Raw genomic sequence first — 72,089 nt, 5'->3', positions numbered from 1 at the left:
CGCCGGGGGGCCTTAAAGGTCCGAACACCCAGCATCGGCTCAACCCCCAGGATCCCCCTTTCCCCAGACACGGCTAAGCCGCGCAAGGCTATACGCGGGAGGGTCCAACCCTCGTGTGTTCGGGTGTTTCCGGGGTTTCCGGGGTCAGCCCGCCAGGCACTGCGACAGCCCGCCACGTGGTGGCGGGCTGTCGCAGTGTCTGCAGCGTTTGTTTAACCCCTTTCGGCGATCTTCGCGCGTGGTCCGTCTGAAACACTATCCCCGTCGGCGTTCCACGTAGGTGGTGCGTCTTAAGGCCGTTTCACATGGCGCGATTGGGGCGAAAAAAATCGTTCTGTCGCGCACGTCGCAGAGCGATTTTCGCTGGCAGCTTTCACATGAGTCTTTGACCGCGCGATTTCCGTCGCAGCGACGCCCAAGGTTGCTCCCTGCTCACAAAGTATCCATGCCTGTATCGTTAAATAAAAACAACATGGAAACTAGTGAAATATTACAATTTCATATTATTTTTTTGAAAATAGAATATTACACAATTTTTCAGCCTTTAAACGCGTTGAGACTGCGATCGCTTAGTCCGTAGTTGCGGCTAGTGAACATGCTGCACAAACCGCATAAGCGTGCGGCGTGGTGGGGTGGTTTTGTTTTGTAAACTCTAGTTGTGTTGTTGCGGTACGATGGAAGCCACAACTCTTCTCCTGGAGGAGTGTTTGCCTCTCCAAAAGAAGTAGCTACTATTAAGTGTGCAAGTGCCTGGCACGGTTTGTAGCAAAGAAGACGTTGACGACGGCGACGATCGTGAGGGTACGTGCCGTATGTTGAAGGCGGCGTCAGCTCCCGACTAGATAGCATGCAGCTTCTCCTTTTAAATGAATTGTGTGAGCTGGAGAAAACAAAAATTGTTCATGAAGCTACTGAGCCGCAGGCGCTGGCGGGTACGCTTTGTTAAAACATCATTGAAACTGGTGCGCGACATTGCTCCGCTGAGCTTCCAACACGCGGTAAAACAGGAAAGTACCTATTTCGACGGCACTTGCTGTTACGTCACGTTGCTCCGCCCACATCGCGCCGATCGCTGCGACTCAGCGATGGAAATTCCAACATGTTGGAATCCCGTCGCGGAGAGCCTGCGACGTCGCGGCGGTCGCTGAGCGACGGAATTCGCTGTGTCGCTGTGTGAAAATCGCGCCATGTGAAACGGCCTTTACATGAGGCTTCCCGCCATGGAGGTAATGGTTTCATCCAGCGCCACCGCGCTCTGGCAACGCTGTGCGCCGGCTTCCGGCGCCCCTAGGAAACTTCCGGTAGCCGTTGCTTTCGCTCGTTTTTGCTGGTATTTGCTCGCTCGCGCGCTCGTCTTGCGCATATTCTCTGTTATTTTTCGGGTATATCGATATAAGTGCGACTTGCGGCATTCAGTGTGTTGCGTGACGGCGAGTAGCTCTTGGAGCATCGACTGTTTTCATTACGTTTACTCAGACCCCGGAAACTCTCGAGTTCACCAAATGGCCACAGAGGGCGAAAAATCAACCACGGCGCGTTCCAGCATAAGCGCGTAAGTGGAGCTACTGTAATTTGGTCGCATACTTTAGTTTGTATTTTTTCTGCTAGGGGCGCTCAACGGGGCTCAGTATTTGATGTATTAATGTACATATTGACGCGTACTCTATCTATAGACGTTTAAACGACGATGACAGTATATGCATTGACTGACTCTGAGTAGTAGGACAGGGTGTTCGAAGACGAAGAAGATGTCTTTGTGCTGGTGATTCTGAAGCTGCTCCGCCGTCTTGTTCAACGTGTGGTCTCTTGTTCGCGTTGACCCGTGACACTGGTGGAAGTGCTGGGTACACAACCCCGCCTTATGATCCAGACTCCTCCCGGAAGCCGTTCATCTAGCCCATCTCCAATAACTCCTGTGCATCGCTTCAGTCGGCGGTTGCTAGGCCTTGCTCCCGAGCTCAACCCCCTGCAAGAACGCTCTTCCGAGCCCAGTCTACCTCTGTCAATGGCGACCACCAGCCCACCACAGGTTCCACGAGTTCCGGAAGACAGCTCTACTCACAGTCCGTCCCAGGTAACCCTTCTGCAACCACTGGTTCCCGATCGCTTTCACGGTGGCGCGCATGAAGACGTTGAAGACTGGCTTGACCAGTACGAACGTGTTGCCAAGGTCAATGGGTGGACTGTTCAACAAAAGCTCTCCCACGCCTATTTCTCCCTCGACGGTAGTGCTCGCACGTGGTTTGAGAACCGTGAAGCCAACATCACCACGTGGAATGATTTCCAACATCAGCTCACTGAGACATTTGCGAGTGTTGATCGACGGGATCGTGCCCAGCAACTAATTGAGTTGCGGTTCCAGAAACCAAATGAAACTGTGGCAATGTTTGCCGAGGACATGGCCCGCCTGTGTCGTAGAGCTGACCCTCACATGACTGAGGAAAAGAAGTTGCGCTACCTTATGCGTGGCGTAAAAGAAGAACTATTCGCCGGACTTGTGCGCAATCCACCGAGTACCGTAGCTGATTTTATAAAGGAAGCCACTGGTATTGAACGCGCACTCCATCTAAGAGGCAGGCAGTACGATCGCTTGCCCACCAGCACTCCTATCCACTCCGCCGCAATGACCGTTACCAGTCAGAACTCCCTCCGTGATCTAATTCGGGAGATTCTTCGCGAAGAACTTCAGAAGCTCTGGACACCGGCAGTGGGCCCACCCATGGCATCAGTCGCTGAAATCGTCCGTGATGAAGTTAGACAAGCGTTTTCGGCAAGCGATCCTGTTCACGAGCAGCGCCCCCTAAGTTACGCCGACGTTGTCCGACGTCAACCAGCTATGACGCCCATGCGGTCGCACCATCAGCCACCGAGGGCCACACCATGGTCATCACCGATAGAGGAACCTTTGAGACATCCGCCCGTTGTGCCGATCCCGTCCTACCGCCCGCCGCCGTCAGCTGCATTTTGGTCACCGCCACAAGACGAGCCTTCGAGGCGGCCGCAAATTCGAAGAACGGACGTATGGCGCACTGTCACTAGGCGCCCCCTCTGCTATCACTGCGGAGGCATCGGCCATGTCTCACGTCATTGCTGGTACCGCGATGCCTCATGTCGACCTTATCAATCCTGGTCTGACGGTCGACGCACCAGTGACGACCACATGCTACGCCGCGACGACGCTGCTTTTCAAGGTGCACCCGCGACGCGCACTCTGAACGACGACTCTCAGTCCAACCACCAGACCGATTTTGGCCGGCGGTCACGCTCTCCGTCCCCTGCTCATTCATCTGCACCGAATGGACGTACTTTTGCTGACCTCCGGGGACGAAGGTCGCCCAGTCCACGCCGGGGAAACTAACGGCGGCGACCTCTGGGGGTATGGTTGCGGGCCAGCAAGACGATGAAAAACCCCCAATAATCCCGCCGCAGGACTGCCGTGAAGCCGACAAACTCTAACACCGACGAAATTGTGAGCGCCGATATTATTGTTTCAGTTGACGGACTGCAAGTGACAGCGCTAGTCGACACTGGTGCCGATTATTCGATAATGAGTCAAGCTCTAGCCGTTCGCCTTAAGAAAGTAAAAACTCCCTGGACCGGACCTCATATAAGGACTGCGGGCGGCCAACTGCTCACGCCTGCTGGTAGCTGTACGGCGAGAGTCACCATAGGAGGTTCGTCCTTCGTGGCAACTTTCGTCGTTCTTGCACCATGCTGTAAAGATTTAATCATAGGCATGGATTTTCTACGGGAATACGACGCCATAATCAACATCCCAGACCGCTTGGTTACGTTTCACAGGACACCGGATTTAATTCACTGCTTATCGCCGAAACGCAACGCCTGTCGTCTAATCGAAAACGACGTGATCGTCCCACCTCGGTCATGTATCCTTGTTTCGGTCGCATGTGACGTACCGTTTGATTGTGAAGGAGTTGCAGACCAAGTAACCCCCTTGTTATTTACTCACGGTATCGCCGTTGCACGAGGCATCGTAAATGTCACCGATGGGCGCACGAACCTGTTGTTGACCAATTTTAGCACAGAGCGACGGCACCTACCAAAGGGCACGGCTGTCGCCTATTTTGACGATGTCGCTGATGTTCGTGGGTGCTTTTCAGTACTAGAAGAAGCGCATGCGCAAGACCCGGCACCTGTGCTTGACGTTAACACTACTTTACCGCAACGTGAGCGAGAACGACTTCTTGCGCTATTGGCCGAGTTCCACGACTGCTTTGCGACGACGTCAAGAGTCGGTCGAACGCCCCTAACCAAGCACCGCATAATCACAGAGGACGAAGCGAGACCGATTCACCAAAACCCTTATCGTGTGGCCCCAAAAGAACGTGAAGCGATACAGCAGCAGGTAAACCAAATGCTTGAAGACGATGTGATTCAGCCTTCCAAGAGCCCCTGGGCATCACCTGTAGTTTTGGTAAAGAAGAAGGACGGCAGCCTACGTTTTTGTGTGGATTATCGAAAGCTAAATCAGGTGACAAAAAAAGACGTGTATCCGCTTCCCCGCATAGACGATTCACTTGATAGGCTTCGAAACGCTCGTTATTTCTCTTCCATGGACTTAAAAAGCGGGTATTGGCAAATTGAAGTAGACCCGAGAGACCGTGAGAAAACCGCTTTTGTCACGCCAGATGGACTATACGAATTTAAGGTCTTGCCTTTCGGCTTGTGCTCTGCACCTGCTACTTTTCAACGGCTTATGGATACCGTGCTTTCGGGGATGAAGTGGAAAACCTGCTTAGTCTATCTTGACGACGTCATAGTGTTTTCCGCAACGTTTAAAGAGCACCTTGAACGGCTCGAAGCCGTTCTGCAGTCTATACGGTCCGCCGGCCTCACCCTAAAGCCTGAGAAATGCCACTTTTGCTTTGAGGAGCTAGAGTTCCTTGGCCATGTCGTCAGCCACGCGGGAGTCCGCCCGGATCCTAAAAAAATTGCCGCTGTCGCACAGTTCCCTGTTCCTTCAGATAAAAAGGCTGTCAGGCGCTTTCTCGGCCTCTGCGCATATTATCGGCGGTTTATTGCAGACTTTGCTCGCATTGCGTCGCCGTTAACTCGCCTCACGAGAGATGACGTTGCGTTTGTATGGGGTGACGAACAGCAAGCTGCATTTCATGATTTGCGGAACCGGTTACAAACGCCCCCTGTGCTTGCCCACTTTGACGAGACAGCTCCGACAATGCTTCACACTGATGCCAGCAATGTTGGTCTCGGAGCTGTGCTTGTGCAGTGCCAGGAGGACACAGAAAGAGTGATCGCTTATGCAAGCAGAACGCTGTCACGCGCAGAAGTAAATTACTCTACAACTGAGAAAGAGTGCCTCGCCGTGGTATGGGCGGTTACAAAATTTCGCCCTTATTTGTACGGTCGCCACTTCGACGTTATCAGCGACCATCATTCGCTTTGCTGGCTCACAAATCTGAAAGATCCTTCCGGGCGATTAGCACGTTGGAGCCTGAGACTGCAAGAGTTTGATATGACGGTCCTGCACAAGTCAGGGAAACGGCATACCGACGCTGACTGCCTGTCTCGGTCACCCATTGAGTCAGCTCCTTCGACCGATGAAGAGGAAACAGCATTCCTTGGTCTTCTCGACACGTCTACCATCGCACAACAACAACGTGACGACCCTGAGTTGCTTGACCTGATTAATTTCTTGGACGGACGAACTAGGACAGCACCTAAAGCTTTCGCAAGAGGATTGTCATCATTTTGCTTAAGGAACAAAGTCCTATACAAAATGAACTTCTCATCGAGCGGATCAAGCTATTTGCTCGTCGTTCCTACTGCTCTTCGTAGTGAAGTACTGGAAGCATGCCACAACGAGGTCACTTCTGGGCATCTAGGATATACGCGGACACTGAACAGAGTGCGACAAAGATATTATTGGCCAGGACTGCCCGTTGCCGTGAAACATCACGTTCGGACCTGCCTAGAGTGCCAGCGGCGCAAGTCACCTCCAACGAAACCAGCCGGTTTGCTACAACCCGTTCAGGTACCGCAAACACCATTTGACCAGATCGGAATGGACCTCTTGGGTCCGCTTCCTACCTCTACTAGTGGTAACCGCTGGGTTATTGTAGCAACTGACTATCTCACTCGCTACGCCGAAACAAAAGCTATCCAGAGAGGCACAGCAGCAGAGGTGGCCCGATTTTTCATAGAGAATGTTGTGCTGAGACATGGCGCACCAACCATCGTCATAACAGACCGAGGCACCGCATTCACAGCCGCGCTTTTAGATAACGTCCTGATGCTCAGTGGCACAAGTCACCGAAAGACAACAGCCTACCATCCACAAACAAACGGACTAACAGAGCGCCTGAACAAAACACTCGAAGACATGCTTTCCATGTACGTGAATATAGAGCACAACGATTGGGACGAGATTCTGCCTTATATCACGTTTGCTTATAACACGGCTAAACAAGAAACTACACGGATGACTCCATTCAGCCTTGTACACGGACGTGAAGTAAGGACGATGCTCGACGCCATGCTACCACACGAACCTGACGACATTGACACGGATGCCGATGCGTTTACGCAACGTGCAGAAGAAGCCAGGCAGCTCGCACGCGTGCGAATACACCAGCAGCAAGCATACGATGCAGGTCGCTATAATGCCCATCATAGGCCTGTAACTTATGAAACCGATGAAAGAGTATGGGTCTGGACGCCTATACGAAAACGGGGACTATCCGAGAAGCTTCTGAGGCGATATTTCGGACCCTATAAAGTGCTGCGTCGGCTAAGTGACGTCACATACGAGGTCGTTCCAGATAGCCCTCACTGCACAAGGCGCCGCCAACACCATTCTGAACTTGTGCACGTAGTGCGCATGAAGCCCTACGTCAGCGAGTGACTGTACGAGGGACTTTCGTTTTCACCAAGCGAACTTTATTGTCTAGCATCGAGGCGATGCTCTTTTGGAGAGAGAGAGCAAATGACGCGTACTCTATCTATAGACGTTTAAACGACGATGACAGTATATGCATTGACTGACTCTGAGTAGTAGGACAGGGTGTTCGAAGACGAAGATGTCTTTGTGCTGGTGATTCTGAAGCTGCTCCGCCGTCTTGTTCAACGTGTGGTCTCTTGTTCGCGTTGACCCGTGACAATATAATAACCGACAAACACAGTTACGATGTCATTTCTTTACAAAATAAGTAGTCTATTGTTTTTATTTGACTTCTGTCATTAAAGTCTGTGCTTTGTTACTTTAATAAAGGTTTTGAGGCCTCACTCACGTGTGATCAGCAGCAGCCCACTGGTATCGATTGCAGTCCGTGCCGTTTATCGATTCAAATTGTACGGCGGTAGTATTTGCGAGCGGGGTGGTCGTTTCCTTTGAGCAGCATCACGAAGGTTCGTTTTAATTAGATATCAATAATATCTCAGCCAGTTTATGCGTCCAACATTCGATAGCTGCCACCAAGCGAACTTGTTTAAAGACGGTAAACTTTATCAGCTGCGGCGTTTCAGTGGCATAACGGCTGCATGCACGGCTTCCGCAGTTTGTAATCTGCCGCGTCTGGCCACGTAATGACGTGTTGCTCGAAAAAAAAAAAGTGCTGGCCAGCACGAAAATTCATCGCTGGAACCGAGCACAGTCTGCTTGAAGACTACCCAGGCCCCGGAAACTCGCGAGTTCACCAAATGGCCACAGAGGGCGAAAAAATCGCTGCTAACAAAACAAGCATAGTACATCCCCTCAAAAATATGCCTAAGTGAGTTCAGTAGCTCCCGCTAGAGGCGCCGTAATAAGCGCAATTTTAACCTACTAACTTTCTCCCGCGCTCATTGAAGCGTTTTTATTACTTGACATAGAGTACAAAATTATTATTCTTTAGAGAGATTGTACTGTTGAGATTGTACTGTTGAGAGATTTAGAGATTGTACTGTTGAGTACCAACTGTTTCTTTTTTGCCATTATAAACGGAAAATAACGTTGCACCGATCTCACCAATGCCTCCTTTACTAGATGCCTGCCGCGTAGTCCGGTAAACCCGGTTCCGTGCCCTCTCCCTTTTCTCTTCTCCGCTTAAGTAGCGACACTCTCCTCCGCGCGCGCGCTTTCCTCCTCAATTCTCCTCGCCCGCCGGCTGCGCGCGCTGCGCACGGCACGCTATTGCGCCTGGGCTCCCGCGGACGGGCGCAGAATTCGATGGAGGCGCATTATTTTGGGCCAGTTGTGCGCCCCAGTGGCGTAGAATATTTTGAAAAATGGTGTTAACAGCATAGAGAATGCTGAAGGCAACGTTTATGATGAGGTTGGTTTCATCTTAAAGCCGTATGAATGACACACACTGATGTAAAAGGAGCTTTGAGGCGATTTCTATACTCCAATTATTTTTTCTGCCACATGGTACGCTGCTTTACTTTTTGCATCTGATCTAGTATTGCTCGTGGCTGATCGCTCTATGTTTGGCAGTTTTTTCTTGTATGTGCACGCATGTGCACCGCAGGTATTATATTCAGTGTGCCTTCTTATATTAGTTACTGGCGAGAGCATCGTCCGTCCATGCGTTTGTCTAAATGTCAAAGTAGCTTTTGCGCTGTGGTTTCTGCATTGAATAGGACAGTTGCACAATTTCAGTGCGATGAAGCGGTACCGGCAGCCACTCATCACCCACAATAACAGAAGCTGAGGAAAGGTATTTACAGATTATTCTTTAGGCGTCGGTGTCAATGAAGCTTAAAAAATACTCGGTATACCTATGGGAGAAGGCATTCTATATTTTTAGGCAAAAGTTACGCCTCTGGAAAAGGTATTTTGATAGTTCACACCAACATACCGTTAAATTATGTAGTAGGATAGTTAAAATTGTGATTTTGATTAGACACCAGAAAAACATTTATCACACAAAAAACAAAAGGAATGGTCAGTAAGATGCTTTATTTTCGTGCATGCGCAAAAAACGTTATTTGACAAGATACAGATAACGTAGAAGAGTATCATATAATCAGAATGAGAAACAATGCTAGTGTAGAAATATGCCATGCAGTACGCATGGCAGCTGAGAAAAAGACATGCCCAAGAAAACAGCAGTAGTAACATTAGGCCATGGCACAAACCTACACCGTTTAATGCATGATAAAGCAGTATCAGTGCGGCCGAAAGTTGACGGGCAATTCGTTCTTGCGCTAAGAGCTTGCCCTTTCCAAAAAGCGGCTCTGTTGCGATCAAAATGACACTCCAGGTGTCGTTCATGCACGTTAATCCTCCTTCATGCATGTTAATTGACGTTAATCCACCCTAATCCTCCTTATTATATCTTGATCCAACCTAAACCACCCTTATCCAGCTTAATCCTCCTTAATCGACCCTCGCCCTCCTTATTTAACCTTAATCTCCCTTAATCAACTTTAAACACCTTAATATAATCGTTAATCAGTCACGAATTTACTTTGTTAATCATTAATAATTTATTATACACGGCTGGGCATCATTTGACTCGCTTCTGGCCTTCATTAGGTCACGTTACTTTCTGTACCTCAAACGCTCACCTTGAAACATATCCAACTAAGGGTCTCGCCTTAAAATGTGGACTAGCTGGCGCTCATCACCTGCAATACCACGGGTATCATCATCATCATCACCATCAGCCCATATTTTATGTCCACTGCAGGACGAAGGCCTCTCCCTGCGATCTCCAATTACCCCTGTCTTGCGCTAGCGTATTCCAACTTGCGCCTGCAAATTTCCTAACTTCATCATCCCATCTGGTTTTCTGCCGACCTCGACTGCGCTTCCCTTCTCTTGGTATCCATTCTGTAACCCTAATGGTCCAGCGGTTATCCATCCTACGCATTAAATGGCCTGCCCAGCTCCATTTCTTCCGCTTAATGTCAACTAGAATATCGGCTATCCCCGTTTGTTCTCTGATCCACACCGCTCTCTTCCTGTCTCTTAATGTTAGTCCTAAGAGTTTTCGTTTCATTGCTCTTTGTGCGGTCCTTAACTTGTTCTCGAGCTGCTTTGTTAACCTCCAAGTTTCTGCCCCATACGTTAGCACCGGTAGAATGCAATGACTGTAAACTTTTCTTCTCAACGACAGTGGTAAGCTCCCAGTCAGGATTTGGTAATGCCTGCCGTATGCACTCCAACCCAATTTTATCCTTCTGTAAATTTCTTTCTCGTGATCAGGTTCACCTGTGAGTAATTGACCTAGATAAACATACTCCTTTACAGACTATAGAGGCTGACCACGGTTATACTTGGGTATATGACTCCGACAATTAACCACGGGTAACTTGCCACTATTTTTTGGGGGCCCTGCATTCATTGTATTTGTGACTCACACACACATCGAAGTAAGCTGTAAATAGCTGCTCTACAAGCTGCTATTTCGATTTTCAGCAAAACAGGCAACGGATCCTAACAATCACGAAAAGTGCGATCGAGAGGCTGTATCTTCGGGTATATCTGTCCAGTGGAAAGCAGAATCTATAGTGCTGCATTTCCGATTGAATAAGAGTCGACGACGTGCGAGGTGATGGAGTCCCATCAGAATATTCAGCATGCTGAGGAGAACCCCATTTTTGTGCATCGTACAAATTGCCGCAGCAAAAACGCGAATGAGCAGGCCGGAAGAATTGAAAAAATGCAGCATTAGGGGATGCTTTGATACGAGCAATAAGAAAGGCGTCTTACCTCGCAAACAACACTGTTCCTTGTCGGGACAAAGTTCTTCCGGCCAATGTTGTGCAGCCACTGCTTCTTGCGCAAGCCATCACGCTTTTCTTGCGGTATCGTAAAAGCTGCATAGCCATCATCACGCTTCTTCCTGCAGTTATATGCGCACGGCATAGGGCCAGCAGACAGTGCTCGAAACAGCGTGAAATGTTAGCGCGCGACGTTCTCTATACGCCGAGCCAGCTGAGCTGAGGCGCAAAATGGCGCGAACGAAAAAGCAAAACACAAGCAAAACGCAAGCTCCGCTCGTTTCCAAGCGCAACGGCAGGAAGGGCTGCAGAAGATAGCGTCAACCTTTCCCTTTCCCTCAAGAACCACTTATCATCAGGGAGACCAATCATCGTGCAGGAAAACGCGCCCAAGGCCGTCTGTCGCGGAGGGGACCCGCGAGGGGTGAGGAGGAGGCGAGGAGGTCGCGCGCCGGCGGCAAAGTACAAAGAGTGGCGGTACTTTCCTACATCAAGGGACTTTACCGCGAAAAGGCAACGAGCGCCGCTTGTGGCGCACGTCTGCAACTTAGATCACGTGCTGCAGCCTCTGAGATTACCGTAGCATCTGTTACCGTCTCGGAGTCGGCAGGCGCTATCGAAGCGCCGGCGGAAGTCTTCGACGTAGGTGGTAAGTAAGCGCCGGCGGAAGTCTTCGACGTAGGCGGCCGCCGCCGCCGGAAGTTGAAAAGGCAACGAGCGCCGCCTCACGGAATTTATGCTGAACTAAGGGAACCGCCGCCCCAATGGGAAAGCGAGCAACTTTAGAAGACAGGAGGAGGCCCCGCCCAGTTGACCGAAGCGCAGCAGCCAATTCCTCCGCGACTAAAGAAATAGTCCCGCTCAAAAAATTGCGACTGCTTCTAAAATGCGTATTTGTCGCTATAATTAAGATTTGTGTATCTTGACGAGTGGTTTGGTAAAACTATCATGATGGAAATGCTACCGCACATGCCGGATCGCGAGAGAAAAATAACTCCGTGCCTTCTACAACGCTCTGCGTCGTCTGCTACGGAGCAAGATCGACGGCACCGGGCGTAGCAGTCGCTGGCTTAATAGCATAAAATTCATATATACTTTTTGTGTGTTTGTACAACCTTATTTTTTAATGTGTTGGGCTTATTTTTAATTAATATATTTTTTCTTTTTTTTTTCGCGGTTGCGAACCTGCGATCTCGTAAGTTCGGGCACGATCGCGCGCGGCATTCCGCGAAATAATAGCCATGGCTAGGTGGCGTATGCCACCGCCCGATTTAAAGGGTTCAGCCTCATCCATCCATCCATCCATCCATCCATCCGTGCCAGTTTTCGGCCATAGAGCAGGGTTGCCACTGGTGGCTACTTTTCGCCAAATTGGCGAATTTGAGAGGCCCGTGGCGACCAAAAATTATGAATGGCGACTTGGCGAATTTCTGGCGATTTTCGGCTAAGAGCTCGATCGAGTTATGGGTTCTAAGCTCAGTGTCTTCTAAACAAACGAGCGACAACATTCAGCCCGTCCACTACCTCCTAAATTTTTCTATGAGGTACTGGCACGCCTCCTAGCGAAATGTAGGTTAGCGAACTGCTCCGCATGCCGCGAGACGGCAGTGTTGATGGGTTGGCGGCTTTGTGGCGCAACCCACCACTCCGTTTCAAGGGGGGCGCTCATAGAATCTATCCATCCATCCGCTTGCTACGATCTCCTGATTCCCATTTGGCGACGGCGGAGCTTGTGGAGCTGCCTGTCTTCGCTGCTGTAATACCTACTTTTTAACTGCTGGAACATGGGGAAGCACGCTAATGCGAAGCGAAGATTTCGTGATGAATGGCTCCGGGATCAAAAACTTAAAGGTATGTGTTATATGTACAGGGGATTTGTGGTCATGTTAGTCTTGGATGATCGTATTGCATTCATGAATATAAGCGGTCGGGCGGGTTCCTTTGTTTCTATATTGACACAGGCCATACATGGCTTGTTTTACGTTGTCGTAAAGCGGACGGAATTTATTATTTCGCCAAGTTGCATGAAATCATTGCCGCAGTTTTATTTTATTTTTTCTAAACAGAGCTTGTGAGTTTAAGCCATTACGTCGGTCGGGCGGGTTCCTTTGTTTCTATACTGACTCAGGTCATACATGGCTTGTTTTACGATGGCGTAAAGCGAACGACGGAATTTATTATTTGGCCAAGTTTCATGAAATCATTCCTGCAGTGGTTTTATTTTTTTTTTCTAAACAGAGCTTGTGCATTTAAGACATTACGTTTTCTTTATTTCTTCACTTCGAAATGTTTTCCAGACTGGATATCGCCGACTGAACATGGACAAGCGGTGAAGTGCAAATACTGCAACTGTGTATTGAGGCCTCATTATACGGACCTCCTAAAGCACGCCGACTCTAAGAAGCACAAAGACTACGTTGTGCCTGCCCCACAGCAGCTCAAGCAGTTCTTGGCCCAGGTCAGCAAGCCAAATTTTGACCAAGCAAGGCGGGAAGTTCGAATAGCATTGTTCACCGCTACGCACACACCTGTAAGTGCGGTTGATGAACTTGGTGAAATTCTGCAAGAAGAATTCGACGGAAAGTTTCGGATGCACCGTACCAAGTGCGCAGCTGTCATCAAGAATGTGTTGGCACCACACTTCAAGCACAAGCTGGACAAAATGGTGAAGGAAGCCCCGGGGTACTCCTTAATGCTCGATGAATCTACGGATGTCTCCACCACAAAACAGCTGTGTGTTTCTGTTCGCTTTCATAACTCTGAAACGAACTGTATCTCGGACACGTTCCTCGACTTGAAAGAAGTAGCGAATGGAACAGCAGAAGTGATGCATCAGTGTGTCATGGACATATTGTCTGATCACGGGTTGAGCCTTAAAGACTGTGTGGGAATAGCGACAGATGGTGCAAACTCAATGTGCGGAGAGCACAACTCTCTGTGGAGCCGGCTCAGGGAAGGGCATCCAGATTTGATTTTAGTAAAGTGCATGTGCCACTCGCTAGACCTCGTTGCCGCAAAGTCAATGCAGACAATGCCTTCAGCGCTCGAGTACATGGTACGAGAATCTCACAATTACTTTGCTCACAGCTCCACCAGGCTCGCTGCATACAAGGGATTGTATAACAGTATGCTGGAAGACACCGACAAGGTAGAGCCACCAAAACTCCTGTCTCTGTCTCCAACAAGGTGGTTGGCAATGTTCGACTGCATCGAAAGAATTTTGGGTCAATTTGAGAGCCTGCAGAAGTTTTTTCACAGTATCGACAGCCGCAACTATAGCACGCGTGTTCTTCGGGACATGTACAATGACACTCGGAACCACGTCTATTTGATTTTTCTTGCAGCAGTGCTTCACAATGTGAAACGAGTGAATCTGTTGTTTCAGAGCCAGACAGCCGACCCTTTGAAGCTTTTTCAAGAACTAGAAAATCTATACATAGATGTCCTTAAGCGGATCTTGAAACCAGCCGTGTTACGGCACAACTCCAACAGTGACCTGCTTTCCCTGGATTTAAAAAACATGGAGAGCATCTACTTAGACTGTGGACAAGCAGACCTCGGAGCAGCATTTGCAGAACGGCTCGCGGCAAGTGGATTGCCTGCCCATGACCAGACCTGCATTAGAGAGCGGTGCTTCAATTTTTTGCAGAAATTGGCAACAGAGCTACAAACACGAATTCCAAATGCAACATCTGCTCTCCGCAGGCTTCAAGCTATAAGTCCGGAAACTGTATTGGGGCCCAATGCTTGCCGGGAGATCTTGAGTTTGCCGTCATGCCTGTTTGGCATACGTAACAACCAACTGGAAGCGGAGGTACGACTGCTTCGGTCTGCATTCGCTACAACTGAAACTAGTTCTGCCACAAGTTTCTGGTATGAGGCGCTAGCATTCAGGGACGCTGCTGGTGTACGTCCCTTCCCAGCACTCGCCGCTGGAGCCATCAGGATCCTGACACTTCCGGTCTCAAATGCCGAAGCGGAGAGAGTCTTTTCTAATGTAACCTTAACTAAAACAGAACTTCGCAATAAGATGAAGATGGACCTTTTGGAGTCCATCTTAAGGATCAAATTTGGCCTTCGTCTGAAGAAGAAGACATCGTCAAACTACATCGTTCCGGAGGAAGTTCTTTGTAAAATGACGGCAAACTATTCTGGGGCTTGCAGTATCTACAATTAGTGTTCCTCAAGAAAGCGCTTCGCGATCACGGGGTAATATTTGCGGCCGAGAGGCTGATGCAGGGTGTTTGTGTGCAATAAAAGTAATTGTTTAACACATTCTCAATTCTTTGCATTGCGTGTGTGCAATAGAAACAATTGCTTAAGACAATTTACATTGTTTATCGGTTCATTTATTATATGCATCAGATAGACGCGCGGAGATATTTGTGACTATAAGAAATGGACAGTGGAGATTTTAGCATGGTGGAGCCGATGGTGATAGGTCTTCTTCCGTTGAAACGGGCGGACACATCCTTACATGCCCTTTGAGTTACTGGAGCTATAGTAACTCTACATGATAATGATGATGGTGTGGCATTACGGTGCCATCTAACGGCTAGTCGGAGAACCAGGCGTATCAAGCTCCCATTCTGAAGCGGGCGATGCAACTGGCATTGGAAAACGTCAATATAATTTCAGGATTTTGGATGGTACTGTATTCTACGAGGTTATGCAAAATTGGAAGAATTTATTACTAAGTATTGCCGTACATAACTAGTGTGGCGACGTTTTTGGCGAAATTTACAAAAAAATGGCTACTTTTGGCTACTTTTTCCTCGTCGTCTGGCGACATTGACTCAACACTCAGTGGCAACCCTGCCATAGAGCCCAACGAGGTGACATCGGAACGCAATCCTTTGTTGCCGAACGAGCCTTGTGTCGCCTCGATTACCACACCACCAAGGAGCCTCGGCAAGAACAAGAGCGGCCACATCCTGAACAGCGATTCACGCAACATGATCTTCCACTGCTACACGTTTTGGCGTAACAGGCAGCCTGAACGCAGCGTGGAGGACACGAGCAAGTTTGTCGCCGACATGCTCGGTGTCAGCGAAAGGACTGTGTTCAGGGTGAGGGAGGAAGTTAAAGCTTCGCATTTTTCGGGTGGCAAACTGACGACGCCCTCGCAAAAGCGCCCAAGCAATGCGGAGAAGAGAAGACGCAGCGCGAAGTTTGACAGCTTCACGTTGTGCGCGCTGAAGTCATGTGTGCACGATTTCTTTCGCCGCAACGAGATACCGACGGTCGAGAAGATAACTACAGAGTTCTCGGAGCGTATGGAACTCCTATCACTAAGGCGGTGTACCGTGCGTCGCCTGCTTGCGAGATCGGCTTCATGCACGAAAAGAGAAGCCGCAACTAGCTGCTTATCGACCGGGATGACATCACCGATTGGCGGAATCGATACCTCCGTGACGTGGAGCGCTACCGGGCGGAAGGCCGAAAGATCTTCTACCTGGACGAGACATGGGTGACGGCGGGACACACTCGGTCGATCGTGTGGACAGACACCGTGGTGCAGAAGCGCAGACGCCTGTTCGCTCGAGCAAATGGCCTGACGACGGGTCTAAAACAACCTTCTGGGAAAGGTCAGCGCCTGATCGAGACGCACATCGGCAGCGAGGATGGTTTCGTCGACGGCTGCTTGGATGTATTCAGAGGCCAAAAGACAGGCGACTACCACGGCAATCGCTTTGAGGGCTGGTTCAAGGGCGTTCTGAAGAAGTTGCCAGCTGGGAGCGTCATTGTTTTAGACAATGCACCTTACCATAGCCGGCGAGAAGAGAAATTGCCGACGACGGCCTGGAAGAAGGAAAAGATACAGGAGTGGCTCACAAGCAAGAACATCACCTACGGTGAAAGGATGATTAAGAAGCAGCTGCTTGAGCTGGTGGCATCTGTGAAGTCACGCTTTCTGAGCTACATCGTAGACAACACAGCTGTAAGGGCCGGTTGCATTGTACTCAGGCTCCCGCCGTACCACTGCGAATTTAATCCCATTGAGCTTGTGTGGGCCAAAGTCAAAAATGGCATCGCTGCGGACAACAGAGACTTCAAGCTGTCCACGGTCGACGTCATCTTGAGCGAGAAAATCAAGCAGGTAACGGCAGAAGACTGGAGGAAGAGCATTCAGCATGTGATGGACTTGGAGGCAAAGTTCAGACTTGACATGTCTGGGAGTGAGCACGTTCAACCCATCATCATCCAGCTGGGTGAAGACACTGAAGAAAGCGACTCCAACTGCGAGCTGTCTAGCATTGAGCCACTCGACGAAGCATAAAGGCTTCTTATTAAGAAAAGAACAGCCCTTATTATGGCTACCAAAATGTTGCTGGTGGGTTCGCAACAACCAACCATCCATTCCGTGACCTCTCAAATAAATAAGCAGTTCCATTTATGGCATATTCCTTATAATAGAAGCTCAATTCTGATAAGCAACGTCCTGCACACATTGTGCTCGATTTAAGAAGTGGCATAGAAATACATTTAAATGCTGGCATATCTTAATTGAAACACTATTGTTAACGCTGATTATCGTTGGCGGGCTCAAAAGCTCATTCGGGCAGCCACCTTCGAGTTTGACCCGCCCCATAGTGAAATAGCAGAAGTCAGAGCACGCTTTATGGTTCTGTTAGCAGTCTTCACTGGAAATCAGTCATGTCATAGCAGTGCTGGTGAAATAACAGTAGACAACACGGAACTGACAGCCACTGTTAGCAGCTTGCACACCAAAGCACATTCATTTGGTTGCATTGTTTATTTTGTTATCTGGCTCACACAAGTAATGTGAATAAGAGAAGGAATATAAAACATCATTAGCTTAGTGAGGCCCAAAATTCTCATTCAGGCAGCCACCGTCGAGTTTGACGCACCCCATAGTGAAATAGCATCAGTCAGAGCACGCTTTATGGTTCTGTTAGCAGTCTGCACTGGAAATCGGTCATGTCATAGCGAGTGGTGGTGAAATAGCAGCAGACAACACGAAACTGACAGCCACTGTCAGCAGCTTGAATGCCAAAGCACATTCATGTGGTTGCATTGTTTACTTTATCTGGCTCACACAAGTAATGCAAATAAGAGAACAAATATAAGACATCATTAGCTTAGTGAGGCCCAAAATGCTCATTCAGGTAGCCACCTTCGAGTTTGACGCGCCCCATAGTGAAATAGCAGCAGTCAGAGCACGTTTTATGGTTCTGTTAGCAGTCTGCACTGGAAATCGCAGTCATGTCATAGCGAGTGGTGGTGAAATAGCAGCAGACAACACGAAACTGACAGTCACTGTCAGCAGCTTGAATGCCAAAGCACATTCATGTGGTTGCATTGTTTATTTTGTTATCTGGCTCACACAAGTAATGCAAATAAGAGAACAAATATAAGACATCATTAGCTTAGTGAGGCCCAAAATGCTCATTCAGGCAGCCACCGTCGAGTTTGACACGCCCCATAGTGAAATAGAAGTCAGAGCACGCTTTATGGTTCTGTTAGCAGTCTGCACTGGAAATCAGTCATGTCTTAGCTAGTGGTGGTGAAATAGCAGCTGACAACACGAAACTGACAGCCACAGTCAGCAGCTTGAATGCCAAAGCACATTCATATGGTTGCATTGTTTATTTTGTTATCTGGCTCACACAAGTAATGCAATTAAGAGAACAAATCTAAGACATCATTAGCTTAGTGAGCCCCAAAATGCTCATTCAGGCAGCCACTGTCGAGTTTGACGCGCCCCATAGTGAAATAGCAGAAGTCAGAGCACGCTTTATGGCTCCGTTAGCAGTCTGCACTGAAAATTGAAGTGTTGTCGTAGTCAATTTTCAATTTATTAATCTGACTCGAGCAAGTAATGCGAATGCAAGCACAATTATTAACGTGATTAACTTTGCTAGCATTTTTTTGTCATATTTACGTACCGGAAAAATGCTCAGTAAAGTTGAACGTGTTTTAGTGAGTCACTTTGTTCATTACAAGCCGTAGGCAAAGTGACGGACAGATTCAGACAGTGATATTGGGGAAGTAATAAATGTTGAAAGTTGCAAAAGCTCTCACAGCACTGCTTTGCTGGACTCCATTCACTAGAAAACTGCATTTGTAATGATGAAAGCGTCAAGACAGGAAATGATACCCCACTGCACAATGTTATATATGTGTACGACCACATGTGACGGGCAGCAAAACCATCTGTTTATTAAGACTGAATGCAACAACATAGCAAGGTGCTGTTTCACAATATGACACCTTTTCATGTGCACTTCTGGCAAGCTACCGTATGCACTGATGCATAAACACATTAACAGGGGTAAGAGACGAAGTAACTGTGCAAGCCATGTGATGCTTTTAACATTTTGTATCTGTCAATGTTTCTGTTGTCACAGCTGATAGAACTTTCTTTCGTGCAAGTTGGCTAATCACGTTGCGGCAACAGCACAAGAAGCAAGGTCAGAATAGTAGGAGAAAACAAAGCAAGGTGGCAGAATGAGGAGGCAAGGTAGACAAGAGAGAATGGCTTTAATGACATCGAAGAGGCCAGCCCTGCTATTCACAGGACTTGGTGCTTTGAATGAGACGAGTTAATGGAATTGCAAAGAAAGTCATGGCTGCAGCATGCTTACAAGATCAAATGCAAAAATAAAAGGATAAAAATAGGAATAAATACATACACGCACGGAAGAACTCACATATTCACACACATGAACACAAACGCGAAAACTAAGATCTAAAATACAAAAAAGGGCAAAATAACAAATATACACAAACACACAAGAAAACATGCACACACATTTAACGCAGACGCGAGTAGAACTATTAGGAGTCAGTTCACAAGCAGCTGTGCCTACTTGGTCGTACTTTTTTTAAATGCACACATTGGCTCTGTTGCCTTCACTGTCATAGGAATTTTTTAGTAGCGACATATCACGACAAAGTGCAAAGCTGTGTTGTGGGAAAGCAAGTCGAGCGCTGACAGCACAGCTTATGCGCGATTGTATCACAGCAGGCTTTCTACAGCTGGCGCGTGCAGTGAGCGAAGAGTTCTAAGCCATACAGCGACGCAAATACATGCCAAGCTCCCTTGCAACGGCACCAGTGTATCAGTCATAATTTTATATTAGCATTCAGGCTGACATTAAGGAAACAAACACTGCTTCCAAACGCCTGACCGTTAACAATCCAATGACATTCGCTCAAGCAGCGTGTGTTAGTCACTGATTGTTAGCATTGGTGGAAAGCAATCAATCGACGGTGCTACACAACACTCGAACGACGCTGCTAGACGCTCGGCTATCTTATCACACTGCTGCCAACGATCGGTCGTTTTCATGCTGAGCTGGCAGCAACGAATCTTTGCGTTGGAGGCTGCTTTCACAAATCTTTTCTGTTGAGAAACTCGCAGGTTGGTTTCATCCGCGCACGCTTTTCTCATTTATCCTGATAATGGTTTTGCTCCATCACTTCACCACGTCCGACAAGAAACGCAGGGGCACAGTACACAAACACACCCGCCGCTCACAGTAGGTACCAGACTTTGGCGAACTCTCCTCGTCGTAACTTCACTTAGGAGCAAAACAAAATACCACGGAACAAACACGTATGATGTTTGTTTGCAGCGGTATGTCGCGGCGGGATCCTGTTTCCACACGAAGCGCAGCGTCACCGATGTTCGCTGCAATCTTTCTTCGCCGGCTCAGAACAAACGCACGCGGCGCCAATTGTGCATCATAAGCTCACAATAATATTTCCGGCATGACAGACCACCACAAACAATTCGAATTCACTCTGACGAAGGGAGGCGCACAGAGCTGACGTGACTCGGCCCAGTTCGAAGCGAGGGCGGCCATGTTAGGCATGTTCTCCGTCGGCGGGGACACCAGCCGTCCGGCTCATGACGTCACCTGAAGTGCGCGCCTATTGGTGCCAGCTCGTGTGCATCCGCCTTTGAGGGGCAAATGCCGCTGTCTTCTAAAGTTGTATCCGACTATAGTAAAGGAGGCATTGATCTCACACGTGACCTCTGGCCTGGATTTAAAATTTTTACCGGTATTTTTCGCGAACACGGCAAGCACGGATTCATTGGTTCGTACACTTATGCTGGTTGCTTATTTTTCGCTAAAACCAGTTTATTGCGCTTCGACACCTCGCATTATTTAACTTGGGGTGAAGTGACGGGTTTGCGAGAAATGTAAGCCCGAAAGCTAGGTATCGGTCGTGAGCCATGCGGAACAAGTCTGCATCGAAACGGGAGCTGGATTCTGCTGCGACTGAGGACAGCAATACCGGTAAGTCGTTTAACATCGCTGCTTCTTGAATCGTTATGTAATATTCAGTCTCGTTAACTTACAGGCGGAGACAAGTTAACGAACTAGATCCTGCATTACATATGGGCAGTCAGGAACCTCCGTTGCTGTTTTCGAAATGATGTTTAGTTGCGCGTCCATCGTTATGCAAACACAATGACGAAAAAAAAGACATCGATACCGGAACACCCGTTACATTTTTCATCTCGTTGTCCCAGTGCCGTAGGCGGCTGAGTAGCCTTATCAATATATATATATATATATATATTCGATTCCGCCGGCAACTGCTTTCATCCACAAAGCCAAATAACCCTTTGGTAAATTGAAGTGAAAGTACTGAATTTAATGTATTAAAGAGTTGCACGCATGATAATTTACCCATATTTCGTACTTGTTGGTTTTAAGTGTTCTTGCTGTTCCGTTTGATTTACCTTGGGGCATTTATTTTTGCAGCAATAAAGGGGTGCATCACGTGCGTGCGGAAAAGGAATGCAGCAGTTCTAATAGCTTCACGTGTGTCGTACATTTGCTTGTGGCACCAGCAGCGTGATAACTTCTGGTGTATAAATGAGTGCACAAATGCTCTCATTTGTGATCCTAATAATACTTAAGCTGTTGACACGCATTGTAGTTAGGCAGGTAGCAATATTCATTTAATTAACATGTTGCTTAAGCACCCTAGAACAAAGTGTACAGTTCCATGTGTTCTGCAGTCTAAAACCATTACAATATATATGTCACACCTTCTTGCATTTCAGATTGCAAAACTGCTTTTTCAATTTCTGATGCAATCAAAATTTCTGTTCCAGACATGCAGTAAAGAGGATGGCACCAGTGTAAAGCAGCACTCCATACACCAAAGACAAGCTACTTCCTGCTACAACAAGGCCATTTTGTGGACTTTGGCTGTTACTACAAGGTAAACAATACCAAGTTCAGAAATAAATATGCTTGATATATACTGTATTGGCTCACTAGTCTTGAGATACATGTCATTTGTTTGTAGCAGATGATATGAATGTCTTTAAACATTTACGGTTCAGCATAATTGGTTCAAACATAAAAGAAAGCCCTACATGAGTTTGGCTAATCTGTGCTGTATCTCATGTGTTACTGTTCTGCCCCAACAGAATCTGCACCAAGCACACCATGGACATCATCACAGGAGCCCCCATCTACCCTGACAGGAAGGGGCTGGAGCCGAATTTACAAGCATTTTACACCACAAACAAAGAAGCAGATGCAGAAGTATTTGGATGAGATATCAAGTCTACGGAGGATTGTGTCAAGACTGAAAAGAGCCTCAGCCATCATTCCACCAGCATGGATATTGGCCGAGTCATCCAGGTACCTCAACACTAGAAATTCTTCATGTTGAGATACACCTGCAACCATTGAAGCACGGACGACGCTGGCCAAAAGAGTTCCATCAGTTTGCCCTTCCTTAGTCAGCTTCCTGGTCGTCAAATTCCATTTGTGCCGAGTATACATTTTTTTCTATAAATGCAAGCTTTTTCATTCCCCACTCTTGCTAGGGATAATTCTTCTTCCTCATCCAAACATGAAGGTCAACCGATTCTGTGCTCATACTTAATAGCATTCACTGTCTAGTAGCATACCATATCTGTAGCAATATTTCTTAGTGTATGCTGCCATGTGCAATTCCTCTCCAGAAATAGCCGATGCAGCATCGACATGCATCTTGCATTAACCGTTGCACAATGCGCTATGTAGCATTGGACTTTTCTTAATGTTTTTGGCTTTCAGTGCTTGCAGAGCCGAGTGGCTTCCTTCATGAACACAAGCTTTCTGATTGCCATATTTAATTCCTAGTCTCATTCAGCATTGCTCTTCTTGCTCAATAGCCTGGGTGTAGCCCTGCTTGTCTAGCCTTGCCTGGGTATAGCCTTGCCTTGTTCGATAACCTTCAGTGTACCTTGTGCTACACTGAAGTGATTGATTACAGAGTCTGGTTTCGCTGCTGTCCCACTTGGTCGTGGTCGCCGTGCTACGTTTCTCGAATGTGGGGACCTGGTAAGTTGCATTGGGAAGCAGTCTCTCGAGGTAAGCACCTGCTCCTGCAGTCCGCACAGCAACATAGACTCCCAATTTACACGCACCGTGATTGGTGCTCCCCGTTCTGTCCTTTCCTGCTGTAGCCATGTGCAAATTTTGCTTGTGGCCTTCGTCAGCTGCAATTTGGCATGAACATAGACCAGCATACGTGCTTACATGATCTGAGGTGTATGAAGTTGATAGCCACCTAGGTGGAATGGCCCGCAAAAGTGGCTGCCGAAGGTGATGCCCACGAAACCGACTTGTCCATAGTGAGAAAAATTGGGGCACCAAGTGTGAGCCATACATTAGCGGCCCTCCAAAGAAATGTGCAGGCTGGAAAGGAGTTAATACTAAAATGCTGGGTAGTCCATGTTGCTGTGTTGACTGGGGCAGTAGATGCCTGCACCACCTGATTGCTTCGCAATGCAAGTTGCTAATATTCAATGGTGACTGTCGGTGCAAATAGGTGGGACACGCCGCCCAATCTGTTCGTGCTGCTTGTTGTCGCTCATTACCAGACCACCATGTGTGTTGGAGGCAAGCGCTATGCCTGTAGTCGGACAGCTGAATGTGCCGTAAGTGACCCATGTACGTGAATGCTCACTGTTGCCATGTGGATCTTCACCAATGTATAATGTATTGTGTGGACCTTATGCGGTCATTGATTGCAGTCTCATTTCACTGTTATCTGACTTGGTTATGGTTACCGCGTTATGTTTCTCGGACATGGCGGCCTGGTCAGCTTCATTGGGAAGCAGTCTCTCGTGGTAAGCATTCGCTCCTGCAGTCCGCACAATGACATAGACTTCCAATTTACATGCTTTGTGATTGGTGCTCCCCGTTCTGTCCTTTCCTGCTGCACCCATGGGCAAATTATGCATGTGGCCTTCCTCGGCCACGATTTGGCATGACCATCATTTAGAAGAGTATAGATGTAGGCCAGTTGGTGATTCATGATTTGGGAAGTTACCGCAAATAACACACGAGACAAAGAAATAGACAACACTGAAGCGGTACTGACAACTGTTTATTTAATGAAGCGAACGCCAAGCTTATATAGATCAGACACACGTGTGCACCCAAAAAGCAACGAGAAAACCAATAATAACACAGAGCGACCTTCAAGAGGGGTGCGATACAAATGCTAAGATACACGCTGATAGACTAGTGAGGCACTTAACACGTGTGTATCACGTGGAAAGAAACAAAAGTTCTTTCTGAGTAACAGCAGATTATCGGCAGAAAAAATGGCCAACTGAAAAGAGAGGTTGTAGAGGCGATAGCCATGCGACACTTTAAGGATGGTGATTGCGTTATTTTTCAGTCAGTTGCTGTTACCCAGAAGGAACTTTTTTATTTTTCTACGTGATACACACGTGTTAGGTGCCTCGGTAGTTTACAAATGTTTATCCTAGCATTTGTATCGCAACCCTGTTGAAAGTCGCTCTGTGTTTTTATTTGATTTCTCGTTGCTTTTTGGGTGCACACGTGTCTTATCTGTATAAGTTCGGCGTTCGTTTCATTAAATAAAGAGTTGTCAGTACAGCATCGTGTTATCTCTTTCTTCGTCTTGTGTGTTTTTTGCGGCAATCCTTGACCAGCATACATGCTTACATGGTCCGATGTGTGTGAAGTTGAAAGGCCCGCAAAAAGGCTGCCGAAGGTGATGCCCGCAAAACCGACCATGTCCATATTGAAAGATAGAGGGGCACCAAGTGTGACCTACACATTCGCGGCCCCCGAAATAACAAAAAAAAAGAAACTTGCAGGTTCGAACGGAGGTAACTTTAAATTTCCGGGTAGTCCATGTCGTGTTGGCTGCGGCAGCAGATGCCTGCGTCACCCGATTGCTTGGCAATGCAAATTGCTCATGTTAAACGGCGACTGTCAGTGCAAACAGGTGGGACACTGTCCAATCTGCTTGCACTGCTGGCCGTCGCTCGTTACCAGGCCGCCATGTGCAACGACGAAAGCGAGCCGTTTACGAGCTCGCGTTAATGATTCCAGCGCATCTCGACATGCAATTTTTATTTCTGCTCTTGTACGAGAAGGTGCACTGCTTGTCTTCTGCCAATAAAGTCGCACGTTCTGTTCACTCACTTGTGGCTTGTTTTTATGGGCATCAGTAGAGGCTCTTTGGTCTCCTGGCAATTAGAACGCGAAAACTACGTGGCAGCCAAGGCAATGAGGCGTGCCGCAACATCAACCGGGCGAGCTCGGCGCGTACCAGCGTACGCGACTGGTAAAAAGCGGCCATATTGAATTTTGCTCAAAAAAAAACTACATTTCCACTTCCTGTTTGAGCAGCACCATCTGTCTTATGCCTAAGTAAGTTCCATGCGCTGCCGCTTCTTATTTTCATACCACTGTGGAAGCTACAGTTTCCCTTCTCTAAAGTTGGTTCTTTATTCTATGGACTACCCACGAAAGCGGATTAACCTTGCAGCCCCTGGGCTTGTGCGCCGGTGAGTAAAAAAGCAGTGCTTCGCATTTTCAACTTTGAATTTCATTACGTGCGGGGCGGATAAAGCAGATTCCTGTCGTCATTTCTTAAAAGTAGAAAATACAGTTGACTCCCGTTAATACGAAGTTCACGGGCACCGCGAAAAACTTCGAATTAAACGAACTTCCAATTAACCGCAAAAAACAAAAACGGATATTTTTATTCGAAAAATGACTATGAAAAAAAATCGGTTATTGCCGTCTGCTTCTGCTTGCGGCATCTTGCTACGGAGAGCAAGTTCTGCAGGCTGTAGACGTGGCCGAGTGCTTCGTCGGCATTGCTCTCTGCAGCAAAAAACCACTGTGCGATGGCAAGGCCCGCAGCTACATCAGCAGTCGCAGGTTGTGGCTCACTTAAAATGTTGTCGTCCCCGTCACTTTCATTAGCAGCCTCGTTGGGCCGAACCATTTCAATAATTTCACTGTCCGTCAGCGCACCGCACGTTTCAACAGTGCTATCAACGGCGACGTACTCTTCGAAAGTGACGTCACCGAGAGCTGCTTGAAGAGTATGGTCATCGAGCTCGCTTGTGTCTGCTTCCCCCGCTGGAGAAGACGAACCAACTCCCGCCACACTTGCACTAAAACCACACGCCCTGAAGCAGTTTGCAATTGTTTCTTCTTTAACGCGGCCCCACGCTCGCGCTAACATGTGGATAGCACTGAGGAGGCTCACCTCGTACTGCATGGAGCTCTCCATGCACAAGAGCATCTGCTCAAGAAGGTGCTTTCGGTACAGCACCTTCACATTTTTTATGATTCCCTGATCCATAGGTTGCAACACCGATGTTGTGTTGGCTGGCAAGTAGGCGACGCGGATGGCACTCAAGGCCGGCACATTCATGTGGGCACTGCACTGATCAACAAGAAGCAATACCTTACGGTTAGATGACGCGAACTTGCAATCTAGTTTATGTAGCCAGTCTTTAAATAGTTCCGACGTCATCCATGCCTTTCTATTGGATGCGTAATCGACAGGCAGCGTTTTGACGCCCTTAAAACATCTAGGCTTAGCGGCCTTGCCGAGCACCAGCAGGCGACATCGCTCCGTGCCAGTCATGTTCGCGGCAATTAAAACGGACACTCTCTCTTTGCTGCGTTTCCCTCCAGCACAGTCATCGTCCTTGAAGGTCAATGTCTTCTCGGGTAACATCTTGTAAAAAAGTGCCGTCTCGTCGGCATTGAAGATGTCTTCCGGCTTATATTCGCTCAAGTATTCGTGCAGCTTTTGTTCTCTCCACGTCGCACATGTTTCCTGGTCGACGGACGCCCTTTCGCCACTCACGCTTTTGAACACCAGGTCGTGCCGTTGCTTGAAGAATGTCAACCATCCATCCGAAGAGGCAAAGTTTTCAATTCCTAACATCGCCGCAAGCGATAAGGCTTTCGCTGCAACGATATTGCCACTGAGCGGAAGGTGATTGCTCCGTGCCTCCCTAATCCAAATGAGCAACGCTTGCTCTAACTCCGGCTGGGCGCCGGTGCGCATTCTCTTGCGAGACATCTTGAACTGGTCTTTTTCAACCGCTTCGAGTATCGAGCGCTTGTTCTTCAGGAAGTTTGAAAGAGTGTTAGGCTTGATGCCGTACCTTCGTGCGATGTCCTGCTTGGCGATGCCTCCTTCCTCAACTTCTTTCATAATCTTTACTTTCGTCGCCAAGTCGAGCGTCCGATAAGGTCCGTGGGTTGCCATTGTCACGACTGCAGGTGAAATGCGGCGCGCCGCAAGCGGAACCTCTGTGCAACGAGGCCTGACGCACTACAACACTCGAGGAAACAAACGGAAAGCGCACAGAGGCCTAGTACGTCAACGCCACAGACAGACCACGTGAAGCGGCTAACCTTGCCGCCTGATGATCTTCGGCGCTGTCGTCAGCTGCGATGCAGAAGACGCCAGTACCTAACATTGACGCTTCATGAGCTGTGGCGCTGTAGTCAGCTGCGATGCCAACGATGCCCGTGTGGCACGCAAAGCTGATTTTCACTTTAAAAATAGGAAATTTCTCTAACATTACGATCACGTCGAGACATCCGATTGAGAAATAACTTCTAATTAACCACTATTTTAGACTTCACACTTCTAATTACCGAGCATTTTTTTCTGTTGGTTTGCATGCAAAACTGACGGGACCCCTGCTTCACTTCCAATTAACCGAAATTTCCAATTAAGCGACTTCGAATTATCGGGAGTTGACTGTAGTAATAATTATAAAGTTATTGCCCTTCCAAAGCAATTCAAACGAGGCTCTTGCTATTTTGCCAAGTTGCTAAAATTGCTAACATGAGTACAGCATAGATAATAAAGTTTTGGCTGTTTCTGCATAAATGACACACCGCGATAAATTCACTGCACATTAGTAACAAGTGTACTTCCGGTGATAGTTAGAGTAACTGCATTTGAGACATAATAAAATGACTGTGTTTATTACTAGTATCTGGCAGAAACAATTGTCATCTAATCGAGGCTTGACTAAGCACAGCCCACACAAGGACACCATTGAAAGAAATGCACGCTCAAAACAGTGTTGGTGTGTGCTAGTGTGTGTGTGTGCGTTTTTCTGTCATCGAGCGTTTCGTGCACTGTTCTCTGTCATACATGAATCACAAACTCAGGCGCACTTCCACCATAGTAATTGAGGCTCTTTTTTCTTTCGACTCCAGCCTCCAAGACGCTGCTCATATTTGGACTCATCCCTTTGGACTCTATTGTCTCTGGACGTACAAGTCAACCGTGAATGTGTCACCACTGGAAGTAACATCAAGGGCCAGAATCATCACAGGGTATGTATCTGAACACTTCAACTAGAACCGTATTTATTCATTTACGGGACTAACTTTTGTTTCACCATTTTTTGCTTGCATGTGTGTCATGGCTTTGTCATTTCTCTTTTCAGGAAGGCGGACACAAGAGATTATTGGTCTGCAAGCTGCCCACGCTAGGCCACAAGATGCTCAACTGTCACCATAATGACAACAGGTCCTCTTGAACTACGTGCCTCACTATGAAATGTTTGGAAGTTTACCAGATAGAGCGGTGTGAGCCCTATTAGGAAAGCAGCAGTCTAGTTCTGTATCGTACCGAGCGGGAATGAGAAATTTGACATACAAGCTTAGTTGCTTTTAAGGGCGTTTTATGACAATCGGGGAAGTAACATGTTGAGTCCCAACTTGTTTCTTTTCCAGTCATTATAGCCGTGATGACCAGAACAGAAACAATGTAGCAAGCTCCTACTTGCTAATGCACAAACTCTGTCATCTGCTCTTTGCAAATCAATTTGACGGGCATTAGTACCCCGAAGTATCACATGCTCCCTCACAACGATACTTTGTTACATGAAAATGCAAAGAATTTTAAAACGATCAAAAGCGCTTAATGCAGTTTTAAGGAAATGACACTTCATGTTGACTGAAACTCTGGCAGTCACTCTTCATTTTATTTTTTGTTTAAAGTACCCTCAGGGCCACCTGGCATTAAAGAGGGGAGTGGTTACAAAGTAGTAGAGTAAAACAAACAAGTACAGTGAGTTCTTGTAACATAATGATTCTCCTGATTATACAATGTTAGCTAATGTTTTGCAAAAAGTTTGTTATCTGTGATGGCTACGATACTTGGTGGATCCATTTCTGAGATGTACGGGGCATGAAAGAAAGACTTCGTGTTACATGAATCAATTCCTACCTTACTGCGATGATCGACGCAATTTGAAATGCACTGAGGCCACAGTATGAAGTCGTCATGAAGTGTGGTGCGATAGAAAATTTTATGAAATAGCAAAAGATGGCCGACTTTGCGACGATTAGCTAGTGGAATGAGTGCTAGGCTAGTTTACATTGAAGTTATACTTGCGGTACGGTTGTAATTAGAAATAATGAAACGAGTAGAGTTACTGTGTACTAGTTCAAGTGAAGTAATAAGATTAACGCGACTGGCATCCCGTATTGCAGATGCATATTCAAGTTTCGAGCGAATTAGTCTTGTAAAGCTGTAGTTCAAAAGTAGACTGTGCTTTAGAAAAGTTGTGCCATAAGTACCCGAGCATGTGATTAGCATTGCTAATGATGTACTCTATACTAATGGTCCAATTTAAGTTATTTGTAATGTTTACACCGAGATATTTGTATGACATGACAAATTCTAAGGGAACAGTAACATGGCAAGTGCTAGGATTAGAAATAGATCTGGAAATAAGCATTATTTTACATTTGTTTACTACAAGAGGCTCATATACAGTTTGCATGAAATCAATAACTAGGCTAATAACCATAGTAGGCAATAATCATAAGAGATATCTAGAAAAGGCAAGCTCACACAACCGGCCAGCCTATTTCACACTTCACAAACTTGAGAAATCACTAAAAACAAATATTCTTTCTCTTCAAACAGCAGATGACAAACCTAAGCGCAGTGTGCTCCCAAAAAGATTTTGAAATGTACTCGCAGAATAAGTTCAGCTTAACATTCAGCTAATAAACAGTGGACGAGCACGGGAAACCTCAGCGTGGGAACTTGTCTTCGTCTCGGCCCTCACAAATATGTTTGCTTCGTGAAACGCTGGCTCCAAGCTGAGGCTTCCCTTGCTCACCTGTTACTCAACTGAAGTGTTCATCTCCTTGCAACCTCTTTGCCCTGTTTGAATACATATACCGAGATGCTTTTTCAACATTAAACCACAAATTCCATTTTCCAAGGATCTGTGAGCATTAATTGGGCTTGCTTATATGTTGATTTAGTGTCCTTGTTTATTCACACAATATTTCCAGAAGTCCTAAGCACTGCTGTCTCCATAACGTTCCTTGATTTCCCTACGAGTACTCCACTTGTGTCAAAGCTTTTACTGCCGCACCTGAGCACTAAATGTGCAGCAGAAGAATATCCAGAGCAGAAAATATGTGATGTAAAATTTAGCATAACGCCCCCCCCCCCTCCTGCTACGAGACCATTGCTCTCGTAGCAGCAATGGGACATTGCAGCTCGAGCTTATCTTGCTGACAGTACATTTTTGCCGAGCATTTTTTTGTTCCTTTCTTTAATCTAGCTGAAATCGTCGAACGCAGAGAATGTAAAACGTCAAGCAGCACTGTACGCAATACAAGTACGAGGGCAGCTCAGCATACATATCACTGTCTGAACCTTCGTTTGCCCTGCTTTACGGCACGCCGAACACGATGAAAAAACTTCGCTCGATTTCAGCTTTGCGTTCCATTAAATAGATTGTTATCTGTGTTTCTGTATGTTGCAAACTCAGTGACGGACAACATTAAGTCCACCTGAGCTGTATGAAAATTGTGAGCATGTACTGCCTCATTCACCATTGACAATAAACAATGCAAGCTTACTTCTTTGAAGTGTTTTATTGCCAGTTGAGGCCTCTTGATCACCTGGCGACATATACAAATATCTGTAGTCATGTTAGAGTACAGTACACACGAATACCGCCCCGAAAGCAGTAACAAAATGCCCCATACCAGCGAGCGAGCAACGCGACCAGCCCTACGAACCACTACCGTAGCGGCCATATTGCTCACTACGTAATGATGATGATATTAGTTTCGATTCTGCCAGCGCCATCTCTCGGTCGCATACTTTAGTTCACAACGCCACCGCTACGCTTATTTCCATTGCACTGTGGAAGGTACAGTTTCCCTTCTCTAAGTTTGTATGGGGGTTCTGTGGTTTACTTGTCAACGGTGTTTTTCAAATCTGGGAGCCTACCAAGAGCTCCCAGATTTGGGGCCATATTCTGAAACGTTCCCCTAGGCGATATTTCTTTTTTCGCTTTCAGGCGTGCGCTCATTGGCTGTTTTAGCAAAATTGGATGAGCTGATTGGGTGGTTGCATAGGTCGGCGCACTCACTCATGAGTGCACTCACTCACACTCACTCGCACACATTTCAAAAAGTGCGAGTGCGAGTGAGTGCCAGTGAGTGTGAGTGGAGGTGAGTGAGAGTGCGTGCCAGTGAGTGTGAGTGCAGGTGAGTGCGAGTGAGTGCCTGTGAGTGCGAGTGAGTGTCAGCAAGTGTGAGTGGAGGTGAGTGCGACTGGAATTGGAGTGCAAGTGAGTGCCTGTGAGTGCGAGTGAGTGCCAGTGAGTGTGAGTGCCAGTGAGCGAGAGTGAGTGCCAGTGAGTGAGTGCCGGTGAGTGTGAGGGAGTGCCAGTGAGTGTGAGTCAGTGGAGGTGAGTGCCAGTGAGTGTGAGTGGAGGTGAGAGCCAATGAGTGTGAGTGGAAGTGAGTGTGAACGTGGTGAGTGCCTGTGAGTGTGTGGAGATGAGTGTGAACGTGACCGAGTGCTGTGCGAGTGGAGGTGAGTGTGAACGTGACTGAGTGCTGCGAGTGTGAACGGGGTGAGTGCTTCTGGGTGTGTAGAGGTGAGTGTGAACGTGAGTGCAGGTGAGTGTGAACATGAGTGGTTGCGAGTGGGAGTGTGTGAACGTGGTGAGTGCTTGAACGATAAGCAGAGGTGATATCGGTTCACCTTGCTTGCGGTCGTCTTGCTCCAGCGGCGGCCACGTGGGTGTCATATCTCGAAAGCTATCTGCGACGTAGAAAAATGGCGCACGCGCGCCTCCTCTTCAAAGCGATTTGTGACGTGAACAATGTTCAACTAGAGCCGGTAACTTCGTATGCGCCGTGTTTTCAACGTTTAGTTCGCTTTGAAGCGAGAGGCGGCACAAAGGTCAATTCGCTCGTGGCTATAGCTGCGCCTCCTTACTCCAGCGTTCTGACAGCGAGTTTCCGCGGTCATCGAGCAAGATGCGTTCATGTTTACCTGTTTGCGCGTGACACCGTGCTTGCATATTTAGTTAGTAGGCGAATGTGTACAAGCTTATACGGCCCATTATACTACTACCCTTGCTTCGTATAGCTCTCTACTAATTTGCTATCGCAATCAAAGCTTCGCCTTTCGGGCGAAACTGCAACATTTTCTTTAATACACCAGGGAATATGTATGGGCTGGAGCGCTGATGGCAGAAATATCCAAATCATGACTGGCAAATTTTGCCATGACTTCCACTGAGTGAAGACGTTTAATACCATGTGATTTGCTTCGCTGGTCATCCACCTTCAGAGGGTGGAATGGCTCATTTTCTTCCTGCTTCCCTCTTAAACGTACACGTATAGGCTCCTTATATAAACAGACAGAACGGAAGAGGGACTAGCCAAGTTAGCACAGAGTAACAGACACGCACGCTCGCATACATGGAGAAAAAGCGAAGATGCAATGATAGATACCGCTTTGTTCTCCCTTTTGTGTTTGTTTCGGCGTTAAGTGCTTGACTAAGTATACGGACAGTCAATCTCTCCCTCTATTTCCCGCTCTCTTGGCTCAACCTGACCGAAGGGGAGCTTAGCGAGCATGGGCGGCAAGCATGCACACGTCTAATGTCACTGACAGAGAGATGGACAGAGTTTGGGGCTGACGTCAATATTTATGTCACCATGAATAAATTGAAACAAAAACTTTAGTCGTGCTAGTTTTGCTCTACTTTGCAGTGTTAATAAACCAGCTCTCTTTAATAATTTAGTCAATGAATCCATTAATTTGTATTTAATAAAATACTATAACCTTATTGCCTTCCTCTGCACCCCTTCCATTCTTGCAATTAGTTATATTGTGTACGAAAACCAAACAATATTGGCATGCTCCAGCACTGTTCGAACAAGCATTTTATCTGGAACAGTAAATTTTATCTGGGGCCACAAGACGAAGTTGTCTTCTCAGAAAGAAGAGTCGGTTTAGTGCTCAGCATGTACATTGACTTCCACTTGAGATTATTTTGTTAACATGGCTTTCCCATCGGAGAGCGTATGTTAAAGTGACACCTAAATATTTACGCTGAAATGCACAAGTGAGAGTTTACTTACATTTATAATGTATGTAAACTCAGATATCTGTTTCTTCCTGTTAGCATTACAGATTTTTCGGCATTTATAGTCATCTGCCACTCCTGACACCAAGAAAAGGCAGAATTTTGTATATGGTGATTATCACTGTGATTAATTTCGCGGTACGAAATACAAGTAGTCAGGGAATAGACGGATGTTACCATGTAATCGGGAAGGCAAATCTCTTGCGTATATTAAAAGTAAAGCTGGGTCCAAAACACTGCCTTGGCGCACTCCTGATGCAACAGGTGCTAAATTGGAAGCTTCGTTATTAATATACACGAATTGTGAGCGGTATAGATCAGCACAGTGACTCATGAGTGCACTCACTCACACTCATTTCAAAGGGGTGAGTGCGAGTGAGTGCCAGTGAATGTGAGTGCGAGCGAGTGCCAGTGAGTATGAGTGCGAGTGAGTGTGAGTGCAGGTGAGTGCCAGTGAGTGCAGGTGAATGCGAGTGCGAGTGAGTGTAAGTGAGTGTGAGTGCAGGTGAGTGCGAGCAAGTGTGAGTGCTGATGAGTGCCAGTGATTGTGAGTGCGACTGAGTGCCAGTGAGTGTGAGTGCGAGTGAGTGCCACTGAGTGAGTGCAGGTGAGTGCGAGTGAGTGCCAGTGAGCGTGAGTGCAGGTGAGTGCGAGCGAGCGCCAGTGAGTGTGAGTGAGTGCTGGAGTCTGAGTGGAGGCGAGTGTGAACGTGAGTGAGTGCGGGGCCGGAAAAAATTATGGTGAGCGAGTGCGAGTGTCCTCCCACACTGCCGTCCTATGGGTGGTTGAGCCCGACGTCATTCAATTTTGCTCAACCAGCCAATCAGTGCACACCCTGAAAGCGAAAAGAAATTTCGCCTAGGGGAATGTTTCAGAATACGGTCCTTGCTCTGCTCCCTTCATCCAAGGTACTACATTACTACGTGGAGTAGCCGGACTGCTATAATGCTGAATAATAAAAGTGCTACAGCACGATTGTTCATGCCGTATTCGTGTAAGTCACGCGAGAGCAGCTCGACTCTCGCCCAGAGTTTGCCCGCTCGTCCAGTTTCTTGCCTCGGCGTGGATCACCATGATACGAACACGAGTTTAAATTATTGTTTAGCAGGTGCCATGCTGCCGCCGTTTTATTTTAATGTTTTTCGTATCTGGGGCACAAGTGCACTTCTGCAGTTTTACTACCTAGGTACACGTGTGCATTGATTTATCATGTTTAACGTCCCAAAGCGACTCGGGCTATGACGGACGCCGCAATGGAGGGCTCCGGATAATTTCGACCACCTGTGGTTCTTTAACGTGCACTGGCATCGCACAGTACGCGGACCTCTAGCATTTCACCTCGATCGAAATGCGTCAGCCGGGGTCCAAACGGCGTCCTTCGGGACAGCAACCGGGCACCGTAACCGCTGAGCCACCGCGGCAGCATGTGAGCAATTCGTATCGGTATCGCAGAGCAGAATCGCAGTAAAGTGCGAGTGAGTACGATTTCCATGCATGCATGTAGAAAGTTTCGGCCACATTCTAAAAGCATTTACGAATTAACGGAGGCCAATTATGGATTGCAGTCTCGTGCCCAACACTACAGGTTTCATTTTGTTACAAGTGTAGTAAATTAGCAACCTTTGTATTTCTCAAAGAAAGTTCACGGTGGATTCGTCCGGATACTGTATTCTTTTAAATTGTAGACGACTGCAAACTTTGTCTTCAGGCGAAAAGCATCTGTCAAGTACTGCCAGTGCCTCTTTGTACACGTTTATTGCTTCGCCGTCGCCGGTTCCCCGTTGATACCACCCTGCAACCAGTCTTCTACGAAACCCACGTACACACTGACGCCGTCCACCCCAAGATCGTTCAGCAGCATCCATGTAAACCTGCAAGAGTGAAAGACTGAGCAAAAAGGAAATGACGCTCGATTCCGCAACCCCTGAGCACCACAGAATAAAGAACCAACTTCAGAGAAGGGAAACTGTACCTTCCACAGTGGTACAAAAATAAGAAGTGGCAGCGCATGGAACATATGTAGGCATAAGACACATGGCACTGCTCAAACAGGAAGTGGAAATGAAGTTTATATTTTTTAGAGCGAAATTCAATAAGGCCACTTTTCACTGCTAGCGTACGCTGGTACACACCGCGCTTGCCCGGCTGCCGCGTAATTTCTGTGTTCTAACTGCCAGGAGACCAATGATGATGATGTGTGGTGTTTTATGGCGCAAGGGCCAAGTTATGGCCAAAGAGCGCCATGCCAATGTTTGTGAGTATGCAGTGGAGCGATGAATTCTGAGATGTAGATGAGGCGTGGCTGTAAAGGGGCCTAAAAATATTCGCTGTAAAGTGCGTAAGATATACATGTACTAAAATCATGGCAATAATTATTGAGGTGTACTATGCACTGAAGAATGCATTGAGAAAGAATGACACGATATTTAAAATATTTAAGATGCAGTAATTGGCAAGAAGCACTACTGCCTAAACAGAGCCCTTGAACCACAAGGGCCCGGAGGCATGTGCTATAAAAAAACTATCACAGCGGCATCCTCTGGAGAGAGGCGCTACGAACTAGTTGGGCTAATAACATGCAGGACCACATCGTTCAAAAAATTGACGACTGCTTTGACATTAAAAATTGGTTCTTCGCCAAGAAACATAATGGGGTGAAGCGGGACATGATATCGGTACGCTTGTGGAAAATATTTCTTTCTTTCAGTTTCAGCTTCCCGGCACTCCACGAGGACATGGAGGACAGTCAGCCTCTCACTACATCTACCACAGGTTGGAGGATCATTTCCATTCAACAGAAAATTGTGAGTACCATATGTGTGTCCTATTCTTAGACGACAGAACAGGACATCAGTTCGTCGTGTTTTCGTTGCGGGGGACCAGAAACCTAACTGTGGCTTAATTAAGTGAAGCTTATTATTTGTTTCAGCGTCCCACAAGTGTGCTGCCAGTGGTCTCACAGTTTTCTTCGCAGAAAAGGCTTCAGATCTGCGGGAGGAATAGTAGCCGCAGGATTAATAGCTTGCGATGTAGTTGATGTGGCCAACTGGTCTGCAAGCACATTACCCTCAATGCCTCTATGGCCAGGCACCTAGCATAGTCACATGCTGGTTAGATATATACGCTCTGCATAAAATGGAATAGAGCTCAGTAAGTACAGGATTTTTGTTTTTGCAGAGTGACATCAGAGCTTTCACCACGCTTAGGGAGTCTCTAAATATAATTGCTTTTTGAAGTTGTGATGCCCTTATATGATTCACAGCCGACAATAGTGCATAGGCCTCAGCCGTAAAGATACTCATTTCCGGGTGGAGTACACCGGATTCCGAAAAGGATGGGCCGACGGCTGCATAAGATACCCCGGCATGTGACTTGGAAGCATCTGTGTAAAACTGTGCACACGAGTATTTAGATTGGAGTTCTAAGAAATGCATTTTAATGTGTGCCTCTGGCGCGTGTTTAGTGACCTCTACGAACAATGTGTCACACTCTATGAGTTGCCAGTGCCACGGCGGCAACAGTTTCGCTGGAGCCATAGGACATTGTTCAAGCAGCGGAACACCCATTTCCTCACTAAGATTCCTCACACGCAAAGAGAACAGCTTTCTCGCTGCAGGTCTATTATGGAAGAGTGTGGCAGCAGTCATGTCATTCATAGTTGAGTAAGAAGGATGTTTAATGTTTGCTTGTACTTTCAGAAAATACGTGAAACTGTTGTATGACTGCTGGAGATGAAGCGACCACTGATTCGACTCTACGTACAGGCTCTGGATTGGACTTGTCCTGAAAGCACCGGTCGCGAGACGGATACCCAGGTGGTGGACGGGGTCTAGGATTTTTAATGCACTGGGCGTTGCTGAATTGTGAATTATAGATCCGTAATTAAGGCGTGAGAGGATAAGACTTTTATACAAGTTAAGCAACCACTTTCGATCACTGCCCCAAGTCGTACGCGACAGAAGCTTTAAAAGGTTCATTGTCTTCAGGCATTTTGCCCTCAGATACTTAAGGTGAGGAATAAATGTAAGTTTAAAATCTAAAATCAATCCTAAAAACTTGTGCTCGCTGCTCACAGAGAGCGCATTTCCATTGATTGCAATACTCGGGACTGGCATTACACCTCTCTTGTTAGTAAAGAGTACGCAAGTGCTCTTTTGGGCATTTACCTTAAAACCATTTTCATCTGCCCATTTGGACAATTTGTTTATTACAAGCTGCACTTGTCGTTCGCAGATGGCAATATTGCATGACTTGATGGCTATTTGCACATCGTCGACATAAACGGAATAAAACATTGTTCGTGGAATGACTGTATGCAGGCAGTTCATTTTTAGAATAAATAGTATGCAACTAAGCAGGCCCACTTGCGGTACACCGGTCTCTTGGGTGAAGGCCCTAGACAGAGCGTTACCCACTCTTACACGGAATGTACGATTAGAGAGATAACTTTCGATAGTGTTTAACATGCTGCCACGGACACCCATCGCCGAAAGATCTCGGAGGATTCCGTAGCGCCATGTCGTATCGTAAGCCTTTTCTAAGTCCAGGAATACTGAGAGACAAAACTGCCCATGTATAAAGGCATCTCTAATATAAGACTCAATATGAACAAGGTGGTCTGTTGTGGACATACCTTCCCTGAAACCACATTGGAAGGGATCTAGGATTTTGCCACTTTCAAGCAGAGATCAAGCGCCGGTTTATCATTTTTTCAAATAACTTGCAAATACAGCTTGTCAATGCTATTGGTCTATAACTACTGGGTAAGGATGGGTCCTTGCCTTGTTTATGTATAGGGATGATCACACTTTCCTTCCACGAAGATGGAATGTAACGAGCTGCGTACATGGCATTGAAAAGACTTAATAGTGTTTTTAGGGTTTCAGGGTGCATGTGCTTAATCATTTCGTACAGGATGCGATTGCCACCTGGTGCAGAGTTATTGTAACAGTTTAGAGATGCCTTAAGTTCAGCGAGAGAAAACGGTCGATTGTATGTATCATTTGGCGCACATTTAGGTTCGAGGGGCTGTCGTTCTGCGCGTTCTTTGAACTTCAAGAAGTGTTTTGTGTAGTGTGATGCACTGGAGATGTGTTCAAAATGTTCACCCAGGAAGTCAGCCTGCTCTTCCAGGCTATCACCTGTGTTTACCAAGGGGAGTGATTTTGTGTGACGTCCTTTTAATGTGTTTACTCTGTTCCACACTTTTCTCTCGTCTGTATAGGAATTTATACTGCAAAGATACTGTTCTCAACTATCTCTCTTAGCACGTCAACGTGTTCTTCTGCCTTGGGATTTTGCCTGTTTGAAATTTATGAGGTTTTCGGCAGTTGGAGAGCCGCGAAGCAATCCCCAAGCCTTGTTTTGTTGTTTTCGCGCCTTTCTACAATCGTCGTTCCACCATGGGATGCGACGCTTTTTGGCTAGCCCGTTTGTTGGATTGATTTTGTGGCAGCCTCTATTATGAAACCTGTAAAGTAGGCCACAGCATTGTGTATGTTAAAGCCAGCAATGTCATCCTGAGCTAAATATGTTATTTCTCTGAAGAGGACCCAGTTTGCCGATTCAACTTTCCATCTGGGAACATGTGGAGAGCATTCAGCCTGTTTTGTTACATTTATGACGATTGGGAAGTGGTCACTTCCGTAGGGGTTATAATATAATGTTCCAATCAAGGTAAGGTATTAGTGTACTGGATATTATGCTCAAGTCTATTGAGTAGGTTTTGTGCGCAACGCTATAGTACGTCGGCTCCTTCTTATTGAGTAGACATGCATCCGAGGAAAAAAGAAAATTTTTTATTAAACGCCCTCTTCCGTCACAACGGCTGTCTCCCCACAAAGTGTTATGCGCGTTTAAATCCCCGACAACTATGTATGGCTCCGGAAGTTCATCAATGCAGTTTTGAAATTCTGTTTTCTGAAGTTGATAATTCGGAGGGATGTATATACAGCTAAAAGTAATTAGTTTATTGAACAACACCGCGCGAACAGCAACTACCTCTAAGGATGTACGGAGTTTTAGTTCTTGGCAGGCAACAACTCTGTCCACTAGGATATCCACACCACCGGATGACACGGCCGTGTCATCGCGGTCTTTACGATAAATAGCATATTTTCGGAGGAAGTTTGTTTGCTTGTGTTTCAGGTGTGTTTCTTGAACACACAGCACCTTTGGATTATATTTATTAGGAGTTCTTTGATGTCATCGAGGTTGTGAGGAGTCCTCGGACATTCCACTGTAATATTTGTGTGTCCATTTTGAATGTGTTTTTGGCCTGTGCGTTCAAGAATATAAAGTTAGCTCGCGGGCCCTTTCCAGGCGCCATGACACGAGATTTTTCTTTTTTGGAGCGGTCGATGTAATCGCGCCGCTCCTTAGGCGCTGGCTGCGCCCTCACGCTTGGTGTTGTATCCATGTCCTCTTGCGAGGCGCTGGACACGCGCTCTTGCGAGCGGTTGATTTGACGTGAAAGCCTCGTCTCAAGGGACGAGGCCCTGGAGGCCACCAGCCCGGAGGTCAATGGCCCCTTGTTCTGAGATGGCGGAGCAGCGCTAGCTGCAGCCGCCAAGGGGGCGGATGGCGTCACCGCCGGCTTACGTTGTGTGGGCCAAACAGTCGCCGGAGGCCGTTGTGGCGCTTGCCCCCTGACGCGCCACGTCGGCAAAGGTGTTCTTTGGCAGGTACACTACCCGCCTGCGTGCCTCTTTGAACGATGTTTTCCTTTACTTTGTTTGTCACGATTTCTTTTTCTTTTCTCCAGGATGGGCATGATCGCGAGTATGCGGGGTGCTCCCCATCACAGTTCACGCAGTGTGGAGTATTCTCACAATTTTCAGATGGGTGTTCTTGGAAACTACATTTAGCGCAAGTCTTGTGGCCTCGGCAGTTCTGTGAAGTGTGGCCAAATCTTTGGCAATTAAAGCATCGGAGAGGATTGGGGATGTACGGTCTGACCCGGATCTTTAGGTACCCAGTCTCAATGGTCTCGGGCAGCGTACTTGTTCCGAAAGCTAAAATTAGGTGCTTTGTTTCGATCTCTTTTCCATCGCACCTCATCTTAACTCTCTTGACATTGATCACATTTTGATCACTCCAGCCCTCTAGTAGTTCAGCTTCCGAAAGTTCCATAAGATCAGCATCAGAAACGACTCCACGAGTTGTGTTCATAGTGCGGTGCGGTGTGACTGTCACTGGGAGATCCCCGAATGACACTAGATTTGACAGTTTTTCGTGTTGTTTTATTTCGCGGAGTTCCAGAAGGAGATCACCACTTGCCAGCCTGGAAACTTTATAACCTGGACCAAAAGCTTCAGTCAGTGTTTTGGCAACCAGAAAAGGTGAGATCATTTTCGCTGTCTTCTTTTTTCTCAGAATGGATTACATGAAATCGAGAAAAATTCTCAGTATTTCGGCCAAAAAACTTGAAAACTTCTTCGGTGCGCCCTCGTTTCAGACGGCGATCAGGGGGTGGGGGGAATGAACTTTCCATAAGTATAGGTGAATGTTTCGGCAGCGGCGCCAGCCACCCACCATGGAGCCCAACGAGGGGACACTGCAGAGCCTGGAAAACATAGGTCCTGCAAACGCCAGCTGTACGCCGCCACTATAACCAGATATGGAATATCCAAGGTTGGCTACCCACACAAGGTTAACCCTCGCCACCAGGAATGTTGGAAGTAAATGGAAGAGAAAAGGAGACAGGAAAGATTAAAAGTTAGGGAGAAAGACGAAGATTGAAGAGAAGAACAGGAAAAGGCGACTGCCGATTTACCCCGGGTGGGTCAGCCCGGGGGTGCCGTCAACGTGAAGCAGAGGCCAAAGGAATGTGTTGCCTCTGCCGAGGGGCCATAAAGGTCCAAACACCCGGCTTCGGCTCAACTCCCAGGATCCCCTTTTCCCCGGACACGGCTAAGCCGCGCACGGCGACACGCGGGAGGGGCCAACCCTCATATGCTCGGGTCCGTGGTGTCGCAACACACCAAACACCTGCTGACGCAGACGCCCCTGCGGGGTGCCAGGAGACCAAAGAGCCTCTACTGACGCCCATAAAACAGGCCACAAGCAAGTGAACGGAATGTGCGACTTTAATGGCAGAAGAGAAGCAGTGCACCTTCTCATACAAGAGCAGAAATTAAATTTGCATGTCGATACACTAGAATTATTAACACGAGCTCATAAACGGCTCACCTTCGTCGTCGCACATAGTGGTCTGGTAACAAGCGACAACCAGCAGTGCAAGCAAATTGGACAGTGTCCCACCTGTGTGCACCGACAGTCGCCATTGAAAATGAACAACTTGCATTGAGAAGCAATCGGGTGATGCAGGCATCTGCTGCCGCAGCCATACAGAGACATGGACTACCCAGCATTTTAGCATTACAGTTAAACCTGGATATAATGAAATTGACAAATTCCCGAAAAACCTCGTTATAAAGAGGATTTCGTTATATGCAGGTTCGACACGAAAATTCGAAAAAGAAACGCTTACCGTATAAACTCGATTCTAATGCGCCCTCAATTGTAACGCACACCTGTTTTCCGTTTTCATCGAAGCACTCATCCTTGGAATGGCACACCAGGTACCAGATGCGTGGACGCGTGTCGTTTCGAGCAAGCGCGAGGCATCGGAAACGAAGAGCGAGCGTCACGATGGCGTCGTAGCGTTGTAGTGTTACAGTAGAACCACGCTGTTACGTTCCCGGGGGCTGCGTTTTCCCGGCTGTTCGTTTTCGGCCGGTCCCGGCACAATGCAGTGATAGCCCCGCTGTTGCTTCGCAACTGTGGGACCGTTCCCGCATCATACGTTGCAAACTGCCACCCCACGCCGGCCCGAGCGGCCATTTTGACTTTTCATGTCGCTTGGCTTGGTGCCTTGACGATGGCATTGGCCGCCCAAAGTGCCGGGGGCAACAACTATGACATATTTTCGGTTTCCGCTAGCAAAAGTATGGCCCTTGAGATCCGTATTTGCTATACAAAGATGGTGTCTATGACGCATTGTGGCACTAAAATTGGTTTTGGCTCATAGATATCTCGTATAACGTCCAAGGGGGATAACGCAGTCGCCGCGCGCCGTATGCTGTATGTGCGAGTGAAAACGTGCGAGGGGGAGGGATAGCGGGGCGGCGTTGTACTGTACTCTGGCATCAACTGCGCGGCAGCGCGTGGTCGCGCGGGCCGTATCTTGAAAGCAATCTGCGTTGGGGCAGAGTCTCGTAGCTTTGTGCGTGCTGTGTGTTCTCGGCGCTCAGTTTGCGATGAAGCGATAGACAACAGCACGAAGGTCACTTCGCTCGCTTCTCCCGCGGCGCTTCCACCCGCCGCCAGCGTTTGACAGCGCGTGTCCGCGCTCATCAAGTGTGATGTGTCACAGCGTGTACCAGCGCGTCGGCAACACCAACTGGAAAAGGAGAGAGTGCCGGCTTGGCAGGCTAGGTCAGCTGCAGCAAGCGGCAGGATCAGGTTTGAATGAAGGGAGGGGGAAAGGTCACGCCCACGGCGGCAAGATCGACGGGTTGAGGGATGAAGACCCGCCTCGCACACACACGCACACACACGTGCGCTCCCTTCGCATTCCGTCACGGCAGAGAAGGTGCTTCCGGTTGCTGCTCGCGCAAAAATGACAAAATTTGGGGCGAAATCTCTAGGTTGTCGGAGGGGGAAATTCGTTATATCGAGGGGGTCTCCCGCTGCCACTTCGTTACGTAGAGGTCTCAAATACATGTGCTTCTATGAAGTAATGACAGGGAATAGAAAAACTTCTTTAAATCCAGGAATTCGTTATATGGAGGTTCATTATAAGCAGGTTTAACTGTAACTCCTTTCCAGCCTACACGTTTCTTTTCTTTCAGGGGCCGCTAATGTGTGGCTCACACTTAGTGCCCCACTCTGTCTCAATATGGACAAGTCGGTTTCGTGGGCATCACCTTCGGCAGCCACTTTGCGGGCCATTCCACTCGGGTGGCTATCAACTTCATGCACGTCGGACCATGCAAGCACGCATGCTGGTCCAAGTTCATGCCAAATCGCGGCTGACGGAAGGCCACAAGCAAAATTTGCACATGGCTGCAGCAGGAAAGGACGGAACGGGGAGTACCAATCACGGTAAATTGGAAGTCTATGTTGCTGTGTGTACTGCAGGAGCAGGTGCTTACCTCGACAGACTGCTTCCCAATGCAACTTACCAGGCCCCCACATCCAAGAAATGTAACACGGCGACCACGACCAAGTCGGACAGCAGCGAAACCAGACTCTGCAATCAATCACTTCAGTGTAGCTTGTGCTACACTGAAGGCTATCTATCGAGCAAGGCAAGGCTAGACAAGCAATGCTGAATGAGAGTAGACATTAAATATGTCAATTAGGAGTGTGCGAATACTCGAATATACGAATCAAATTGTAACTTCTCAAATAGTTCAAATCTGAAGTATTCGGTTACTCAAATATTCCATATATTTGGTGAGCCTGGTTAGCGGGCAATATACACAACACATTTCAGTTCTACCGTTCCATCATGGTCTACCGCACAGACTCTACACAAAGTTCGTATGCCACGAACCTGATAGCACACAGAATTGTGGTCGTGACACAGACGAATCGTGAAACTCAACAAAAACAGCCTTTTGTTTGCGCCACTCGCACAGGCTGCACCATGTCTCATTTACTTCACAAGCAAAAGTTGTACATACACTTCAGAGGAATCTGAGACTGCAATTCGCGAGCACAAAACGAAAGCGTGCCATTGCAAGCCGCAAAAGCGCACCACAGCTGCCACGGCATGCTGCGTGGCCGGCACTCGTACCACCTCTTGGCCGCAGAGCCAACAAATGTCTCTGTTACGTTTGCAAGCCAGATAGAGGTAGTGCCAGTTTCTACCAAGTCCCTACCAAGTCCCTCACTAAGCCGACATCTTCTGCTCCCGAATTTCATCTGCGTTATGTGTCTGAAAACGTAGTCCGACGATCCTGCTCTCAGTCAGGGGCGACAAGATTGAACGAACAAAAAGTGCCATTTGGAAACATTTCGTAAAGAACTCGGCCCAAGAAGCAACGTGCAAAAGCTGTGAAATGAAACTTCGAACACCATCAAGCACAACGATGCCACTTGCGAATCTCAAGAACAAGCATTTTTATTGCGATAGCAATTATATGGACACTTCAACTGGATTTCTGCCGTCGGCGTCGCCGTGAGGTTCCGTATAGATAAAATCGTCGCCACGCGCCGTATGCCCGAGCGGAAGCGTGCGGGGGACGCGCGCTATCACGGAGAGCGAACACATGGCGGAAAGCAAACGCGACCGTCGCGCGAAAGGCCGTTGGGGTATGGGAGGGAGGGAGGGAGGCGGGGCGACGCTGCGCTCCGGCACCAAAGGCCTATCTTGCGACCGGGCGCAAGGGAAACTTGCCACTCAATCTCCCACGTGAACACAAAGCGGGAAGGCAGCGCGGGAGGGAGCGGGGGGGGCGCAGCTCTTGCCAACAACCGCGTTCGCACTTTGCCCAGCTGTGTCACTCGGCCGCACCGTCTCCACACGGCTCTGACCTTTCTATGTGCTGTGCATTCGCCGCTCAGTTTCCGTTGAAGCGATAGACCGCTGCGGTGGATGCGCTTGCTGCCAGCATTTTGAAAGTCATCTGCAGTCATTCAGTGTGATCTACTCATGTTTGCTTGTGCGCGCTGACACCACGCTTGTTAATTCAGGTAGTAATAGTCGGGCCACATTTTCCAACGCATGCTACACATGTATTGCTGCCCGGATCGGCAGTGCAGCACTACAGGTGTGTCCCTTCGCACGCGGTGCCCACGGGAAGCGCTTCTCATCAACGCCACCGTTTCACACATGCCTTGTCGTGGTCATCGAGTCTCTCTTCATGTCGGTCTACTTACGCCGCAGCACACCTGCTTACTTAATAAGCTTATGTTTACTACAATTCATATTGCTACCAAAGCCGCTCACCTTACTTCGTATGACATTGCTGTATTGCTATCGCATTCATTGCTTTGCCCTTAGAGCGAAACTCACTTTTTTTTTGCACGGGGTGTTTTTGAGAGACAGCGGGAAGCAAGGAAGACCAGACGGTGCACAGCCGCTCATCAAAAGTGCGCTGAAATTGGGCAAGGACCTATCGCAGCACGAGACAGTGGGTGCACCGACGGGGGAGGGGGATTTCGGGTGTTGTAATCCCCCCACCCTGAGGCCTAGGTAACCCTCCCCCCTCCACGCATCCAGCCCCACCAGTCCAACGTATACCTTCAGTGCTCTGTTCACATTGTCTTTACAATTCAGGAGGTGGCTTGAGGTCGAATTTTCCTGCTTAACAAGAACATATCACTGTCTTGTATCTATTCATTCACTCTTAGTAAAACGCTGAAGATGTAAACATCGTCATCATCCTTGGTGTCATTATATTATAATTAGGCATGTTATTTGCCGTTGGATTCCTCTGGCTAAACCAAGGAAATTGCATATTATGCAAACTGCTTGATTCTCCCCCCCCCCCCACCACCACAAAAATTCAACCCTCCGTCCCCCTGGCAGAGGATCGTGGGTACGCTGCTGGGACGAGAGAATGGTGATAATCACCAGAATTGCCCGAATGCTGGCGCTCGACCTTCAGCCTTACATCTGTCAAAAATTGAGGCTTCAAAGAACTGATGAACCACATAAGGCCATTGTACAAGATATCCAGCCTCACAAGGTTTTCGAGGACAATCATCCCGGAGTTGTACAGAGACACAGTCATGGCTGTCAAGGAAAGAAAGCATGCAGACTTCCAGGAAGGCATAGAGTCAATCTCTTTTACAAGTGACATGTGGACGTCGACGTCTAACCAAAGTTACATCAGCCTCACCTGCCACTACTTAACCTCCAACTTCGAGATGAGAAGCTTTGCATTAGACAACTGGAGTGTGACCGAGAGCCACACTGCTTGCAACATCCTGAAGCACCTGCGAGCAATGATGGATAACTGGGAGCTGCCACTACAGAAAGTCCCAGTCTATGTGGTGACGGACAATGCGCGAAACTTCCGTGCGGCCCTTAGGGGCATTCCTTGCGTCCCAATGCAGTGTATGGGCCATACACTGAAACTAGCTATAGAAGATGCCAAGGAAGAAACAGCAGGAGTTCCTGCCATTCTCAAGAAGTGTTGCGCAATTGTTGGTCCTTACAAACACAGGGCCCAAGCTGTGGCAAGACTGCAGGATTGTCAGCGACGGATGGAGCTCTCAGTTTTGGAACTTATTCAAGGCGTGGAAACAGGTGGAACAGTGAGAATGACATGCTGTCGAGTCTTGTGCAGCTGAAAGAAGCAGTCTGTTAGAGCTTGTCACCTATGAGACAACTGTGCCCAACCTGACACCACAGGAATGGAAAGCAGTGGTTTGGCTCGTCAAAGCTCTTGAACCAATCGCATCGGCTTCCTAAGATATTAGTAGCCAGAAATATGCAACTTAGTCGGTAGTACCATTTCTCTATAAAACACAAATGGTTCTGAAAGTCTGCATTGCAGCTGATGACGACACCTCAGAGTATGCAAGAAACTTGCTGAGAAGCATGAGGACGTTTCCAGGGCAGGAGGCACAAAAGGCAACCGCCTGTGACCCAAGGTTTACGAACCTTTTTTGTGCTCAAACGTTCCAGGAAAAAAAAGAACTCTTGGAGCTTGCAAGAACAGAGTTGTAGAGCTCTCCAGGAGAAGCATCAAGTGACTGTACTGAAGCGTCAACATCTACAGCTCACAAGGAGCGCGTCAGCCGTATCTGGGACAGCATTGAGAAGCTGGCAGCGTCATCAGAAAGACGACACTTCTAAAACAGCCAACATGAAGGAGTTTCAGCGGTACCTTTGAGAGCCCACTTGCAGTAAGGACCAAGACCCTCTAGCATTCTGAGAGAAACAGGCAAGCAACACTTCCCAGGACTATGCAAGATGGCCATAAAGTACATGGGCATTCCAGCAACAAGTGAAAAGTTGTTTTTGACGGCTGGCAACATTGTTATGGCCCGGAGGGGGTTGACCCCAGATCGTGTGCAACAGCTGCTTTTTTTGCATGAGAATTTGTAAATATTTGAGCTTCTCTTAATTTTGTTATTCGATATGATATTCGGCTTTTTTTCTTGATTTGATTCGGTATTCGATTCAAGACTTACTATTCGGTATTCTTACACCCCTAATGGCAATGAGAAAGCTTGCATTCAAGAAAGAAGCCACTCTGCTCTGCAAGCACTGAAGGCCAAAACATCAAGAAAAGTCAAATGCTACATAGCACACGGTGCAAAAGTTCACGGTGCAAGCACAGATTAGCCAAACTCATGTAGTGTTTTCTTTTATGTTTGAACCAATTATGCTGAACCATAAATATTGTTACGGGAGAATATATATACAATGGATATATTTACAGGGTAAGGCGCACAACGCTGCAGCAATCGTTCAGGGGAGCGCGTGCACACCAGAAAACCACCCGTCGTCGTCGTCATCGTCCAAGCACTGACCACAGGATCGCCGCTCGTGACATTACCCGCCGGCGACAGAAGCACCGTCCCAGTGCAATTAGGGCCCGGGCCGAGAGTGGTACGGTTTAAGACGTGAGACATGGACTATGTCATTCGCGATTGTTGCAGAGGCCAACGTAGAATTTAGCGGAGCGATTTCATAGGTCACATTAGTGACTTTGCATACGACGCGGTAAGAGCCAGCATAACGGGAGAAGAGTTTTTCGCATAGGCCAACGTGACGTGACGGGAACCACAGCAAGACGAGCGATCCTGGAGGGAAGTTCACCTCCCAGTGTCGGCGGTCATAGAGACATTTTTGATTGACCTGTGAAGCCGACAAGCGATTGCGGGCAACCTGACGGGCGATGTCAGCACAGGCAAGAGCATCACGAGCATAGGCAGAGGATGTGTCTGCGTGAGCATGAAGTATGGTGTCCATAGGCAATGGTGGGTCGTAGCCAAACAGTAGATAAAAAGGTGAATAGCCAGCTGTGTCGTGACGAGAAGAGTTGTAGGCGAAGGTCACAAAAGGCAAGTTAATGTCCCAGTCTCGGTGGTCCTCAGACACGTACATAGCAAGCATATCTGTGAGAGTACGGTTGACTTTTGGCCAGCTCAAAACGACAACATTCAGCGATGACCGACTCCACCGTTGAGCAGTTCTTACACCGTAGCAGATTGAATGCGTCATCAGCTATGCCTTTCAGTACGTGGCCCACTTTGTCCACTTCAGGCATGTCCTTGTCAGCCTTGTTGCAGAGACAACACGCCCTGAATATACGAGATGTACAGCTCCGTGGACGTCTGAGCACGAATTGCGAGCTCCTGCTTGGCCGCTAGTTGTCGTGCGATAGGTCTCCCAAATAGATAGCGTAATTTCTGCTTACAGACGTCCCAACTCGTCAGATCTGCCTCATGCGTCTCGAACCAAAGTAGCGCAGTGCCCCGCAAGTAGAAGATGAGATTCGCCAGCATTATGGTTGGGTCCCACTTGTTAGTGCGGCTGACGTGCTCATACATTGCCAGCCATGCATCGACGTCCACGCCGCTTGTGCCGTTGAATGTCCCGGGATCACGAGGGTGCAAGAGAATGACCGGTGATGGGTCTTGCTCACACTGGGTCGCTTGGTCGGTCATTGTGGTGGCAGCAACGCGCCGTCCGCTGCGAAGATCCAGTTCCCGGTGTTGCAGCGAGCGTACCCCGCACGTCCACCAAATATGTTACGGGGAGAATATATATACAATGGATATATTTACAGGGTAAGGCGCACAACGCTGCAGCAATCGTTCAGGGGAGCGCGTGCACACCAGAAAACCACCCGTCGTCGTCATCATCGTCCAAGCACCGATCACAGGATCGCCGCTCGTGACAATATGATCAAACATTAATATCTGCTACAAACAAATGACATGTATCTCAAGACTAGCAAGCCAATACAGCATATATCAAGCATGTTTATTTCTGAACTTGGTGTTGTTTACCTTGTAGTAGCAGGAAGTAGCTTGTCTTTAGCGTGTGGAGTGTGTTGCTTTACACTGGTGCCAATCCTCCTTACTGCATCTCTGGAACAGAAATTTTCACTGCATTAGAAATGGAAAAAGCACAATTTTGCAATAGGAAATGCAAGAAGGTGTGACATATACATTGTAATGGTTTTAGGCTGCAGAACGCATTCTGCAGCACCCTAGAACTGTTTGTTCTAGGGTGCTTAAGCACCATGTTAATTAAAATATTATTGCTACTGTCCATAAAATTAGTGAGCTGCCTAACTACAATGTGTGTCAACAGCTAAAGTATTATTAGGATCACAAATGAGAGCATTTGTGCACTCATTTATACACTAGAAGATGTCACACTGCTGGTTCCACGAGCAAATGCACGACAGACATGAAGCTATTAGAACTGCTGCGTTCTTTTCTTGCACGAATGTGATGCACCGCTTCATTACTACAGAAATGCCCTAAGGTAAATTAAACTGAACAGCAAGAACACGTGGAACCAACAAGTACGAAATATGGATGAATTATCATGCATGCAACTGTTTACATTAAATGCAGTTCTACTATCACTCAGTGGTGCACCGACGAGGGGGAGGTGACATAGCCCCCCCCCCTCCCCCCTGAGGCCGAGTTTGGTGCTCTATCCACGCTATTACTGACACTCCCGAGTTCTCCCACTCAAGCAGTCATAAGTGACCTCCTCAGACACTGCCACCACTCACTGCTGCCATGACCATTTAGGTAAGAGCTTCAATGGATGACCACGCCCAGGTGAAAATTTCCAACTGGGATCCAACTGGGATCAGCTGGGATGAACTGGTTCCAGCTGGAAACCAACTGGTCCCAGTTACACACCAACTGGTCCCAGTTACACACCAACTGGTCCCAGTTGGAAAGCAACTGGGTAGCAACTGGTTCCAGTTGGGATCCAACTGGAACAATTTCCAGTTATACTGGGAGTGACTGGACCCAGTTGGGATCCAACTGGAACTTTGACCAGTTGTACTGGAATCAACTGGTTCCAGTAGAGAGGCAACTGGAACTTTCACCATTTGTACTGGAATCAACTGGTTCCAGTTGGATTCCAACTGGAACTTTGACCAGTTGTATCAGTAGCAACTGGAACCAACTTAAACATTGGCCAGTTGTTCTGGTAGCAACTGTTTCCAGTTTGAATCCAAATGAAACGGTGACCAGAAGTTTAAATGAAAGCAAGTAACATCCAGTAACATGCAGCAGCTAGTCCTACTTATACTGAGCAATTAAGTTTGGCAGTTTTAGCAATCCTAGCCAACATTCTAATAGAAGTCTGTAATAATTAGTCTAATACGTCAGTTTTGTATTAGTTGTATAAGTTTTGTATTAGACCAATAGAAATTTCTATTAGTCGTACTGATTTACCTATAAGACCAAGAGGCCGTGTGTATTAGACTTATTAGTCTTTTACAAGCAGTGTAGTAGACACGCGCGTGTCTACTAGTTTCTCTATTAGACTAACAGGTCCTATTGGCCATGGCCTTATGCAGATTGTTACTGGTCTGATACAACATGTACTGCTAGATTCCACAGCTCTTGTTTGCTGGTGAAAGTTAATTGACAAAAAATTAGAATAGCGGACCGCTTGCTTGCATGGAGGGGTGTTTCTAATTAATCACTGAATAATTAAAAATTCTGCTGTACAATTGTGCAGCAGATTGCGTTCGCACGTTTGCATTAGTTTCAGCACACCACCTCTCAGCGACGTACGCCTACATGGTCTTGCCAATTTTGCTTCACTGAGCCTCGTCGCGATGAGTCGAGGAAACAGCTAGTGTTTACAGCACAGCGAATACTCCCCCGCGAAAAAAAAGAAAAACGCGAACAACCAGCCGTCAGATCGCGGTGCCCGGTCAGCTTACGAACAACCATATTTGTTTGGCACTGAAGTTTCGTCAGTGTCGTATTTTCTGTTGAAGTGCGCATAAAGTAAATGTTAAACTTTTAATCTAAATTGCTAACTTGATATCGCATATAAAAGGCCGTAATATTTATTGACATCAAAGAGCAGTATCGCAGAGAAGGGAACGCGGCGGGTGGGAAGGATATAAAACTGCGACCTTTGTCAGCGGTAGTTGCGCACAGCACGTGTGCAATGGCGGCCGCCATGTCAAGGCGAGGCTAGCCACTGTAGCGAGGCGTCACGCGAGGCGTGCGTGCGTGTTAGTGAATTAACGATGTGTTTTTAAGGAACCCGTGGTGTTAGCGCCTGCGCAGTCTCATTCGTGGAGTAGTATATTTGGATAGTTTTATCTATGGCTGCTGTTGTGACTTCCAAACAACCCAAGGCAACTGTTTTACCCCTGTCCTTCGCGGCTTTGTGGATCTATCAGCGTGCATCGATGTGCAGTGTTCTCCCCGGCGCCGATTTACCATTTCGAGGTAATTATACTTCTTGTTTATGCTTCTGTAGTACAGAATGAGGTGTTTTCTTTTTTTTTTATCCTGGCGGTGGACTTAAGTACTTCTGAACTGTGCCGTCGGGCCGATTGCTGTGTGCGTTGCAGCAATGATCGACATGCCTGTTTCCGACAACGCTGTGCAAGATTTGTGTCTAGAGTTCTTTATATCTGCCTGCTGTTTCGATGGAACACACATCTTATGTTGATTTTGTGTTCTTTATAGTGGTCCTATCGTGTCACGTGGCGTCATTTTTTATTATGATAAACATTTTGAGCTAGCATATATCACACTGTCCTAAAATTAGTTTGGTAATTGCGGAGCCACATTACTCTAATGTGGAAGCAAATATTGCCAGCTTAAACGTTTAGTGGTAGAACTAGCACCCCTGTTTCTAACTGCTTCTATATGTGTGTATTTTTGTGCCCAGGTTTTTTTAACCACTTCCTCAAAAGGACGCCCTTTGGTCGAAGTCAACGAAAAGCTCTCAATCAAGATTGCTGACCTGACGAAGATCTCGAAGGAGGAATCTGTAAAAATACATGCTGTGCTAATAAATGCTTTTAGCAATTTTACCTGTTTTTCGTTATGTATCTGGAACATTACAACATTTTCTTTCACTCCAATAGACCTATTACACTAATACACTAAGAGACCTACTAGACTGTATTAGTGTCGATAACCGAATAGGCTATTAGGGTTTGTATTAGAAATTTTGCTAGGGACTTAAGCAATAATAGCTGAACTGCCTTAGTTGTATGAAATCCATCAGCAGAATACACTTTTGATAGGCTTCTGCACGGGCCAGTTGCAATGGGGACCAACTGGGATCAGTTGTAATGGGCTCCAACTGGGACCAATTGCAATGGGGACCAACTGGGACCAATTGCAATGGGGACCAACTGGGACCAGTTGCAACGGGGACCAACTGGGAATTGTTCCATAAACCAGTTTAACTGGAACCAGTTGCATTCCCAGTTGGAAATTTTCACCTGGGCGTGCACTGCTCTGTGGACCAGCTTTGTAGCCCCAGTCAAAAAGAAACCGACTACAATTGGCTTTTCCAATAGGAATCAACTGGAACCAACAGGAACCAATTGAAAAATCTTTACTTCGAACTGGTTACAATTGGGTCAGAGGAAAAACCAATTGGAGTTGCCATTTGGAATGAACTGGACCCAATGGGAACCAATTCGAAAATCCCTAGTCCCAACTGGTTATGACTGAGTCAAAGTGAAACCGAGTCAACTGGACTTGCCAACTGGAATCAACAAGGCCTATTTGGACCCAATTCGGAAAACATTTCCTCCAAATGGTTACGATTGAGTCAGGGATGCAGCCAATTGAGTCCCATTGGACTTGACAGTAAACGAGCTAGGCCCACCTCACATTCCCAACTGAGTCTAACTGGGCTACCTATAGGAATAAACTACAATTTAACCAATGGGAAATCATACTTCCAGTTTATGAACTCATTCAAAGGAACTGGAATGAGTATAGCTATATATGCATGCAGTTCTATATATGCATGCAATTGATACCAATTGGAGTCAATTGTTTTTTCTGACAGGGTAGACTTGTTATAGCCGCCAAAAAACATGTTAATTCTCAAACACACACACAGCCAAGTTTTATTTGCGAGAAAGCAGCAAAAAATCTGTTTTTCACTTGCTGCCATGGCGGCCTTGCAGTGATGACAGCATCCTCAAACTCAGCAAGGCCCAACTGCTCTGCAAAACCCTTTATGACAGTCGACACACCGGCTGCGTCGAATACGGAAGGGGAATCTTCCACGTCGTCGTCCAAGACGATGTGGAAGCACTAGAAGCTATGGGAGCTGGATACACGTCATGGCTACCAAGTTTTGACATCACTATGGGTGGCAACTGCAGCCCAGAAAATGTCCATGCTCCGTAACTTCACTATCTATGGTCAGCGTGCAGGACATTTCGTCTATTCCATTTGCTTTTATGCGCCAAAAATTAAGTAAATACTACACACTAACCATTTGGCATGCGTTAAGAGACTACGACTTAAGCAGCCAGCCAATACAGTGGAATCTCGATTATATGAATCTCACGGGGTCACGAAAAATATTCGTATTAGCCGAAATTCGTATCATCTGAACACAATTAAAGCTAGCTAAATTAAAGAGTCAGAGGTGAACTCACTCAGGCACACGCACGTAAAAAGCATTTACAGTATAGACCACTTACAACGTCACCATTTATAGTAGAGAACTGGCTACAACGCGGCCTTTTCTGACTGCCATTTACCCTCCCCTAGAGCTCCATGTATATGCATACCGCTTACACTGCAGCCGCGTGAGACAAAATGCCGGTTATAATGCGGCTTCCTCGGGAAAATCTCGCCAACAAGGGCGGTAGCGAGCACGCTTCTCAACGAGGTGCGCCCACCGATGGGAGAGGAGATCAACGAGGGCGATGCGGAGGAGGAGCATGATATCTGGAGCACGAGTCCAAGGGTGATAAAATCGTCGCCGCGCACCTTCACGGAGAGCGAACGCACCGCGGAGAGCAAACGCGTCTTCCGTCGCGCGAAAGGTCGTGGGGGTATGGGAGGGAGGGAGGGGGGCGACACTGTGCTGCGGCACCAAATGCGTATCTTGCAACTGGGCACAAGGGTAACGGTGACGCAATCTCCCACGTGAAAGCAGCAAAGCGTGAAGGCAGTGCAGGAGGGAGGGAGGGGGGGCGGCTTCTACTCTGCCAACAAATGCGTTCTTGTATTTCGCGCCTGTGCCGGCTGTAGGTGTTGTCGCGCACACCGTATCTTGAAAACGATCTCCACATGGCTCTGACCTTTGTATGCGCTGTGCTTACGCCGCTTAGTTTCTGTTGAAGCGATAGACTGCACGAACCTTCGCTTGCTGCGGTGGCCGTGCTTCCCCATGGGGAAAAGCACAAAAGCAACAAAAGTGCCACCACTTCAAACTCTTCGCGCCCAGTCGCGGCCTCCGCGCTGTTCTCTTTCGCGGCCGTCGGTGGCGCGGCGTTTATTCGTATCAACTGACGCGGGTCGAAAATTGCTTCGTAACAACCGTTTGCTAGCATGTTGCAAAGTAATGGGGCTCGACCGGGACCACAGAAAAATTTGAATCATCCGGAAATTCGTATTAGCCGTGATCGTATCATCAAGATTCCACTGTACATTAGATTGTGACAGTGCAGGGAATTCATTGCGACTATATTTAAACCAAAATTACTTATTAAGTGGGTATAAATAACGAGGTTTTACTGTATTTTGGACACCAATGGCAAAGACGAAGTTTGAATAAACAATCATTGCACGTTCTTACATTTGTACGTGATGCATGCAGATAATATTCCCCGAGAATAATCCCCTCTGTACCGAACCAGCGCAACCAGTATAGATAAAAACCCGATGTTAAGAAACGTGGCCAGACATACCTGTACGCAACGTGTGGTCCCTTGTCCACCAAGGCAGTTAACACGACCCAACGTAAGGAGCGGCTGGTTGATGTTGCATGCAAAAGTAATGCAAACTGCAATAATACAAGCTGTAAACCCAAATGATGAACATGCTTCTCCAGTAGCAATGCACACAAATGTCGAGGCTTAAATAACTGCCACAATGAAGAGCAGCTGGTCAGAAAAACAAAAGATGTTGCAATATAAAATTTCATTTTATAGGATGACAGTCATGGCACCATAATTATAAGTGCACACAATAATCCAGCTAGCATTGCTCATCAAAATAAGATGCTATTTGTAGCCTTCATTATAATATTACTCTTCTATGAACTTTACAAAAATTGAATGTCAGTAGAACACATACTGAATCATGCTGCTCTGATGACCAGAGCTTAGCAAACTCTCCCTAGGTGTTCGCAAAACAACTTACCTGCTTCATGTGCTCTCTTGTCAATTGCCCCAGAGCGGCCAATGTTCTCGCTCCCCTCAAGGTCAACCTTGGTGCAGAATAGGATCACAAAAAAAATTACTAATGCAGTGTGCAGACACACAAGAGTAAACAGCAGGTGGTGAGCGAGATGGAAACAAAACACCTGGCACATGCTTAGCACATTGTAACTATTATGTGACACTTAAGATCACACGGAAAAGGCAACAGCTGCACCAATGACATGAACCAACTCATCATGGTAGACTAAACTGATTAAATACAGTTTTGGGGCACAAGTACAAATTGCTAGTGACGCTAATGCCTTGTTAACCATAAATGAAGCAAGCGAACCACATGACGCTTGATGCCTCTAAAATTGGTCACACTGTTACTCACGAGGTTGAGCTAGCCGGTTTTCACCAGCTCCTCGCCATCCGCTGTCGTCTCGCGGATGTGAACTGTAATCGAGAAGACGGTATGGCTACGTGAAGATGTTGCGTTGAGAAGTGTAGCCGCAGTTTGACATTTTTCAGCCCCCTTTGGAGTATGAAGAACACTTCTTCACGGTTATGCACCGTGATCTCCTCTAGGCCCTGAATTATGACGGCACCCTGAAAATGTACAGGAGGAGCTGTGAGATCTGGCAAAATATTCCTGCACATGAAATCAAGTACAATTTAACGCATCAGTGTTTTACTGCCCCATGCTTGCTGGAAGTGAACATTTAAATGTGAATAACAGTGTTTGCAGGTAATCAGCTGCACATACAATGAAAACAAGGGAACTTGTTCAATGCATATAAAATACGAAAGTGCTTAAGCTTCAGCCAATGATAACTTGGAATAAAAATGCAAGAGAGACAACTTAATTATTGTTTAGTTTCTCCTAGATGAAGGCACTGGACACAAGGTACACGGGCAGTTCTATATACTGTTCTAGCTTCTGTGCCTTGTTAGTTGCCTTTCAAATCATTTTTAAGCTGATGTTCACTTGAGAAAAAGCAAGAAGGAAACAGTGAAGAAAAGCTATATGTGCATTAATTCGCATCTTTTCAAAGGACTACACACAAAGGCTTAGAATTCTAGCTACAGTGCTGGGAAGCTAGGCAACTTCTAAATAATGGAAGTGGTTCAGTAGTAGGCTGCCACAGACTGCAGCTCCATGGAGCTACACAATAAAAAAGAAGTACTATTTTCTAACACAGGATCAGTTAAAATTGAGTACAAGCAACAAAAGCAAATAAGTTGTTACAGAAGATTATCCACAACTGGCCGTGTACTTCGAGAAGAGCTTCCTCTCCATGTGGCAAATATGCAAAAGACCATTATTTATTACACATGGCACTAATCAAGTATTTAAGTTTGTAGCTTGGGGCTGTGAAACTCGGGTTTACCAAGTATATCATTTTTGCACTGTACCCGAGTGCTCAAATATCTGTCAAACATTGCTCAACATGACAAACCGCCTAGAGCTGCAATTGCATATATAAAACCATTCAAGTGTACTTGCAAGTAACAACTGTAAACAACTTAACAGCATGTGCGACTAGGAGTATAATCAAGAATATACACCAAATAACCTAGAACATCCTCTCAAATTAAAACACAGGTAGAAAATGTCAATGAAAAAAATAACTTATGGGTGAATTTACACACAGAAAGATACAGCAGCATAGGGAGAAACTTTACACACGGAAAGAACACCTGAACCTTGAGGCACAGCAGTGGATGTTCCTCCATAGTTGCCCAAGCTTCGAGGAATGCTTGAACTAGGCAATGAATAATGCAGCCATTTCAGGACAATGTGCACTTTGTGCCAGCATTCATATTAACACATGCCAAAATTAGAAACACTAATCAAGAAGCCCACATGCACCTTCTTTGAAGGGTCATCGAAGATTTTCAGCTTTTTGTTATCATGGGCGCCGAGGAGGTCACAAAGCTCCTCATGGTATAATTCCACATATGAAACTGTGCACGTAAGCTCTGAGAGAAGCTCGTCTAACAAGTGATGGAGTGTCCGTGGGATGATACCAGCCAAGGGATCGTCGGTCCAGTTCATGTTTCCATAAGATCTTTTACCTTCCATTGTGAAGGTCTTGCCAGAACCTGTTTGACCATATCTTAAATCATAAAAGCGAGTGGTCAAAAGCCGATTACTATACCTTCATAGAAGCATTGACAGTACAGAGGCAGAAACACAGGTAGAAAATGTAAATGAAAAAAATAACTTATGGGTGAATTTGCACACAGAAAGCAAAGCAACACTTGGGTGACAATGGGCAGCATGCACAGTCGACATTTAAAAAGAGCACAAGAAGAGAGTGCTTAAGCTTTACTGGGACACACAAGGCCAACTCCGGCAATTTCTCTACGTCAACGGTTGTCAATGAAATTTGCTGGGTACATTCCTCTGCACCCTTCCATCATGTCCTCAAGAAGCAGGTTTGAGAGTTACTGTAATCCATCAACTGGCCACAGTGTTACGACATAAAAGGCAGTATACACGGAGCACGCTGGGAATGAATGGCAGACAACAGTGTGGAGGAGTGGGCGATCGTGAGCTAGTGTTTGGCACGAGAAGTTGCTGTCAATTGAGAAATTACGTTCGGCGTGGATGGGCAAGTGATCGGTGGCAAGTGGTGTTGCATTGCTGGCTGCACGAACTTCGACATTCGCTCAAACTGTGTGCGGCTGACGAGAGCCGATCACATTCAGCCAAGGTTAGGCCTATCACAATTGCCGAGTTCATGTGTCTATACTTCTGGCAGACCCAAGCGACAGACCTGAAGCTAATAAGCCATTAGGATGAAGATAACTGCTTTTGTAGGACAGTACTGACCATACGGACTTGAACTTAACTATCCATTTCGTACAGTTCACAAACAATAATCAAGAAGCGATGACATGGCACACTATCAACATTGGTACATTGCTGTTCTCGAAGACTGCCAGCCCCGCTCGCCTGCACTTCCCCAAATCAAGTGCAACTAGGCTCATGGATGTATTTTTATGTATTGTTATGCGGACTCCTTATTTAGCTTCCAAGCTGACTGCCAGTGGCATCAGTACTGGCATCAGTGTCTCCACTATAAAACTATGCATTCTCTAAATGAACGATAATATGCACAAAGTCTTTTTTTTTAGGTCTGCTTTATGAAACACATTAATTGTGTGCATGAAAAAGAGTACGAAGAATGATAAGTGGGCAGCAGAGCGCATACTATACGGTCTCCCGCTCGCAGTTTTCAATAGGTGTTCAGTCGCTAATAACAGCACGAATCAAATTGATGCGACAGTGCTTTCAAGCACACAATCCATGTGTTTTGCTATGTTCCGACATTATTCGATGTCATTGATGTGCGGCTTGCATTATATTTGAAGCGGGCACTGTACCATGCCGATGTAAACAAATGCACCGGTCAGTGCTCTACAAGTTGACATAAAAGTGCAGTAATCCGCACTCCACTCCATCTAATAGGGAGTAGATGGTACTACCGAAACGCTGCCCTGAGAACGGGTAAAACACCTAAAACACCTAAAATGGCTGCTCAGTCAGGTTTCGGTTTCGTTGCGCTTTTTCACTTATATAAAATTATTTTCGAATTTATGGAACAATTCTACCAGACACGTGACGGGAACTGTGGAACCTAAAAATGTCATTACCCTGACATGGTCAAAAAAAAATTTGAGAGTTGCCCATTAACGAACTACTGACTCAAATTGTGTGCTCAGCTTTTCTTGAATTTGGGTTTGATGAGAAAATGGGGAAATGCGCGACGGCAATTCCGCGAGGTCAGACCGCTGTGAGGGACCAAGATCGGATGGTGAAGTGTGAAGGCGACGGCGGCAATAGCGAGCGTGTCCTGAAGCAACGTCCTTAGACTACTTCTAAGAACGTTGTCCTGAGGCAACGTTCTTAGAAGTAGTCTAAGAACGTTATCCTGAAGTGCAGCAGGCATAACAGATGGGACAATGGTCAGGCATCCGCCAAGGGTTGCCAACTGTCGGCTCGGCCCAAGATGCAGTAGTAGCGGCGGCAGAATTGGCAGAACCAATGCAGTCACGAAACGAGCGAATAACATCCTTGCCAGGCTTCGCTTGCAGCTCACATACATGGGGGAGGATGGGAGAGGGCAAAGGCTACGTAAGAAGGCAAGGAAACCCTGCAGCACTTGCGGGCAAAGTGGATAAATTTAAATTTAAGGTACGCTACGATACATTTCTACTATCCCCGAAAAATAAACCCCGTGCAAATTTGTTAAACAGGCATTAGACGCTTTAAAGCTCTGCAGCATCTAGATGATACTACAGAAATGGTAGCCCATCAAATCAATTCTGTACCCGCCGCAGCAGTTTAGGGGCAATGGCGTTGCTCGAGTACGCAGGTTCGATCCCAACCACGGCAGCCGCATTTTAATACAGAAAATGCAAAAAGGCTCGCGTATTCAGGTTTTGGTGCATGTTAAATAATCCCAGGCAAACAAAATTAAAAGGCATTTTAAAAGGCAAATTAAAAGGCAAATTAGAGGGCATGGCACTTGGCTGACAAGCATGATGCCTAAAACGCCGTTACTGCTGTTGCAGATGCTGCCGTGGTTCCTCGTCGGAATGTCGGAGAGGGACAATGGATGCCTCTTTTTCGTCGTCGATGCGCAACTTTGCAGAAATGCAAGCTTGGAGTGCGCATTTTCCGGACTCGCTGCCACGGGTGTGACGTCACCAGCGACCAGTCTACAAAAGGAGCAACGCGAGAACATCGGCTTCAGAGGGCATGGCACTTGGCTGACAAGCATGATGCCTAAAACGCCGTTACTGCTGTTGCAGATGCTGCCGTGGTTCCTCGTCGGAATGTCGGAGAGGGACAATGGATGCCTCTTTTTCGTCGTCGATGCGCAACTTTGCAGAAATGCAAGCTTGGAGTGCGCATTTTCCGGACTCGCTGCCACGGGTGTGACGTCACCAGCGACCAGTCTACAAAAGGAGCAACGCGAGAACATCGGCTTCAGAGGGCATGGCACTTGGCTGACAAGCATGATGCCTAAAACGCCGTTACTGCTGTTGCAGGTTAGTTACTACTCTACGTATCGCAGTGATAATAGATGCTTGTTCGTCCTGCCATGCCCTCGTAGATGTTGTGCTATTTTGGTGGATTGCTGGTCAATACTGCTGTTGCTGCTGATGGCCGGGGATGTTGAGGAAAATCCAGGCCCAAAAACTGCTGAAATCTTGCAGGAAATTCTGGGAAATCAAAATGCATTGGATCGCAAGATAGATGATATCAAGAAAGAAATTGCAGAAGTGAATGCTAAAACTGATAAGATGCAAAGTGTGCTAGCCATGTTCGACGAAATGAAAACTAGAATAGATAAATTGGAGACCACCGTACGAAAACAGTCTGAAAAGTTAATCGATTATGAAAATAGAAGCAGACGAAATAATCTTGTGGTGTTTGGTCTTACTGAAAGCGCGAACGAGTCTGCACAAGTGTTAAATAAACGCGTTGTAAATGACATTTTTTCTAAAGTTCTTGGCATAGAAATCACTACAGTGGAAAGAATTCACCGGATTGGCAAAGTAAATCCTGATAGACCAAGGCCTGTGATCTTGAAATTTTATGACTACAAGGAAAAGAATACCGTCCTCAAAAGCTGCGCAAAGCTAAAGGGAACTTCAATCAGGATAAGTAATGACTATGCGAAGGAAACTGTGCTGATACGAAAGAAGTTATGGGAAAGTGCTGCCTTGGACAGGGACGCAGGCGCAAAAGTAGTTCTTGTGCACGATAAACTTCGGATAAACGATCAGTTATACGCATGGGATGACGTCAGAAACAAGCGCTACTTGCTCTCGGGCAAACGTGATACTGATCAAATGAAGCGAAGTGAGCGTGTTGTATCAAGTAAGTCAAATGGATCTGATAGCTCATGCAGCTCATTTGAGACACCAAAAAAATAGCTAAGATTGCTCTCGTTTAATGCGCGCAGTATAGTAAACAAGACTACGCATCTTGAGTATTTATTGCTTTTGCACGACCCTCACATAACCACCATAACCGAAACATGGTTGCATGGAAATGTACCGAATGATTGCATTGTTCCTCCCAGTTACAACATATTTAGAAAAGACAGAGACTCACGTGGAGGTGGGGTGTGTATAATAGTTAAAAGTTCTCTGAATGCTTCGTTGATTGATTGTGAAGTACCAGAAACTCTCTGGTGTAAAATAACTCGTGAAAGTACTGTTTTTCTTATCGGAGTTGTATATCGGCCACCCTCAAGCTCCCCTGAGTTTCTCGAAAACCTGAATAAGTTTTTATATTCTCATGTAAATGGGAACACTAGGTTGGTAATGACTGGAGATTTTAACCTACCGCATATAGACTGGAAAAATTTTTCGTATAGTGGTGTGGATTCAGTAAGTGCTGAAAAAATACTAGACATTATGTTTACGTACAATTTGAAACAAATCGTGCTTGAAGATACTAGAATTACACCGACGTCAAGGTCAGTACTAGACTTGGTGTTCCTATCAAATAAAATAAATGATTACAGTGTGACGGTAGAAGATGGTATATCGGATCACAGGATGATCTGTCTCGATGTGCCTATCCGAGCAACTAGAAAAGTGAAGAGCTATGTTCCAGTAAAAATTAAGGACTATGCTAGGGCTGATGACACTTCGATTCTTGATTTTTTGGAGATTCAATTTGATACTTTCAAGAGTACCGCTGGTCTAAAAACAGTAGAAGAATTATGGCAAGAATTCAAATGTGTTATAAGTCATTGCATAGACAAATATGTTCCATCGCGGGTTAAAAAAACAAAGCAGACAAGTCCTTGGATCACTCGAGATATAATTCATATGAAAAGAAGAATTAAGAGATGGCGTAAAAGGAACACGTCGCCAGTGGTCTTGGCTAATCTAAAAACTGAACTCAAGCGTACTTTGGCTAAATCTAAACAAACATTCTTTGAAAAAAACCTCAGCGATTTCCTTAGGTCCTCACCACAAAAATTTTGGCGATATTTTAGCGACAGGAAAGAAATGGTTGACGAAATTCATGTTGGAAGCAACATTATAAGAGAAAAGGATAAAATAGCAAGCAATCTTAACAATTTTTTCCAATCTGTATTTACCGTCCCAGAAACTACTGTGAGTATAGAAGAAGCCTTACATATTCCCCCTACTGTTCCAATGGAAACACTTGAAATCAACCAGCAAGGGATATTTCAGCAACTACTCAAATTAGATACGAAAAAATCGAGTGGACCCGATAATATACCTGCTGTATTTCTCAAACGATACGCAGAATGGATGTCACATTATCTAACTATCATCTTTCGAAAATCATATACAACTTGCTCACTGCCGCAAGACTGGCGCACCGCGTTCGTGATACCTGTATTTAAAGGAGGTAACCGAAGACAGGCAACAAATTACCGTCCAGTGTCACTTACTTCAGTTACTTGCAAAGTCTTCGAACATATAATAGCAAAACACATACTCAGGTTTCTAGATCAGAACAACTTACTATATCCTTATCAACATGGCTTCAGGACCGGGTTATCAACTGTTACACAGTTAATAGAAACAATTCACGACTTTGCAGGTGCAGTAGATATAAGACAACAGGTTGATGTGGTTTGCGTGGATTTTGCGAAAGCTTTTGATAAAGTGCCTCATGTCGAATTAATCTTCAAATTACACAATGCAGGAATAAATGAATGTGTAATAAAATGGATTGAAGCATATTTAACAAACCGTACGCAGGTAGTTAAACTGGATGACTATGTATCAGATTCATTACCTGTACTCTCAGGAGTGCCCCAAGGCTCAGTATTGGGACCACTACTGTTTCTCCTTTATATCAATGACATCAGTAGTGTGGCAGAAGAGGGTGTTCAGGTTAAGCTCTTCGCAGACGACTGCTTAATTTACACCACAATTACTAAACTAGATGACCAGCTTAAAATTCAGAAATGTTTGCAAAATTTAGATGATTGGTGTAAGAAATGGAAAATGGAAATAAATTATTCCAAATCTACATATACACACATCAGTAAAAAGAAAGCTATCTATTCCTTTTCTTACAGCATTGCCGGACACTTGTTGGAGAATGCGCACCAGTTCAAGTATTTAGGGGTAACAATAACACGAAATTTGACATGGAACCAACATATAGATAACGTCTGCATGACAGCCTATCAAAAGTTGTACTTTCTGAGAAAAAAACTAGAACATGCATCGCGTAATGTAAAACTTATTGCATACACCACCTTCATCAGGACGATACTAGAATATTCAGCCGTTGTTTGGAGCCCCCATCAAGTGACGCTTAAGAGGAAGTTGGAAAGGATACAGAGACTGGCGGCACGTTTTATTTGTTCGACGTACCGAAGGAAGGAATCGGTCACGCTGATGTTACAGCGTTGCAACTTGGATCTTCTAGAGGTTCGTCGAAAGAAATTTAGGCTGAAGGTACTTTATCAAATAATGCAGGATCAACTTAAGATTGATAAGCTCAAATATCTACATGCTCCAGGCAAAAGAAACCCGCGAACTAACCACGACTACGTCATAAAGCCGTTCCAAACTAACAGTGATACATTTCGATACTCATTTTTTCCGGATGCGATAGAAATGTGGAACCAATTGCCAAACGCTATTGTTAGCCTAAAAGATGTCACCGACTTTGAAAACGCTGTTGAGGCGTATTTACGGGAGTTACCAATTTAGTTTGAAGTGCCAAGTGATATGTGCGACTTGGTGTTCATTGTACGTATTTTGTAAATGACATGTGTGTGCTGACCAGTATTCAAGTGAACATCTTATTCACTGTGAATTGACTTTGCGTACACTGACATTGTGCATATTTCTTGTGTGTAATTGTATTGTCCTCTCTGTTATGACCCTCTATGAGGGTTGACAGTATTAATAAATAAAATAAAAAAATGGAGTCTGCCACTGCAGCATTCCTAATAATCAGATTGTAGGCTTGGCACGTAAATCCTTGTATATTCAACACTTCTGCCACGATGTGCTGCTCTGTGCGAGGCAATGACAGTGCTAACCTTCTCACAGGCTATGAATAATCACGCACAACAGCCCCTCAAGCAAACACGTCTTGCTGTGCGTCCTGTGTACTATGTAGACAAAAAGTGGTGCACGCAAGGAACATTTAACATGAACTCGCCACTCTAGTATTGGACTAAGCTCTGATAAACTACCCTAATTATCACTTACCGACAATCAACCCAAACAGCACAGAAAGCTTCGCTTACATCTATTCCCACAGTGCATGGGATCCACACGATTTTTTTTTTGTCCTGGTCACCCACCTAACAATTATTGATCGCAAATGGACATAGTGGTAGACCTATGAAGCTCATCGGTCATTACGTGCAGTCTCCATATTAAGCTTTTGCCATAGCCTCACACACTTTGCATGAAGGCTGGCCAACCAACGTTTTCCTGTACTGCCTCATTGGGTATGCCTCTTGTGTGCACCCAGAGCAGTGCAGCTAGATTTGTAGGGCCCGTAAGGGGGGGGGGGGGGGGGGGAGACTGGCATAGTACCACACTCCCGAAAGTGAAGCCAGGCACAGCCACTCTTTTCCACAAACCATGCGGGCCTCGAAGCGGAGAAGGACCATAGGGCCTTGGAGCGATGACCTCATCACCTTTGTTCATTGCTTTTCGTCATAGCTCTGCATGTAGTATGGGGCTGCTGTGATGGTCATTGGCCCAAGCCATGGAGTTACCTTCTATGGCGAGCTACAAGGTCTCTTGGAGAGCAGCGGGAGCAAAGGTAATTGCCTCAGAATTTCTGACATTGAACACAGTGAACAAGCTTTGTGCTTTCCTCGCAGCATATGTCTAGCAGGTCTTGCAGCTTGTCAGGGTTGTTTGCCATGTAGGGGACATCATCGGCATAAAACAGCGCTAGTATATACGCTTCATGCTGGTAATGCCTTCCTCTTTATAAAATAGGTTGAAGCCCAGCCCACTTCCTGTCAGTGCTACTCCATGGCGAGACTGAGCATGAAGAGCAAAGATGACACAGGACATCCCTGTCACAGGCTTCTCAATACTTGGGGCCCGAGGTCTTTCTTCCTCACTGGATGACAGCTTGAGCGTGTGCATACGCCTTCAGCAATGCAAGCATTAGTCTGCTGCACCTGCATGTCTAACAGAGTGGACTGCAAGCTTCTCTCACATCACACAATTCGGTAACCCTGCACACCCTGAAGTTTTTCAGACAGGCCTTGAACTCCGAAAGTAAAGAGTTGTGAAATTTTGTCCGGCCCAGCCTAAATTATCCTCGCAAGCAAATGCAGGGGCGATTCATGTAGTACTATTCTTTACGCCTAGCTGAAGGCGAAGTTGATCAAAGCGCCGCGCTGGAGACGCGGGAAATAACCACAGCAAGAACACTCACGCAAATACGGTGCAGTTGTAGCCCATCATGACCTCGGCTGTGGTGGGCTCCATGACTGCGCGGTACACATCGATCTGCATGACAGGAAGTAAATAAAAATTATATTAAGCTCCAAGCAATTGGAGTCGGTGACAGCAGTAAGGGCCTAAAAAGGTGAACATGCTTACCTGCTTGGCATCAGGTTCAAATACTGTCAAATGTGAACGACTTGCTAAGGCTCCGCTCCGGAATGACTGTCATTTACACTAAGTAACTCCTTCCTTTCTGGTACGACTTCAACAGTTTTGATGAAGCCATTCCATTTCTCCAACAAGTTTGGGGTGGGGGCCTGCACAGTCGTGTGGTCTATACTTTAAGAATGCACGAAGCCACAGGGAAAACACGTAACACTCGCTCACTTTTGCATCGCAACGGAATGAACCATATGATGCACAACGCACAAAATAAACGGTAATAAGCTTACCGGCACCGTACACAAACTTGAATGTGTTGGTTACCCAGCGTTCTCGAAGTCATGGTGCTGTGATACAAGGTACAGTGAATTCAGAAAGGGATCATGCCGAATTCTCGCGAAATTGCAATCGTAAATTGCATAATTCAGGCTTAATTAGATGCAGCACGTGCAATGCTGCCGAACGGCTGCACGAGAATTCTAGCACGGGCAATGCTGCTGCCGATCCCTCAAGTAAAAAAAAAATTGACTCCAATTAGCTTTTCCAATAGGAATCAACTGGGACCAATATAGGAACCCATTAGAAAATGCTTACTTCCAACAGGTTACGATTTGATCAGAGGAGAAATTTCCCACTGGAGTTGCCAATTGAAATGAACTGGACCCAATTTGAACCGATTGGAAAATCCCTAGTTCCAACTGGATATGATTGAGTCAAAGTGAAACCTATTAAGTCCGATTGTACTTGCCTCCAATTGGTTACGATTGATTCAGGTATGGAACCAATTGAGTCCAATTGGACTTGCCAGTTTGAACCAGCTAGGCCCACCTTACATTCCCAACTGAGTCTAATTGGACTACCAATAGGATAAATTAGCTAGAACGTAACCAACTGGGAAATCATACTTTCAGTTTATGAACCCATTCAAGGAAACTGGAATGAGTTATAGCTATACATGCATACCTGTTTCTGACAGCTGGAATCCTATTTAGGTTTGCTTTGTGGGGTATATACAGGGTGTTTCAGCGTACACTTTCAAAATTTATTTAAGGTTGCCTGTGGCAGATAGCTCAATTCTTGTTAATGAGCAGGTCTACTCGAAGGGGCAGACATTACTTGCACGAAAAATTGAAATGCATATTCGACTAATTACCAAAAATTCACTAATTAAGTTTTAAACTAATTACCTGATGGCCCATAATGCAATTTACAAATTGTAGCCGTGGAGTTCGCAAGGCGGATCCACTTGGAACGAATTCTCGGGATGACACCAGTTCCGAGATATTAATTGTCGAACTTTGCGGAGAAATGCATTGGCGTTCCAGTTATGTTCTTAACAAAACACCGCTTTATGCATTGAAGCACAGAATTAACTGGAACGCCAATGCATGCCTCTTCGAGTAGACCAGCTCATGAACTAGAATAGTGCTATCTATCACAGGCAACCTTTAAGAATTTTTGAAAGTGTTCGCTGAAACACCCTGTATGTGTATTGGTATTGCCCACTGGTGCAATTGGCCATTCCAACTAATTGGTTTCAAACCATTGGGTACCAATATGTCACTCCAACAAAAACCAATTGGTCACGTTCCAGTTGGTTCAATTGGTCCAGTTATGTACTAATTTACGATTGGAAATTTTTCATTTGGTACCGATTGGAAATTTCTCAATTGGAGTCAATTGCTTTTTTTAACTGGGGCTCTATCAAGCTCTTTCAAGACTGAGTAAAACGCTGAAGAAATAAACATAGTCATCATCCTTGGTGTCATTTTATAATTAATCAATTTATTTGTTGTTGGAATTTTGTAGTTATAAAAACGCTTCAATAAGCGGGGGAGTAATTGCAGGTTAAAATTGTGCTTATTACGGCGCCTCTAGCGGCAGCTACTGCACCCACGTAGGCTTATTTTCGAGTGGATGTACCGCCGTCAGCACGCTTAACACGGACGCTCTGCAGCGTGGCGTGGAACGACTTGCACTGACGCCAGCACCGCGAAGTGTTGTTCGCTGTTATTTCGGTATGTTTGCGGGGGCTGACAATAGCTGAAGGCAGCTCGATTTGACTGTTCAACTTTTCTTTCGCAGTGCGCTCAGTTTACAGGTATATTTCGCCACGTTTCGCTCGTTGCTGCGGTCTCACATGCACCCAGAAAGCACGTTGCGGTTTGCTTACCCAATGAGGCATTGGCTTACCTCGGCAGAACGAAATGGCATGTGACAGCTTGCTTTGCAGAGATAAGCAAACTGCAATGTGCTTTCCGGGCCCGCAAGACCGCAGTCACTACCGAAACGTGTCAAACGGATCTGTAAAGTGAGCGCTTTCCCCACCCGTCAGACACAAGCGAAAGACCAAGTCGAACAGCCAAATCATCAGCCACCACAAACATACCGAGATAACAGCGCACAACACTTTGCAGCGCTGGCGTCAGTCCAGGCCACGCTGCGGGAAGTTCGTGTTAAGCGGAGATGCTCCTCAGAAACATTTCTTTTTAAATAATGATGCTGGGCGAATGAAAATTCTGCCACTTATAGAGCTTGATCTCTTCATTCGAAATATACTTTTAGTTTTAGGATATCTCGATGCTTTCATGTCCTAAGTGCCATGCATAGGTGAGAAGCAGTGCATGTTTGTGCAGCTGCTGGACTTAGCAGTTAGCATGATAGAGCAGCGCAAAATTATTTTTCTTATCCCTAACACTCCACTGAGTGCTAATAAGCAAGATAATGTAATTCCCTTTACAGGCAACATTTTAAGAGAATTTCGTATCTGGTGCTTCATATTCAGTGGCTGGTGCCCGAGTACATAAAAAATTTTCATCCTTAAAAAAATAAAGTGATTGCATTAAATCGTAGATACGTGCATTCTACATATCCTAAAAATTACGCCCATCAAATGTGGTCCTGATTGGACCACAATAAGTAGATAAAATGTTGTACACAAACACCTTGTTTTGCCCAAAATATGAAGTTGAAAAAAATGCGATTGAAAGTTATAAAAGTTGTTTACTTCCTGTTAATTATTATTATTACTTCCCGGGGAGATTGTGATGCGGCAAAGCTAACCTAGGAGAAAAAAAGCTTAGGCCTACCACCTTGCACGAGCCCAATGGCGTGCAACACCGAGGTTTGACGCATCGCGCGCTTGAAAATGTGTCATATCTGTGCCTTTTCCGGCCACCTCGAGTGCTTTAACCGAGTTTATTATACTTTTCCCGATCATTTCTGGCTCTGATTTCTTCGTATGTGAAATACGAGAGATCAATGTTGCTGAAACAACTAAAAACACAAAACCTATTTCTTTAATGAAAATTGCCGTTTTTTGACCCGCCTCTCCGCGTGCTGACGGCGGTACTATGCTTGCTTTATTAGCAGCGATTTTTTCGTGTCACTCGTCTAAGCCTCATTCCGTCTAAAGCCTCCTGCTTTTTCGGCCATGAATGCAGCTATTCCATCACCTTTATTGCAATGCCCCGGCATGCCGGCGATTCCATGGATTAAACCTGCAAGACACGTGGCCATTTAATCCAGGGAATCACCGGCATGCCGGGGCATTGCAAGAAAGGTGGTGAAGGAATAGCTGCGTTCATGACCGAAGAGACGGAATGAGGCTTAGAAGGGTGACGTGACGCCGCAGTAGCGTCGAAGCAAGCAGTCAGAAAAGATGCCTTTCGCAGGAGACCAGAAGAAATAAAGGTGGCACGAAGTTGGTAGCAGGAAGTAGTTGCAGCAAGGAGTAGTAACGTGGTTCCTCACTTACATCTGGTTGCGATGCGGGTTGATTTCCTCGTCGCCAATCTGTCAAATCGGTGCGGCCGCCATGGAAGCCAGCGCCGGGCACGCAGAACGCAGGGCATGCCGGAACAGCGACCGGAGAAGGAATACGTGGGACCAAAATGCCTCGGTGGGACAAGAGCGGACACTCGCATAGAGCCCAGCCATAGAGAAAGGAATTCAACAAGAGGGGACACTCCCATAGGGCCCGGCGGCCGAATTGACTGCAGCGTGCCAAGCGGTCGGTGTCAATCACTTACACCACTTCCGGTTTCGTTTTTGGGCGCGCGTATTTTGAACGCAAGCTAGCACGCGGGCTACGCCCCCCACCCCCCTCCCCCCCCTTTTTTTTTTTGCTCTTCGTGCAGAATCTGTTTATTATTTAGTAAAAATGATTGCGAACGATCTCGTAAAGTCCCATCGAATCTGTGCCACGTGCAATTTCACAAAGTAGACGCAAGACCTTTTGTGCAATGAGGAAATTTATTTTGCTCTATATAAATGCTTGTTCCGCGCTTTTTGTGCGTTCATCCAACGTTGTGACACCAGCAGGTAAGGCAGGTTCCTGTATGAAGCTCCACCGGACGGCACCAGCTGAAAGAAAAAGTAAATTACAAGCATGTTACATTTGCAAGCACGTAACAGCATGTTACAAGCATGAGTCATTTTGGTATTTAGACATAGGAATACTTCGTGTAGAGGCGAAACGTGCGAAAGCGGTGAATGGGCGGCATTACAAACAAAAGCAATTCGCTTTACATACATGGCGTAGAAAATACCCGACTCATCCCAAACATATATGAAAACATCTGATTTCCAAGCGTTCCCCTATTTCCGGGCATTATTTCCTGCACTTTGGCAGCACAAATACACGAGCGACTTCGCGTTTCCAAAACTTGGCCTCGGGCGACGCGACGGTACGCTACATACATAGAGACGGACGCAACAGGCACTCACGACAAATGCGTGGGTGCAATGCATTTTTTCAGTCCTTTAGAAGACGTAATTTTCGAATTAAAAGTTTCTGATATGTTCGTCGTTCGCGCGTTCTGCCGGCGCCAGCAGCACACCCCATGTTATCACTCTTGGCAATCGCCCATCGCGTTTTCAACAGGCGTGAGTACCGAAAGAAGGTATATGTTGTTGCGGAGCCAAAAAAAATGTCACAGTTTCGCTCTAAGGGCGAAGCAATGAATGCGATAGCAACACAGCAATGTCATACGAAGTAAGGTAAGCGGCTTTGGTAGCAATATGAATTGTAGTAAACATGAGCTGATTAAGTAAGCAGGTGTGCTGCGGTGTAAGTAGACCGACATGAAGAGAGACTCGATGACCGCGAGAAGGCGCGTGTGAAACGGTGGTGTTGATGAGAAGCGCTTCCCGTGGGCAGCGCGTGCGAAGGGACACACCTGTAGCGCTGCACTGCCGATCCGGGCAGCATTGCATGTGTAGCGTGCGTTGGAAAATGTGGCCCGACTATTACTAACTGAATGAACAAGCGTGGTGTGAGCGCGCACAAACAAACATGAATAGATCACACTGAATGACTGCAGACAACGACTGCCAAAACGCTGGCAGCAAGCGCAAACGCCGCAGCGGCGAAGGTACGTACGGTCTATCGCTTCAACGGAAACTGAGCGGTGAATGCACGGCGCATAAAGGTCAGAGCCGTGGGGAGATAAGAGACGGTGCGGGCGGAGGGACGAGCGCGGTTGTTGGCAGAGTAAAAGTCGTGGACTGTGAAACAAGATTTCTCACCTTGCCGTAGTCCAATAGTGCAGTGGTGTCTTGTCCCAGTGCAGAAGGAACGCAAGAATACGCCGGGAGCCCAATAAACCAGGTTATATTTAAAAAAGAAAAAAAGAAGGAGACAGACGGGTCGCCGCGCGCCAGCGCTCAAACGCGCGCGCAGCCATCCTCGCTGGCTTCGGGGGAGTGTCTGGCGGATGACGCATGCATCTGGCGCGTCATTGACCTGT

The 72,089-nt window shown here is 46.7% G+C and overlaps 3 protein-coding genes, 2 long non-coding RNA genes and 1 pseudogene across 5 annotated transcripts; 3 read left to right on the top strand and 3 right to left on the bottom strand.

Annotated features, from left to right (window-relative positions):
* Positions 1-12,030: 12,030 nt before the first annotated feature.
* LOC125942687 (SCAN domain-containing protein 3-like) lies at positions 12,031-14,863 on the top strand. Its single transcript, XM_049660953.1, has 2 exons — positions 12,031-12,537; positions 12,984-14,863. The coding sequence occupies exons 1-2, from the start codon at positions 12,471-12,473 to the stop codon at positions 14,861-14,863; spliced, it is 1,947 nt and encodes a 648-aa protein (XP_049516910.1). The 5' UTR covers positions 12,031-12,470.
* Positions 14,864-25,710: 10,847 nt separating this feature from the next.
* Positions 25,711-27,728, bottom strand: LOC119439982 (tigger transposable element-derived protein 4). The gene has a single exon (XM_037704937.2). The coding sequence runs from the start codon at positions 27,226-27,228 to the stop codon at positions 25,711-25,713; it is 1,518 nt and encodes a 505-aa protein (XP_037560865.1). The 5' UTR covers positions 27,229-27,728.
* Positions 27,729-35,098: 7,370 nt separating this feature from the next.
* LOC125942148 (uncharacterized) lies at positions 35,099-55,733 on the bottom strand. The gene is made up of 3 exons (XR_007464851.1): positions 55,273-55,733; positions 49,388-49,468; positions 35,099-35,277 (listed from the first exon to the last, which is right to left on the bottom strand). It is a non-coding gene; the product is annotated as an uncharacterized LOC125942148 (long non-coding RNA).
* LOC125942147 (uncharacterized) lies at positions 51,543-52,416 on the top strand. Its single transcript, XR_007464850.1, has 2 exons — positions 51,543-51,823; positions 52,272-52,416. It is a non-coding gene; the product is annotated as an uncharacterized LOC125942147 (long non-coding RNA).
* A 9-nt stretch (positions 55,734-55,742) lies between the features above and the next one.
* Positions 55,743-59,399, bottom strand: LOC119439973 (kinesin-like protein KIF11; annotated as a pseudogene).
* Positions 59,400-60,279: 880 nt separating this feature from the next.
* LOC125942146 (uncharacterized) lies at positions 60,280-61,683 on the top strand. Its single transcript, XM_049660292.1, has one exon. It carries the CDS (start codon positions 60,280-60,282, stop codon positions 61,681-61,683), a length of 1,404 nt encoding a protein of 467 aa, XP_049516249.1.
* The last annotated feature ends 10,406 nt before the right edge of the window (positions 61,684-72,089 follow it).

The sequence above is a fragment of the Dermacentor silvarum genome, chromosome 1 (genome assembly GCF_013339745.2).
Source record: "Dermacentor silvarum isolate Dsil-2018 chromosome 1, BIME_Dsil_1.4, whole genome shotgun sequence".
NCBI classification, from domain to species: domain Eukaryota; kingdom Metazoa; phylum Arthropoda; class Arachnida; order Ixodida; family Ixodidae; genus Dermacentor; species Dermacentor silvarum.
The sequence above is the reverse complement of the archived record's forward strand: the minus strand, read 5'-3'. Positions and strand labels throughout refer to the sequence as shown.

Coding starts and splice junctions, on each gene's coding strand:
- LOC125942687 (XM_049660953.1), top strand. CDS start 12,471: ATGGGGAAGCACGCTAATGCGAAGCGAAGATTTCGTGATGAATGGCTC. Junction 12,538..12,983: donor CCGGGATCAAAAACTTAAAG/GTATGTGTTATA, acceptor AATGTTTTCCAG/ACTGGATATCGCCGACTGAA.
- LOC119439982 (XM_037704937.2), bottom strand. CDS start 27,228: ATGGCAACCCACGGACCTTATCGGACGCTCGACTTGGCGACGAAAGTA.
- LOC125942146 (XM_049660292.1), top strand. CDS start 60,280: ATGATGCCTAAAACGCCGTTACTGCTGTTGCAGATGCTGCCGTGGTTC.